This window comes from Eubalaena glacialis, chromosome 15, assembly GCF_028564815.1.
Source record: "Eubalaena glacialis isolate mEubGla1 chromosome 15, mEubGla1.1.hap2.+ XY, whole genome shotgun sequence".
NCBI lineage: Eukaryota > Metazoa > Chordata > Mammalia > Artiodactyla > Balaenidae > Eubalaena > Eubalaena glacialis.
The window spans coordinates 63,130,515-63,191,462 of NC_083730.1; the positions used below are offsets into that span (position 1 = coordinate 63,130,515).

General features: G+C 42.1%; 1 protein-coding gene across 4 annotated transcripts; it reads left to right on the forward strand.

Moving 5' to 3' along the window:
- Nucleotides 1-13,185: 13,185 nt before the first annotated feature.
- On the forward strand, nucleotides 13,186-56,291 carry RALBP1 (ralA binding protein 1). 4 transcript variants are annotated; one of them, XM_061169005.1, is made up of 11 exons: nucleotides 13,186-13,303; nucleotides 35,268-35,562; nucleotides 37,519-37,977; nucleotides 41,229-41,578; nucleotides 42,997-43,158; nucleotides 44,149-44,280; nucleotides 49,045-49,152; nucleotides 54,616-54,737; nucleotides 54,978-55,101; nucleotides 55,309-55,346; nucleotides 55,862-55,974. In XM_061169005.1, the coding sequence occupies exons 2-11, from the start codon at nucleotides 35,319-35,321 to the stop codon at nucleotides 55,878-55,880; spliced, it is 1,758 nt and encodes a 585-aa protein (XP_061024988.1). In that variant the 5' UTR covers nucleotides 13,186-13,303; nucleotides 35,268-35,318; the 3' UTR covers nucleotides 55,881-55,974. The 4 variants fall into 4 exon arrangements, with proteins under 4 accessions (XP_061024988.1, XP_061024985.1, XP_061024986.1 ...); XM_061169002.1 differs by lacking the exon at nucleotides 55,309-55,346 and having other exon boundaries at nucleotides 13,188-13,303; nucleotides 55,862-56,291; XM_061169003.1 differs by lacking the exons at nucleotides 13,186-13,303; nucleotides 55,309-55,346 and adding an exon at nucleotides 13,704-13,768 and having other exon boundaries at nucleotides 55,862-56,291.
- The last annotated feature ends 4,657 nt before the right edge of the window (nucleotides 56,292-60,948 follow it).

Below are 60,948 nucleotides of genomic sequence, written 5' to 3' on the forward strand. Positions count from 1 at the left end.
TCCACCAGCATCCCTGAATCCAAAGGTATTGAGACGCTGCATTCATGAACAAGGCCTGAGCTCTCTCCTCCTGTTTGGAGAGCTCTGTGCTAGCCACCAAAGGAAGGGGCAGGGGAGGAAAAGGAGTGGGAGGGAGGGGCCTCAACCTAAAAACTGACCAAACAAAACCATTAAGAGCTTCAGAAGGACTAGGAGCTAAAGTGAACATGTTTGGTTGAGTCACAGATGGCCTGTGTGGCTGCAACCAGAGCCAGGCCACAGACAGATCACTGAACCAGAAAGTCTAACACTCCATTAAACAGCTTTGTGCAGTTTCAGCTATCCCAGGCTCTGTCCAGTGCAGCCAGACCAAAGATCATGGAGAGGTTTAGCAACTTGCCCAAGGTCACTTATAAGTAGTTAGTGACAAATCCCAGCTCCTCCCAGATTCTATCTGACTTTGGGGCCCATTTCACTGCATGGGTGCATACTATTTTACATAAGTGCCAGAACAACCTTAAAAAAGTAGTTCGCATTAGGAGCATTTTTGCAAGTGACATAATTGTGATAAGAAACTAGCTCACAGAGCAGAGGTCAGCAAAGCATGGCCCGGGGGCCAAATCCAGTCCATCACTTGTTTTTCTAAATAAAGGTTTTTTTGGGGAAACACAGCCACACTCCTTTGTTGAGATATTGTCTACGGCTGCTTTTGCATCATGACAGCAGAGTTGAGTAGCTCTAACAGAGACCATACAGCCCCACGGAAACCTAACACACTTATACTCTGGCCCTTTAAGGAAAAGCTTGCCGACCCTGACACAGGGTAGGAAGTAGAGGCAACATTCAAACTCAGTTCTGTCAAATTCAAAAAAAAACTGTGTCCCCTTAACTCATCTAATTATAGCTGCTCCTTGTGTAACAGATTTTTGCAAAGTTTTGGACAGTGTTTCTCCGATCCTTGTGGATGAATTAGTCATGGATGACAGTACAGTGAGTCACTAATTCAGTGTCAGTGGGGAAGGATCACCCTTCCCCACCCTTCCCCAGTCAGTCACATGGAGGTCACACATACACTATTGTGGTGGATGGTCTTGGAGTTGAGGGGAGGCTGCTTAGGTGACTGTAGAAAACTTGACGGGAATTCCTTCTTTTTTACATATATATATATTTTTTAATTTTATTGAAGTATAGTTGATTTACAGTGTTGTGTTAGTTCCTTCTGCACAGCAAAGTGATTCAGTTATATATATATATATATATATATATATTCTTTTTCATATTCTTAGCCATTATGGTTTATCACAGGATATATTTTTTAACACCTTTATTAGAGTATAATTGCTTTACCATGGTGTGTTAGTTTCTGCTTTATAACAAAGTGAATCAGCTATACATATACATATATCCCCATATCTCCTCCCTCTTGTGTCTCCCTCCCACCCTCCCTATCCCACCCCTCTAGGTGATCACAAAGCACCAAGCTGATCTCCCTGTGCTATGCGGCTGCTTCCCACTACCTATCTATTTTACATTTGGTAGTGTATATATGTCCATGCCACTCTCTCACTTCGTCCCAGCTTACCCTTCCCCCTCCCCATGTCCTCAAGTCCATTCTCTACATCTGCGTCTTTATTCCTGTCCTGCCCCTAGGTTCTTCAGAACCATTTTTTTTTTTAGATTCCATATATATGTGTTAGCATATGGTATTTGTTTTTCTCTTTCTGACTTACTTCACTCTGTATGACAGACTCTAGGTCCATCCATCTCACTGCAAATAACTCAATTTCGTTTCTTTTTATGGCTGAGTAATATTCCATTGTATATATGTGCCACATCTTCTTTATCCATTCATCTGTCGATGGACACTTAGGTTGCTTCCATGTCTTGGCTTTTGTAAATAGAGCTGCAGTGAACATTGTGGTACATGACTCTTTTTGAAACAGTATGGAGGTTCCTTAAAAAACTAAAAATAGAACTACCATACGACCCAGCAATCCCACTACTGGGCATATACCCTGAGAAAACCATAATTCATATCACAGGATATTGAATATAGTTCCCTGTGCTATACAGTAGGACCTTGTTGTTTATCCATCCTACATATAATAGTTTGCCTCTGCTAATCCCAAACTCCCATTCTTTCCCTCCCCTAACCCCCCTCCCCCTTGGCAACCACAAGTCTGTTCTCTATGTCTGTGAGTCTGTTTTTGTTGCGTAGGTATGTTCCTTTGTGTCATATTTTAGATTCCACATATAAGTGATACCATATGATATTTGTTTTTGTCTTTCTGACTTACTTCGCTTACTATGATAATCTCTAGGTCCATCCATGATGCTGCAAATGACATTATTTCATTCTTTTGATGGCCGAGTAATATTCCATTTCATATATATATATATATATATATATATATATATACACCCCACATCTTCTTTATCCATTCATCTGTTGATGGACATTTAGGTTGTTTCCATGTCTTGGCTATTGTGAATAGTGCCGATGTGAACATAGGGGTGCATGTATCTTATTGAATTATAGTTTGTCTGGGTATATGCCCAGGAGTGGGATTGATGGATCATATGGCAACTCTATTTTTAGTTTTTTGAGGAACCTCCATACCGTTTTCTATAGTGACTGCACCAATTTACATTCCCACCAACAGCATAAGAGAGTTCAAAGGGAATTCTTTCTTGATCGTCAGTCAAAAGGTAGCCAAGCTCAACCTTTCCATGAAAGCAACATAACTTAATCAAGCCCTCTTATGATTGACTGATACAGGGAAAGCTTGAACAGCATTCTAGGTGGTCAAGATTTTGTCAACTTCCAATTAAAGGCAATAGCCTCTAATCCATCCTAAAACCCAATAAAATGACAATGAAAGGATTTAGAAAATAAAGCCCATAAGCCCACAAGGGCAAAGAGGATGAGAGAGGAGATAACAATAATTGTGTCTGGAACCTGGACAACAGATTGATATGTTAACTGGCTGAGCAGATCCACGAAAGATGACTTCTAAGCTGCCAGTGGGAAAGCCGGAAGGCAAGGCAATTCACTGCAAAATTTCCCCAAAGCTCAGAACTAGAGGCAATAGGCAGAAGGCCCAGGAACTGAAAGCAGGAGTTCAACCCCGCATTCTATCTCCATATATTCCGTATGTTCATCCATATGCCTCCACTCCAGACCTTCTCTCAGATAGCCTGGTCTTTTTCCTTCCCGGTCCCTGACCACTCAGCCCGGCGACTGGCTTTGGTGTGGAAACTGAGTAAGAGATCATGACTTTTTAGGAACAACTTCCTTCAACCTCTTCTGGTACATTTTTACCTTTTTTTGTGGGCGTAGACATCGAGCAGCAGCTTATTGGCTGCCTATGTGTTCCTCCTTCAGGAACACCAGGCTCTGGGAACATCTCCCCCGCTCCCTGCAGGCTGAGCCCCTTGACTGCCCCCTTGGCCTTCCCGGTCAGGATAGTCACTGTAGCCTCCTGGCTGCTTGAAGTTAAGTGCTGCCACCTGCCCTCCATTACTTTGGGCTCCATCTTCCCCGTGGATATTGGCAAGTCCAGCTCTGTGCTTTCCTCCCATTATCCCTGACCTGCAGAGGTGGAGATGATGCAGGTGCCCCTCTGACAAGCACATTTCTGATGGCCACGGTGAAGGGTGCATCCTGGACCCTCCTGTGGAACATGATTTCTGGTGGGTCTTCTGCCCTCACATAGCATATCCCTTCCAACATACCCACTTCTCTCCATCTTTTTAGCCTTTCCTCTACCATCTGCCAGGGAAACTCAGACATTTCTGCTTCACTGAGTGGTGTTGGTCATTGCTTTTTTGCAAGCTTCTAAGAGCCACCCAAGCATCATGTCTGACATGTTCCTTGGGGTCCTTGCCATGGTGTTAAATTTCGTGTCTTGAAAAAGTGTCCCAAGATAATAAATTCTTGCTTATCTGGTCTTCCATTCTTACCCCCTTGAACAAGAACCCTCAAAATCCAATTTCAGGAGTACTCTCTTGGCTCCTACGAGTCCATCCTAGTCAATTCAAGCAACTGATTTGGTGGAACCTCTTTCCTCCATTATCAGGCCTAGCAAGTCCCAGCCAGGTTATGCTGGGGTAGAACCCTAGTTATTACACTGGTACCAAGGAGAGGTGAGGGGGGCAGCTCCCGAGGGGTACCCCTTTTGTATTGTTGGGGAGGGGCCTATGCAGTGATTTCCAGCATGGCAGGAGTATCGGCTTTTTCTAGGGCAGGGTGACACCTTTGAAAGTCATAGGGTGAAGAGGGGTCTACAGAGCTAACATCCTCAGTGGCACACAGCCAGGTGCCTCCAGTCCACGTGTCAGAGCCCCAGGTTGACCTTAGCATAACGGGCTTGCCTTTGGCTGAGAATTCAACGTCCCTGGGGTTCATCTGTATCTACTCTTTTTTTTTTAATATAAATTGATTTATTTAGTTTTGGCCGCGTTGGGTCTTCGTTGTTGCCCGCGGGCTTTTCTCTAGTTGCGGCAAGTGGGGGCTACTCTTCTTTGCGGTGCGCGGGCTTCTCATTGCGGAGCACGGGCTCTAGGCATGCAGGCTTCCGTAGTTGTGGCTCGCAGGCTCAGTAGTTGTGGCTCGCGGGTTCTAGAGCGCAGGCTCAGTAGTTGCGGCGCACGGGCTTAGTTGCTCCACAGCATGTGGGATCTTCCTGGACCAGGGCTCAAACCCGTGTCCCCTGCATTGGCAGGCAGATTCTTAACCACTGCGCCACCAGGGAAGCCCCCATGTTTACTCTTCTACTACAGGAGACAAGGGCCTCTTTGATGCCACCAAAAAGGCCTATGGCTCTTGGCCATTAACTGATGATTAGTGGTGCTCAGTCTCTAATTACCTCTCTGCAGAGCATTGATACAATTTCTCAGCAACCATCCAACTCAACTATCATGGAGGAGATGCTTCCCTTCATGTTCCTGAAATTCCTGACTCATGTGCAGTGTGTCCTCTTCCTCCTTGACATTTCCCCGGCTCACCACTGCTCAAATCCTTCCACTGGGGCCAGACCTTGTGCCAGGACTACCTATGCCCACCAACTATTCAGGATGCTGTCCTCAATACCTGCCAAGTGGTGAGTTAATCAGTCCCCAATCCCATCCTTCCGTGTGTTTTCTCAGACCCCAATTTCTGTACAATTCCCAGCAGTCTGAGTCCTCTGAGAGGAAAATGCCAGGATGGGACAAGATGTGCGAGAGATGTATTAGGAGAAACAACCGTGAGAAAAAATGCGGAGATGGGGAGAGTTATCTGTCATGACCCCTGTAGTGAGACCCTGTAAAGGAGAGAGGGCAGGAAGAAAGAATGAAGGAGTGTCCAGAGGCTACAGTGCAGTTCTAAGAAAGTTGTGAGACGAGGCTATGGGGAGTCTTCAAGCCAAAGACACCCATGGGAGGAATCCTGCATCTTGTAGGACTGGGCTTGCCTTCGTGTTCCTGCTGCTTTCAGCCCTTGAGTGGGAACAGACAATGTGGGAAGTGGGGCCTTGGCAAGAATGAGGTGATGCATTTAGAGCAGAGCATCTGGGACCATCAGTCAGTTAGGATCCCTATAGTCAGAGGCCCAAGAGGCACAGTCCTCATGGATGGCACACCTTACGTGCCCACGGAAAGGGGGGAACATCTTTGTTTCAATAAGAATTTGTTTATTTCCAGCATTACTGAGATATTATTGGCGTGGAAAATATGTAAATTTAAGGTGTACAATGTGATGATTCGATAGATGTATATATGGCAAAATGATTACCACGATAGGGTAGTTAACATCTCTGGGCAAACAAAGATGTTAACTTTTGGAGGAAACCAGCAGTCTGACACACCCAACAAAATGGGCCCTGGACCACCCAGGTCCACCAAGCTGGACCACCTGACAGGCAATGAAGTTTATAAGTCCTAAGCCCCACCCACAGGTACAAAGCTTTTAGACAGCTTTTTAGTTCCACGCTTTCTTAAAAATTTTAAAATTTTATAATGAAGTACAGTTGATTTACAACGTTGTGTTAGTTTAAGGTGTACAGCAAACTCTTTTTCCATTTAGGTTATTACAGAATATTGAGTAGAGTTCCCTGTGCTATACAGTAGGTCCTTGTTGATTATCTATTTTATATATAGTAGTGTGTGTATGTTAATCCCAAGCTCCTAATTTATCCCTCCCCCCCACCTTTCCCCTTTGATAACCCTAAGTTTGTTTCCTAAGTCTGTGAGTCTGTTTCTGTTTTTTTTCTTTTCAATATTTTTTTAATTAAAGTATAGATGATTTACAAGGTTGTGTTAATTTCTGCTGTACAGCAAAATGATTTATACATATATACATTCTTCTTTAATATTCTTTTCCATTATGTTTTGTCATAGGATATTGAATATAGTTCTCTGTGCTATACAGTAGGACCTTGTTGTTTATTCTATATATAAAAGCTTACGAGCTTTTATATATAGAGGTCTGCTAATCCCAACCTCCCACTCCATCTCTCCCCTAACCTCCTCCCCCTTGGCAACCACCAGTCTGTTCTCTATGTCCCTGATTCTGTTTCTATTTCATAAATAAGTTCATTTGTATCATTTTTTAAGATTCCACATATAAGTGATATCATACCACATTTGTCTTTCTCTGTCTGATTTACTTCACTTAGTATGATAATCTCTAGGTCCATCCATGTTGCTGCAAATGGAATTATTTCATTATTTTTGATGGCTGAGTAATATTCCATTGTATATATGTACCACATCTTCTTTATCCATTCATCTGTTGGTGGACATTTAGCTTGCTTCCGTGTCTTGGCTATTGTAAACAGTGCTGCTATGAACTTAGGGGTGCATGTATCTTTTTGAATCATAGTTTTGTCTGGATATTTGCCCAGGAGTGGGATTGCTGGGTCATATGGTAGCTCTATTTTTAGTTTTTTAAGGAACATCCATGCTGTTCTCCACAGTTTCCCCACCATAAACTCAAATTCCAAATTATTAATATTCTAAATAAACTCATTGTTATAATTTAAATTTATGACAAAAGTTTTACCATTTTTTTCAGCAGAAATGATTAAACAAAGCACTGTCTTCATAGCATATAACAAAAATGGAAATAACTTTGCTTACTGGATGGATGATTGTAAGGTAGATTTTTTTATCTGAATCAGCTTTGTAGTTTATTAACTCCTAGAAAATCTTTAGGATTAGAGTAGACTGGAGGGAGGGCTGTATTCATTAACATTCAACAAATCAGTTAACATGGTCATACATTCTATTTTTTCTTCTATATTTAGTTTATAGTGGTGCTAGAAAAGAAAAGCCTACAAGTTGAGTCAGCTCAACTACCAAAAAAGGCTTACCATGCTTTCTTTCAAGGAGGGGTGTTGACAAGCTGTATCAAAACTATATCAAAAACTCAGGAGAAAAGGGGAAAATTTAGAGATAATGCTATTTTAATTTCAACAAGAAAGGGAAAGAATTTGGCAGAAGTAGAGAGGCACAAAAGAAATAATTTTCCAGCACTTCCTAACCCAGCCAAATTTTGAGCCACATCATTTAGTATAGCTTCGTCGTTAACTTGAAGGACTGCAACAAGCATTCAAACATATCATAATTCAAATGTAAGTATAAATTGCATTCTAGTACTAACTATAAATTATTTGGTATAATCTGGGATTTGTATAAGGATACGGTTAAATCCAGGAGACTGGCTCTGGAATCCAAGATCTTAATTACTAGGTCATGTAAATATTTATTTAACTGAGAATAAATATATATTTAATTTAAATGTACAGTGCTTGGCACAGAATAGTCATTCCATAAATAGCAGGTGTTATTATTTCAAGCAGAGGAAGAAGACATATACAGTTACAGGGTACACCATCCAAGAACATAAATTTAGTGGTGTGTTTGTTACCACATGGAGAAAGTCTATCAGAAAATGAACCCAATGCAAAGAAGAACCTGGAGATGCATTTGAAGCCCTAAAGCCAGCTGTGCCAGGCTTCCTGGTTATGTGTGTGAATAAATTCTCCTTCTTTGTTTAAGCAAATTTGAATTGGATTTCCATCACTTGCTACTGAAAGAGTTCTAACAGCCTTATTGCACAAACATTTATTAAGTATCTATTATGTGCCAGGCACTCTACTAGTCATCAGAAATAGAATGGTGACCATGCTTATGATTTTTGCTCTTGTACTTACTTCCACAGTGCTAGCCAACCACCTGAGAGACAGCTGGTTCAGCAAAAGGTGTCAGTCAGTAACTTACAGACCCTTGGAGGATATGAAATCATTCCTCAGGAGCCAAGGAGTCTTGTCACAGTTTGCAAATAAATGGCCACAAATTCTTTCCAGTGCCTCCCATCTAGAGGAGCAGTCTATTTCTCCACCCCTTGAATCTGGGGCTTGGCATGTGACTTACTTTGGCCAATGTGACATTAGTAAATGGCATGCCAACACTTGAAAAGTGCTTGTGCACTGAGAACGCAGGCTCACCTGTTGGAAGATGAGAGCCCGTGACAGAGGCTCAGCCAGCCTAGCTGTCCCAGGTGATCCTACCTCCACCTAACCCACCAGCTGACTACAATTACAGGAGCAGCAGAAAACTCTAAAGCCACTGAGTTGTGGGGCAAATTGCTGCAAAGAGCAAAGGTGAACTCATAGTTCTGACACTTATTTTTGTAATGAGTTCTACATATCATATGTTTTAAATATATAAAAATAGGAAATGTAACAGTGCTATGACCCAGTGAACTGTTTAGGGATCAAGACTCTGGTGCCAGTCCTAAGGATACAGGCAACAGGCACTGGATTCTTCTACTCTGTTCACTTAAGGGTGGGGTTATCTTTAGAACATTTTATGGAACTCTCATATCTTAAAAAAAAAAATAACAGCATTGTTGAGATACAATTCACATATCATAAAGTTAACCCTTTTAAAGTGTATAATTCATGAAGGATTTCAGTCTGTACTTCTATTTTCTTTTGATGTTCTTGGTTTTGGTACCAGGGTGATATTGTCCTCATGAAATGAACCAGGAAATATTCCTTACTCCTGTTTTCTAAAAGGCTATTAGTAGGTTTGGGGGTTTTCCCCATAAAATATTGATAGAATTCATCTGTGAAGACATTTGGACCTGGGCTTTTCTTTGTGTTAAGATTTGTATTTAGTGATTAAAGTTTTTTCCCTAATATATAGCTATTCAGATTGTCTACTTATTTCTTGAGTTAGTTTTGGTAAATTCTCTCTAGGAATGCCTCCATTTTCATCTATTTTAAAAATTATTGGAATTATGATATTTACAGTATTTCTTTACAATCCTTGTCATTTCTCATTTCTATAATTTGCGTGTGCATTATCTTTTTTTTTTAAGTCAGTCTAGCTAATGGTTTATCAATTTGATCTTTTCAAAGAATCAGCATTTGGGTCCTATTTTCTTTTTTTAAAAAATTATTTATTTATTTATTTATTTATTTTTGGCTGTGTTGGGTCTTCGTTGCTGCCCGCGGGCTTTCTCTAGGTGCAGTGAGCAGGGGCTACTCTTTGTTGCCGTGTGTGGGCTTCTTATTGCGGTGGCTTCTCTTTGTTGCAGAGCACGGGCTCTAGGTGTGCAGGCTTCAGTAGTTGTGGCACATGGGCTCAGTAGTTGTGGCTCACAGGTTCTACAGCACAGGCTCAGTAGTTGTGGCGCATGGGCTTAGTTGCTCTGCAGCATGTGGGATCTTCCTGGAGCAGGGCTCGAACCTGTATACCCTACACTGACAGGTGGATTCTTAACCACTGTGCCACCAGGAAAGTCCCTCTATTTTCTTGTTTTTTAACTCATTGATTTCTATTCGGATCTTCACTATTTCCTTACTTCTACTTAATTTAGGTTTGATTCACTCCTCTTTTGCTACCTTCTTGAGCAAGCTTTGTGGGAATGTAAGTTGGAAGCTTATTGTCTTCCTTCTAGTGTAGGTTTTTAAAATGATATTAATTTCCTTCTAAGCACAGCTTTAGCTGCCTCCCTTAAATCTGATATTTTTCTTTTCATTCAGTTTTAGATATTTTCTAATTTTCCTTGTGATTTCTTCTTTGGCCCATTGGTATTTAAAAATGCGTTAATTTCCAAATATTTGGGGATTTCTCAGATTTCTTTCTATTGTTGATGTCTAATTTAATTCCATTGTAGAAGGAGACATATTTTGTATATTCTCAATCCTTTTAAAATTTTTAGACACTTGTTTTGTGGCCTACCATATGATCTATTCTGGACAATGTTTCATTTGTGCTTGAAAAGAATGTGTATTCTGATGTTGTTGGATGGTTTTCTATAGTTGTGAAATATTTCAAGTTGGTTGCTAGTGTAATTCAGGTTTTCTATACCCTTGTTGACTTTGTCTTGTTCTATCAATTGCTAAGAGGAATTTTAAATCTCCAGCTGCAACTGAATTGTCATTTTCTCCTTTCTATTCTCATGATTTCTGTTTTACATGTGTTAGAAATTCTTTCTTTTAAAAGGCTATATAATATTCCATTGTATGTATATAGCACGTTTTATTTACCCAATCATCCATCAATGGATACTTGGGCTGCTTCCACCTTTAGGCTATTGCAAATAATGCTGCTGTAAACATGGATGTACAAATATCTCTTTGAGTCTCTGACTTCAGTTCGAGTATATACTCAGAAGGGGAATTGCTGGAGCAAATGGTAATTCTACGTCTAATATTTTGAGCAACCACCATGCTGTCTTCCATAGCAGATGCACTATTATAATATTCCCTTCAGCTGTCAAAGCCATGGTGTTTGACCTCCCACCACAAATCGAGTCCACCCCCTCCAGCAGCAAAGCTGCTAGTTTTCTTGGCTAGCCCCACCTACACTAGTTAAAACTACACTAGTAAAACTATAGTTCTGGGCTTCCCTGGTGGCGCAGTGGTTGAGAGTCTGCCTGCCAATGCAGGGGACACGGGTTCGAGCCCTGGTCTGGGAAGATCCCACATGCCGCGGAGCGACTAGGCCCGTGAGCCACAATTGCTGAGCCTGTGCGTCTGGAGCCTGTGCTCCGCAACAAGAGAGGCCGCAATAGTAAGAGGCCCGCGCACCGCGATGAAGAGTGGCCCCCACTTGCCGCAACTAGAGAAAGCCCTCGCACAGAAACGATGACCCAACACAGCCATAAATAAATAAATAAATAAACAAAACTATAGTTCTGGGGCAACAGGGCAGGAAAGAAGCAGCCTCAGGCAAGAAGTTCACAGACATCTACAGTTCCTACCAGGATTTTTAGCAGTTTTCAAGAATAGATGTTTCTCAAATTGTGTTTGATTTCCAATGCCCTGAAACAATCGGTTGTGTTTGACAGTTTTGTCCAATTTTATTTATACTTGCTTTGTGTGCAGAGGAATTGTTGACTGTGTCATATAACCATAGCTGAAAGTCTTTTCCACAGTTTCTCTTTAAGTAGGAACCTGTATTAGTCAGGACCTTTCAACATTTAGTAAAAGACATCCAACTGAATTAGTTATGACTTTTAGACTTTTGAGTCACATAAAACCCCCCAATACAAACTTGTTTAAACAATACAGGAAATTTATGGCTCACAATTCTAAACAGTCTATAGGATCGTCTACAGGACAGGTCAGACAGGTGAGGTTTGACTGCAGCTCTAATGATGCAACAAACGCCAAGGTTCTTCTTCCTAGTGCACACTTGACAGTACTGACTTCGTCTTCAGCCTCTTTTGGTGCCTTTCTCCGAAACCCTGTCCCTTCAGGCTTTCTTCTTGTAGGAGCAAAACAGGTGCCACCTTTCCAGACCTCATAAATTTACGCCATACCAGAAGAGCAAGGATGCTGCAGTTTACGAGAAGCCCCAACCCAAGTCTCGGTGGGTCTCATTGGTTCTGATTGGGTTACAGGACCATCCCGGAAAGGCTCAGCCACCAGAGGGAACGATTATGCTGCATGGCTTAAATGGGAGGAATGAATCTCAGGAGGCAACCAACAAATTTGTGTTAGGCAACACAAATGAGCCCTAAATAATAATAAATAATTGCATTGGCTCACCCAGCTAGGTTCACATCCTCAAAGCACTTTAAAAGAGCTATACAAACCATGGCCTCTGAAGCTGAAGCCAGTCTTCATGCTGCCAACTCCCGGATTCTCTCCCCCTCCTTTCCCCAACCCCACACTCCCGTTTTGGCCTCATTCACTGCTGCTGCAGAAAGCCCTCTTTACGTTGTGAATAACACGGCCATCAGCAGTTACCACAGTAAAACCCTATCTTCTCTCCCTTTTCTGTGTCCATGTAGCAATTTCCAGCAAGGGCTCAATAGTGCCCGACATGGGTCAGTGCCTATCCCTTGGCCCAATCATTGTTGCCAGAGGCAGAGTATTGTACCTGGCAAGGTAACATGCCCATCCCAGTGGTCAGAGGACACCGTTCTGTTGCCAGAGGGGCAATAAGAAAGCTTTTCAAAAAGTCAGAAAACAATGGCTACCACACACAGACCATCTTGGTATCTAATTGTGAGCTCTTCTTGAATGTCAGGCGGAGGGGGCTGAACTTGACTGAGTAGGAAATGCAGGGTACAAGGGAGAGACCTATTGTCAGACTGGAGGCAGGCTGCTTTGGGAGGAACAGGGCAGGATGGAGTAGAGGTCATTCTAAACATGTAATGAAGTTGTAAAGAGAGTATCGCATGCAGGAATGGAAGTGATTGGGAAGGCCCATCTATCCCCAATCTTATCATCCCCCTAATAAAACTGCCAAACTTTATAAGACAAGAACACGTAAAAAGATCCCTGATTTCCAGCCATGCATTAGCAGGACAAATCTTGAAGCCTTTGTGAAGGGTTTCCGGAGGAAATGCGGTCATTTCCATCTTCCTCTAGATCCAGTTCTGTCTGCAAGCTAACCGTGCAGAGGGCGGCTCTGATTCAGGACCTCCTCGGTACATGGTGGGGGCCCCGCTGTGCCGCAAGGACCGAGGGAGGTCCTCGTCGACACCCATTTTAGGAACTCTGAGGCCAGTCCCGATACGGAGTTCTAGACAAGTTTCTCCTCGGAGGCCCACGGCGCTTCCTGCATCCAAACCCCCAGCAAAAGTCCCCACCCCAAGCCAGACTCCCCTCCCAGCCCGGGCCGGGGAGAGCTCCACCCAGCGGCGGCTGGGCCGGCCTCCGGGCCGGTTTAACTGGTTAGGGCTGAAGCCCGCGGTGCAGAAGGTCTGCGCCTCGGTAGCTGGGGAACAGGATGCCCGGAGCGTGGGCAGGACAACGTCTGCTCTTCTCCGGACCTCGGCCGACTCTGCCCCCAACCGTCCTCGCGGAGCTCGCGCTGGGTAAGCGCCCGTCCTTCCGGCCCCCGACCACCAGGAACTGCGCAGGCGCCAGCGGAGCTCTGGCGCGGCGCGTTCTCTCGCGCGCTCCCGGGTCTCCCCAGTTGGCCCCTCGGCCGGGCAGGCGCCGTGCATCCTGGGTGTTGTAGTGCGGCTCCCGGCGGAGGGCCGCCTAAGGACTGGGCGCTGGGTTTCCGAGGACTACCCATCCCAGCGTGCCCCGCGCGGGGGCACAGGGCGCCGGCCCTGGACAGCCCCGGCCGTCAAAGCCGAGAGGAGGACCCGGGAAGCCGGGTGCAGCGGGAGGAGGGAGTGCGCGTGCGCGCTGGGCCGGCTCGCCCGGTTCTGTCCCAATCATTGTAAACAGGCGGAGGCTGGGGCGGGGTGGGAATGGGGCGCCCGAGGCCGGCCGGGGGCGCAGCGCAGGAGGCGGCCGCGGCGGCGGGCGGTCGCGCGGCGGCGGCGCAGGTCAGTGGCGGGTGGCGGGTGGCGGGCGGCGGGTGGCGGGCGGGCGGGCGGGCGGGGGTCGCGGCGAGGCCCCGCTGTCCGAAGCCGTCCGCGCGCCTTCTCGTGGCGTCTGTCAGGCGGCTGCGTGGCCGGGCTCTCGCGGGGCGGCGGGGCGGGGGCGTGGCTGCTGGGGGCGGCTGGTCCTGGCGGCTTGTCCGCGGCTCCGGCCCGCCCTGCCCGTTTCTCCCTCTCGCTGGCCGGGGCTTTTGGGTCTGGGCGGGGAGGGTGGGGAGCCGGGCCCTCCCCGGGGCCCGGGCCTCGGACGGGCGAGAGGGACTCGGTCTTTTACATAATCGCGGTCGGGATGCTGACGGGTCTCCGGTGCGCGCCCGGTGAGGAGGGAGGGCTCGTGGAAGCGGCAGGGCTCCTGGGTGCGAGGGCACCGGCAGAGCCGAGTTGGGAATTCTTTTCACAACTCCTTGTCAAGCGGACTGGCGCCCAAAGGCTCTTACGGAGGTCAGCTGGGTGCGTGTGTGTGTTTGTTTATCGTTGTGAGAGTGAAACAGGTTTCGCCAGATATCCCACACCTCAGCCTTACCTGAAGTCCTTATGCTGCTTCAGGTTTGGGGATTCATGACTCCAGAGCCTCCGTCTTGAGCAAGCAGAGCATCTTTCCTCTAAGGCCTGATCGAATGCTTGAAAATAATTAAAATGTTAATTCGAGGGGTTTTGAACGTGCAGGTGCAAATACCGTCGTTTGGACGCTGAGTTAACACACCGACGAGCCTCATTAGGAGAGCTTTCACTAAACGTTCTGTTGAGTGGAGCGGGCTTGTCCCCGCGCTGCAGCACTTTGGGTGGCAGTCCATCATGCTGGGCGGTAGTTCACAGAATATTCAAGTAGCGATGATAAGCAACAGGCCCACCTGTAGTTTGCTGGCCACGGAGGCAGCGCTTCTAAATGAATAAGTGGGCCTGGGAATGAGAAAGGTAACTTCACTTTCTGCCTTCCGAATTATCTTGGTGACTTGACAATTCCTTCCTGAGTATCTTCCTGAGGATGAGTAATTGCTGTAAACTGTATTGGCAAGTAGTAGAGGTAGGAAGGAAGTTAGTAGAAGGGTTTCCAGTTTTCAAAGTGACCCATAGATGTAAGCGAGGTGGGCTACTTTAACAGTGACCGTTGGGAAGTAATTCTTTAAACAGTATCTTGAAGCTATGCCACATAATTTACTGTCTCTTTAAAATGGTATTTCTCATTTTAGATCTTCCAGGGACCATTTCTCCCCTACTTTAGAAAAATAGAAGTGGTATCAGTAAGTGCATATTAACTTTAATTTGTACAAGTGTTTGCTTGGCAAGGAGAGGTTGGGCCCAGAATGTAACCCAAAAGTATGTTCTTTCTTTTTTGAACAAAAATCTCTGATAGGAACTTAGGTTAGTATATGTAGAGGGACTAAGGAAAAATGCAGGTCATTTAGTGTAATTTCTGTGCAGCAGGTACTGTGGAGACTTACAGATGGATGAGGCAGTGCCCCTGCCTTCAGGGTGGTAAGACTTTCTCACTTACTTGAACTTCCACAAGTACAATATGTTTTTAAGGTTGCTTTGAGCGGAGGAAGGACAGGGAGTGCAGTGGGTGTACAAAGGAGGCAGTGGTCCGTGTCTTGAGGGAAGAGGAGGAGAGACTGAGGAAGCGGCAGTGGTCAGGAAAAGCGTATGGGAGAGGACGAGAACAGTGAGTATACAGGCTTAGAAGGGATGGGCGTTTAGGCAGGAGGAGCAGTGTGAGGGAAGCGCGGGAGTCTGAACAGAGTGAGTTGTAGGATCTGCAGGTACGGCTGACGAGGGCCGAGGGTGGTGGCAAGACGTGAAACTGGAGACGTAGGCAGAGACCAAATTAGGAGTAGTCTTGTAGACAGGTGATGTAAAGTCAGCCTAACCTCGAAGCAGACAAGAGTCACTGAGACAGGATGAAGAAGAGGTCTAAGCCTCTCAACTCATTGTAATTCCTTGCTGGGTGTCAAGCATTGTCTTAGGTGCTTTATACTTTATGTCCTTGAACCCGAAGAAGGTTTAGGCATGACTGAGGCAGAAATCTTGGGAAAGGAAAGGAAGGCCAAGGGAAAGTTGGACAGGAGGAGAGAGAGCATTATAAGAACGGAAGTTGTTCTCTGCAGCTGTAGCATTGCACTTACAGGGTAAGTAGCAGACGATGAGGGTGCACAGATCAGTCCTCAAGTACTTCGTGCCATTCTGAGGCTTCTCGAGGGCTTTTCCTATAGATAATAATAGAGCTTATGGATTTTAACCAGGAAAGCGTCATGATAAGGTTTTCATTTTAGAAAGATCATTCTGGTATTGTAGAGTATAGATTTCAGAAGGGATGGAGGGAGGACAAGGAGGATGCAGGAAGACTGGTGAGGAGTTTTTGTAATAATAGAGGTGACAGTTAAGGGCCTAAACTAAGGTAGGATCAGTGGAGATGCAGAGGAATAAGTTAATAGCACAAATATTTAGGAGGCAGAATTAATAGGGTTCAGTGACACTTGGATTTAGGGAGTGAGAGAGAAGTAATAGGATAAGATGACTTGGATTTTAACTTAGGTGATTGACTAGACAACAAACGGTAAAGTATGCTGAGACAGGGAATTCAGGAAGAGGAGCAAATCTGGGGAGGAACAGTATTTTAGCTTTTGGATACACTGAGTAGGACTTACCTATAAAACATCCAGGTGGAAGTGCTTGTGTGTGGGTTTGGAGCACAAGAGAAAGGTCTTGATAGGAGAGTCATCAGGCTATCTTATAGGTGGTTCCTGAAGCCTTTGATTTAGGTAACACGGCATAGGAAGAGTTTACTGATGGAGAATGGTCCTGGAAATAGGCCATGGAGAGCAATAGCATTTGAAGCCAGAGAGAAGAACTGGAAATGGAAATTCCTGTGTGTTGAGAAACGCTGAGAAATCATGATGAGATGTTGTAGAAGCCCAAATGGGATCATTTCAAAAGGAAGCTATACTTCACAACTGCCTCTCCAGAAAAAATAAGAATAAAGGAAGCTATATTTCAAATGCTTTGAGAACTCGAGTGAAACATGGATTTTTAGGAGTCTGTTGAATTTGATAACTAAGTGAGAGCAGTTTCTTAGCATCCTACTTAATGCTACCATTTGGGGAGGGAGCTAAGTTTGAGGTGAGTTAATGGGAGGTCAGAGAGTGGAGAAAGCAAATGTAGGTTATTTCAAAAATAAACAAATCTTAGCTGTGAAGGGAAGAATAGAAAGAAGTGTTAGCAGAGGGTAATAAAGGGTTAAGAAGGGAGTTTTAACTTGGCAAAGACTTGAGCCTGCTTTTCTTATGACAGCTTTATTGAGATATTCATATAACATAAAATTGATCCTTTTAAAGTGCACAACAATTCAGTAGTTTTTCGTATATTCAGAGTTGTGCAACCACCTCTACGATCAGTTTTAGAACCTTTCATTACCCCTCTTCTTCATTGTCAGCCATTCACCATTCCCCCTGCTTCCACTCACTAGCAACCACTAATCTACTTTCTGTTTCTGTGGTTTTGCCTATTCTGGACATTTCGTGTACATGGAATCATATATGTAATCATTTGTGACCGACTTTCTTTACTCGGCATCATGTTTTCAAGGTCCGTCTATATTGTAGCAGGTGTCAGTACTACAGTCCTTTCTGTTGCTGAGTAATATTCCACTGTCTGGTCATACCGCATTTTGTTTATCTGTTCATCCATTGATGAACATTTAAGTTGTCATTACTTTGTGGCTATTATGAATAGTCCTAGTGTGAATGTGCAAGTTTTCGTGTCGAAATACGTTTTCATTGTTCCTGGGTATATACCTAGGAGTAGAATTGCCGGATCGTGTGGTGACTTTTATGTTGAACAGTATGAGGAACTGCCAAACTGTTTCCCAAAGCAGCTGCACCATTTCACTGTCCAGTGTAAGGACTCTGATTTCTCCATATCCTCACCAACACTTGTTATTTTCTGGTTTTTAAAATTTTAGCTATACTGGTAGGTGTGAATTGGTATCTCATTGTGGGTTTGATCTGAATTTCCCTGGTGGCTGATGATGTTGAATATCTTTTCATGTGCTTATTGGCCATTTGTGTATCTTCTTTGGAGAAATAGTTATTCAAGTCCTTTGCCTATTTTAACATTGGGTTGTTGTTCTTGTTGTTGAGTTGTAAATGTTCCTTTACATATTCTGGGTGCTGGACCCTTATCAGTATATATGATATGCAAATATTTTCTTCCATTCTCTGGGTAGTCTTTTTATTTTCTTGATAATGCCCAAGGCAAAGGTTTTCAACTTTGATGAAGTACAATTTATTTTTTCTTTTGTTACTCATGATTTTGGTATCATATCTTAAGAATCCATTGCCAAATCCAAGGGCTTGAAGATTTACACTGTGCTTTCTTCTAGGAGTTTTATGGTTTTAGTTCTTATATTTAGATGTTGATTCATTTTGAGTGAATTTTTGTATATGGTCTGAGATTGGGTCCATTTTTTGTGTGTGGAAATCTAATTATCCTGTTCCCATCTGTTGAAGTGACCATTCTTTCCCCATTGAATAGTGTTGACACCCTTGTTGAAAATCAATTGACCGTAGATGTTTGGGTTTATTTCTAGACTCTTCAAATCGACTGTATAGGTCTATATGTTTATCCTAATGCCAGTACCACGTTGCTTTGGTTATGCTAGTTTTGTAGTACCTTTTGAAATCAGGAAGTGTGAGCCTTCCAATTTTGTTCTTCTTTATTTTTTTGTGGCTATTCAGGGCCTGCTGCAATTCCATATTAAACTGAGGATCAGATTTCCATTTCTGCAAAAAAGGCTGTTGAAATTTTGCCTTGAATTTATAGATCACTTTGAATTACAGCAATACATTGTTGTCTTAATGATACTGAACCTTTCGATCCATTAAAAAGGGGTTTATTTAGGTCTACTTTAATTTCTGTCAGCAATGTTTTGTAGTTAGCAGTGTATGCGTCTTTCACCTCCTTGGTTACATTTATTCCTGTTTTATTCTTTTGGCTGCTAATGTCCAGTCATTAGCTGACCAGTAAGCTAACAGAACACAGGCTTCAGCTAATGATTGGACAGAGATTTCCTTAAACATTTAGTACCTAAAACATCTCCCAATATTTTCAGAGGGGTGCTGTGCATCTCTTGGGGGTGTACCTTCAGTACTCAACCACTTTACAACTCTGTCTTAGCTTTCATTTCCTGTTTGTGCAGAGGTCAAGGTCATCCAGAGATGAGAGTGGAGGGCTTTCTCGGGTAGGATAAACTCAATGAGATCCACCTGAGACACATCTTAATCAACTAGTTTAAGGACAAAGACAAGGAGAGAATCTTCAAAGTAGCAAGAGAGAAGTGGCTCATCACATACAGGGGATTCTCAATATCATTATCAGCTGACCTCTCATGAGAAACGGTAGAAGCCAGAAGGCAGTGGGATGACATAGTCAAAGTATTGAAAGAAAGAAACTGCTAACCAGAATTCTTCGTCTGGCAAAACTCCTGAGCATGTACATAGCCCTGCGCGCACACGTTTCTCCTAGATTTCCAGGAATTTGTTGCAGCTGTTCAAGGTCCTTGTTCCCCAAAACACCTCTCAAGGTTTTGGTCGTAGTGTTTGCGCCAGCTGTTACCTGTTGCTTCAGGTGGTAGCAGCTAAAACCTCTGCCAGCCCCCTAGTGGCCTTACCCCTGGGGGGGTTTGAGTTAGCAGCATTTAGGTGAGATAAAGCAAGCCTTTTCAGCAGGTAGGTCTTCCAGGGAGCCTGGAATAATAATTTCAGTTTGTTTGCAAATGAGGTTTGTTCTGCTGAACCAGTGCTGGGAATGTGGGCTGTTATTTTCAAGGGTGCCACTGATCTGGGAAGCCCAGGATAGGACTAGAGAAAGTTAAATACCACAAAGTTCTATGTTCTTAAGCAAGATTCAGCTGTTTTTCTTGAATAAGTACTCCCTGGATTGCTGCAAGATTTTGCTTAGTTTCCAGTGTTGTGAAAAAGTTGATTCTGATGGAGTTTAGGTGCTTTTATGGAGGGGTGAACTTTTGGAGTTCCTTAAGCTGTCATTTTACATCACTCCATCTGTTTATTTAGTACTCCATTTATTTTTACGCTGCCTCTGTCACTATAGTTCAAGTGAATTTTTTGTAGACAGCATATAGTTGGGTTAGTATTTTCTCTTTCTCTGTTCTTTGCTTTTTTCCCTAAGGAATTTGAGGTGCTTGTAGAGATGTAACGTAATAAAGGTTTTTTGGCTATCATAAACAGTGCTTTGCTTACTTTTGTGTGTTTGGGGGCTAAGGTTTTAACAGTGAATTGCTAGGTCAGAATATTAATTTTTGGTAGGTGTTGCTAAATTGTCCTTCTAAATGTAACAGTTTACACTTTTACCAGTAGCGTGTGAACGTGTCTCTTTCTTCACACCCTCCCATGGTTGGGTATCAAACTTGTTCATCTTTAGAAAATTGGTGGGTGAAAAAGAACATCTTTTAAATTCCCTGTTTTTTCATTTTAAAAGTATTTGTTAGCTTCATGTTCAAATCCTCAGCCGTTTTTCTTTTTTAAAAATTAATTTTGAAAAGTATTTGCCATGTCTAGTGCCAGTATTTTTCCCCCAAGTTTCTTCTTGGCTTCTTACATTTGTTTATGGTGTTTTTAAAAATGTGCTTATGATTTTGTGAAGGTCTTTTAAAATGGGAGTCAAGGAAGGAAAAAGCAGTAAAACTCTTCCTTTTTCACACTTTTATGGGGGGGGAGGATATAGTTTATAAAATCTCGTTTTGTCTAGATATTTTTATACTGCTGCTTTTGTATAGTTAATAGCGAAGTTAAATATTGATTAATAATTATTATTGCTACTTACTGAGTACCAGGAATACCATTTTGTTTAGTCTTGGCAGTGCCGTGCCAGGTAGATGTCAGTATTTACAGATAAGGAAGCCCAGCCTATGAAGGGTGATGGTATTTAGTTAAGCCAACGACTGTGCTGTATTACTTCCTGTTTACCGTATTCTCTCTCCATCAGGGTATCTCCCAGTTTCTTTACTGAGGAATGGGGGCCTGGGTGAGATGGAAATAATATGATTGTGTTTTCCTCAGCCATTAAAGATACCACTGAAGAGACCACACCTTAATATTTTCTTGTATATTCTTCCAGAGATGTTTTAGACACATACAGGCAAAGAATGTGTAAACATGTATACAGTCTGTTCTATACAGTGATGTAAATTGTGGAATAAGGCATTTATTTGTCGAGTGCTTACTGTGTACGAGGCACTAGGCCTGTTTCTTTACATTTGATCAGTTTGAGTGAAGCCCTTCAAACTGATCACCTTGAAACGTTGTACAGGTATTTAAATATGAAGCTTTTGCCTAAAAGGTAACTAAAAACAAAAATGCTAGTAGAACTCATTTGGAATTGCTTCAGAGCTGACACCTTGATGTAATGAAGCATGACCCTTCATTCTCAATTGAAGGTTAAATTAATTCAAAAGCACTACAAATTGAAAGCCAGATATTGTGACAGGTTGAGAATAAAACTGCATGCCATTGCCATTGTTTAAAAATGAGGTGTGTTTGTCAGTTATAAAAACAGTGTTTTTGTGTGATTGGAACTTTCTCCTTAATCTTTTTATGAATAAGCTCTTTCGCCAACCTGCCAGTGATAGGTGCCTTTAGATAAATATATTTGGATAAGTAACTACTATTGAGAAAAAGGAGGGAGGGGGAGATGAGGGAAGAAAGCTCCCCTCCCCCCACTGGGAAGAAAGCTTTTTAAGGAAAACTCATAAATTGAAGCTGTAGTTTTAAGATGTTAGCAATTTTCAGTTGTTCCTTCCAAAGTAGAAATAGCGAATCAAGAACTTTGACTTTCTAGGGAGTTCCCTGGTGGCCTAGTGGTTAGGATTCCAGGCTCTCACTGCCATGGCCGGGTTTAGTCCCTGGTGGGGAAACTGAGATCTCGCAAGCCGCGTGGCACGGCTAAAAAAAAAAAAGAACTTTGACTTTCTGCGGAAAATTATGGGAGAAGAAAGTGTGAATATAAAAATGAAGAAAAAGCTCACTGAAGTCCATTTTGTTATCCCCCTAGAATGGTAACAAGCAATTAAAAAGCAGCAGATACCATGCTACATTTTTCAACTAAGTTTAGCATTTTAAGAAAATGAGCATATTATGACATCAGATTTTGCTTCCTCAGGTTACTTTTTTTTTTTTTTTGATTCAGACTTTATTTTTTTAGAGCAGTTTTGGGTTCACAGCAAAATTGAGAGGAAGGTACAGAGATTTCCCATACGCCCCCAGCCCCACACATGCACAGCCTCTCCCATTATCAGCATCCCCCACCCGATGGGACGTTTGTTACAGGTGAGGACCTGACATTGACACGCATTGCCACCCAAAGGCCATAGTTTACATTACAGTTCACTCTTGGTGTTGTACACTCTATGGGTTTGGACAAATTTATAACAACATGTATCCATCACTGTGGTATCATACAGTACTTTCACTGCCCTAAAAATCTTCTGTGCTCTGCCTGTTCATCCTTCTCTCCCCCTCTTCCCCCAACCCTTGGCAACCATTGATGTTTTTGTTCTCTCCATAGTTTTGCTTTTTCCAGAATGTCATGCAATTGGAATCATCCATTATGGAGCCTTTTCAGACTGGCTTCTTTCACTTAGTGATAGGCATTTCAGTTTCCTCCATGTCTTTTCATGGCTCGAGAGCTCATTTCTTTTGAGTGTGGAATAATATTCCGTTGTTTGGATTCTAGCACAGTTTTATTTATTTATCCATTTACCTACCAAAGGACATCTCGGTTGCTTCCAAGTTTTGGCAATCATGAATAAACGTACTTCTATAAGTTAGCTGCTATCAACATCCATGTGCAGGTTTTTGTAAGGACATAAGTTCTCAACTCCTTGGGCAAATACCAAAATCACCAAGGACATGATTGCTGAATTGTATGGAAGTATATTTAGTTTTGTAAGAAACTGCCAAACTGTCTTCCAAAGTGACCGCACCGTTCTGCATTCCCACCAGCACTGATAAGAGTTCCTGTTGCGCCACATCCTCGCCAGCACTTGGTGTTGTCAGTGTTTTGAATTTTGGCCATTCTAATAGATGTATAGTGCTATCTTGTTTCTTTCTGAAGGTCATTTTTTAAAAAATTTGAGGTATAATTGACATGTAACATATTAGTTTCAGGTGTGCAACATAATTATTTGATATTTGTATATATTGTGAAATGATCACCACAATAAGTCTAGTTAACATCTGTCACCACACATAGTTACAAACAGATTTTTCTTTTAAATAATTTTTAAAAAATCTAGATTTATTTTAGTCACGTTCCTTGTTGTTTTAATTTGTAATTCCCCAATGATATATGATACGGAGCATCTTTTCATATGCTTATTTGTCATTTGTATATCTTTTTTTGGTGAGGTGTCTTCAATTGGCTTGTTTTCTTATTGTTGAGTTTTAAGAGTTCTTTGTGCATTTTAGATAATAGTCCTATATCAGGTATATCTTTTACAAATATTTTCTCCCAGTCTGTGGCTTGTCTTCTCATTTTTGGTCTTAAGTCTCTTAATTTTTAAGTTCATCCCCCCACTCTTCCTCCTTCCCCTCTCTTTTTCTTTGGTATTAACTAAAGAAACTAAATTGCATATCCCCAGATTTTGAGGCTTAATCGGATTAAGTTTTCATTAGTTTATTTTTGCGAGGCTGGTGTGATTTTCTCTCTTTTTTGTTTGTGTTATTAGCAGTCATTGATCGTTGCCAGTATCTATTTTTAAATTGCTTATTAAGTGGTGACAGTCTTTTATTTATTTATTTATTAGATGGAAGATTTTAGTAAAAAGAAACTTCACTGAACAACACTTTGTATAGCAGATTCAGGATAAATGCTTTCCCCCCCACCCCATTTACCAGTTATTCCAAATAATTACATGGTTCTCTAGCATCCTCCAAAGTGACCAATGAATTTTATTTTTGAGTATCATTATGAACTCATGGATTTAAATATACTTGATACTTTAGTTCATGGCAGTTATTGGCGCTCATATAGTCCCATCTTTCCATCTTTGGCCAGTGGGAGCTTCTTCTAGTTGACTTCTGAGTCCTTTTGTCTTGATTCCAAGCATCTTTCATAACGTCTTTCTTTTGTGACATGGTATTTCAGCCTCATCTTGTACATACCTTGCTCTTAGACCTGGTGTCAGCCTAATGGAAGTGCTTAATAGTATGCGGAATTATGTTGTTAGACCCACACAACTAAATTCGCATTTATGACTTGGCAATTTAGTAACCATTTGAAAGAATAGTACACACAAGCTGAAAGAGGAAATAAATTATTTCACTCTCAAATAACTAAAATTAGTGGTCTTTGTGTTCCTGTTGGACACTGCACAGCTTATAATACTTTGCAATCAGATTGGACAGCACCACCCTTATTTCTTGTTCCATGATGATTTTTTAAAATAAATTTATTTATTTATTTATTTATTTTTGACCGCATTGGGTCTTCGTTGCTGCACGTGGGCTTTCTCTAGTTGTGGCGAGCAGGGGCTGCTCTTCGTTGTGATACGTGGGCTTCTCATTGCGGTGGCTTCTCATTGCAGAGCACAGGCTCTAGGCGCGTGGGCTTCAGTAATTGTGGCACACGGGCTCAGTAGTTGTGGCTCGCGGGCTCTAGAGCGCAGGCTCAGTAGTTGTGGTGCACGGGCTTGGTTGCTTCGCGGCATGTGGGATCTTCCCAGACCAGGGCTCGAACCCTTGGATTCTTAACCACTGCACCACCAAGGAAGTCCCCCATTTTTTTTTTTTCTTTAAATCATAGCTACCCCAGAAAACCCAGCTTCACAGAGGTATGCTGTTGAAAGGAATGTGCACAGTCTAATGTTGAAACTGAACTTCTTTTAGCTGGTAGTTTGCACAGCGTCTGGCAGATGTTGAATACCACTCTGTTTCCCTCAAATGTAAGCTCCCCGTGGCCGGGATGAGTTTGCTTACAGTGCTCTGGGTGCCTCCGTGCACTGTCTGGGAACCATGGTCTAGATACTTTTACCCAGTTTCTGTTGTAACCAACGGTGTGCATTTTAAAAATTATTAAATAACGTTTGTTGGTCTCCCCCGCCCCCAAGTTAAGTTCTAATTTACTATTTACTTGAGAATAGATTTTGTGATTATGAAATGTGGCAGGAAAGACACCACCCTCCCCCCGCCCAGCCAAAGGATATATCATTACTTTAAAAATGTGCTGTTTTACTGATAAATACCAAATGATACTTATTCTGGTTTTCTTATAAGAAAACTTTTTTTTTGTCCTCTGAATTAGGGTGACTGCTGATGATAGCACCTTTGATTTTGTGTAAAGGCGATGTGGACTTTTTCCCCATACTTAATACACATACGTACTCTTTGATTTGGACAGCTGTATGTAGAACTGGATTGTGTCCTCTCCAGCCTTTCATCCCAGGCAGAAGGTGGGATTATTTCTGGCTGCTAGATCCTGTATGTTTTGGCTGCTCATTTTCCAGCACCTGGCATTTTGATCCTGAGTTTGAACGTTCACTTAAATAATGGACATAATCTGTGCCCTTTAGATTTCTGTTTCATCTGGACATGGATTTTTTTTTTTAATTAATTAATTTATTTATTTTTGGCTGTGTTGGGTCTTCGTTTCTGTGCGAGGGCTTTCTCCAGTTGCGGCGAGCGGGGGCCACTCTTCATCGCGGTGCACGGGCCTCTCACTGTCGCGGCCTCTCCCGTTGCGGAGCACAGGCTCCAGACGCGCAGGCTCAGTAGTTGTGGCTCACGGGCCTAGCCGCTCCGCGGCATGTAGGATCTTCCCGGACCGGGGCACGAACCCGTGTCCCCTGCATTGGCAGGCGGATTCTTAACCACTGCACCACCAGGGAAGCCCTGGACATTGATTTTTACATTTTGCATTATATCAGTGTCCTAAAATAACTTGTGAATTTTTCTGTTTTCTTATCAGTCATGCAAAAGTTATTGTCAGCCTTAAAAAGACATTCATACGTTCTTATTCATTATTATGAACTTTGGAATTTCACATCTTTTAAACTGATTTTACACACATATCTTATCTCAGGCATATTGTTTTAATCAGTGACACTGAGAATGTTGAGTGGAAAACATTAAATCACTATGTCATTCAGTGAATTTCTGTGAGTGGCATGTGAGATGCTAATTGAAAGTTTATTTGTTTGGATAAGCCCCTGGGGGTAAGGGAGAAACTAAAATAAAGATTAAGTTTGATGATCTATAAGGAGAGTGCAGAAAAGAAACAGTAACCCAAGAGTAAAATCTCTATTGAAGTATAGACCTAAGCAAATGCTGGAAGATTTGAAAGGACTAATTATGTAACAATCTGATGGGCTGACAGTTGGTCTGTGGGAGTGTGCATGAGAAATTACTGTCAGTCCTGTAACTGTGTATACTGGTCTGCATCACGGGGCACACGCCATAAACCTCGCACATATTTGCATGGCGAGGATTTCACTGTGGATGATAGGAAACCCTCTAAACCTTATCTGCCTCGTCTGAAGGATTATTTGTCTCACCTCAGTTTATAAACTTAACATTTTTTATTGGATAGTAATATTCATGTTTTAAGAAAAATCCCTTGATGGGGATTTCTCTTTATATACCTGTTCCCTACAGCATATAAAACTTTCTCTAAATGAGAAGAGCAGCTTACTGGGCCTCAGCGGTTTGTAAAACAGTGTGGTTTACGCGGAACACCTGCCGTCTTTCTGGCAGTGTGGGATTTCGGTACCCGCCTGGCGGAGAACACCGATGTGACCGGGCTCCACGGGGACCTCGGGCTGTGAGTGAGGAGCTGCCCAGCACATGGTGTTTCTCACGTGCTCCTGTGACTCCACTGCCCGGGGACCCCTGGGAGCGTGTGCCTGGTTCCTTGTGCCTCTTCCTTTGTTTTTTTGCTGTGTATCCTTTCTCTGTAATAAATCGCAGCCGTGAGCATGACTGTGTGCTGACTTATGTGAGTCCATCTAGCGAATCGCCGACCCTGCGGGTGGTCTTGGGGACCCCAGCCCAGTTTAAAGACTTGCACTGTTCCCTGCCTCGCTCCTGCACCCCTCTTGGTCTTAGTTTTTTCCTTTCAGCTATTTTTTTTTGGTGTTTATTTCCTTTATCTAAATAATATCCTTAAGCTGCTGTTTTTGAAGATAGCAGTTTTGGACGTCTTGTGTTAACCTAGGTGTTAGGGTAGATGAGGATTTGGGTGTCTCAGACCTTCGCCGGGCCCCGTGCCCCCAGCTCTCCAGCATCATCCTACCCTGCACGGTGTTTGATTCTGTCAGCACCCATCGTTTTCATGGTGATGATCATACAAATACTGTGTAACCCTGAGCCAGGCAGTAGACTACAATTTCATTTTCTCATCTACCTTTCCCTTTTTCTTAGAGTTAATGGTTATCTCTTATTTTTATTTGCTTTTACTCTGTTCTCATGACAGATATATTCCAAAAGCTCCAGCGGTTCTTTACCGGGTCTTACTCTTCTTTTCCGCAGTCAGATGTCTGTGACTCCCTTTGTCCTTGGAGCCCTTCTTCCCCTGGGTCATAGGGACTGCGTCACTAGCTGGTCACAGGCCTGCTTTTCGTGGGGTTCCTTGCTGCCCATCAGGGTCGCATTTCAGGGCATCAGGATTCTTGAACAAGTGTACGGGGGGAGTACAGTCCTTGCTACTGTGTGTCTGGAATGTCTTTATTCTACCTGTGCACTTGAATGGTCCTTGGAACTAGCTGTCTTGTCAGAGGTTTGAAGATATTCCTTTATTGTCTTTAAGTTTCCAGTGTTCCTGTTGACAAGTTGATCGTGATCCTTTGTATGTAAGTTGCTTGCCCCCTTCCCTGCCCGGCAGGAGTCTTTCAGGATCATCCTTCTGTCCTCTGTACCCCGAAACCTCATGATGTGCTTTGGCGTGCGTCTCTTCATGTATGGTGTGGGGTGGTCCCTTGTGATCTGGACACTCTTGTCCTTTAATTCTGAGAAAATTTGAAGAATAAGAATGTACTGCGCGTGCAAATACTGCTTACAAAGTTGGACATTCCCAGATGGTAGGTTAATGCTGGTTAGTGTTCAGTATGTGACGTACTAATGAACCAGTGTTTGGATTCCCTTGTAGAGATTTGGGTTAGAGACTTAATTTACAGATTATTTTTAAAAACCGTACCGCTCGCCGCAACTAGAGAAAGCCCTCGCACAGAAACGAAGACCCAACACAGCCAAAAATAAAATAAAATAAATAAAAACCGTAAAAATGAGGAAAAGCTGCTTCCATTGACTTACAGCCTGGTATTTAATAAAGAAAGTTTATAAATACTGGATTTGCTTAACTTGTGAACTAGTTAAGCAAGCTATGGGTTTTCTGGACGAGGCCTTTTTCTGTGTTGATATTATCAAGTTTAATAAATCATTGGAGTTATTCTCAAAAGCTCATTTCAGGAGACTTTAATTTAGCAATCTGTCTTTCCTACTTATATTGTTTTGTCCCTTTGCATGGGTGAATGATTATTATTATGTGTGCTGATTAATAGAGGTACGTGAACAGAAAAGACTATTTTAAGAACACTGCATAACCTAGTTCTTTGGAGGAGTGGATGTTTTTAAGCGATTATTAAGTTTGAGTCTAGTTTTATGAAACCTTTTTTTTTTTTTTGGCTTTACCTCAGTTATAACTGTCATAACTGTTCTTTTTATGTGAAAAATTTCATTTCAACGTTATAATTTTTGGGGGTTCTAAAGTAAAATTCTAGATGTTTGGTTTTTGCTGTATACTTTTAATAGTTTTTATTAGATATTGCAGAAGTAACTTTTTATATTTTCAGTTTTCTCTGGAGAGAGATTTCGCACAGGTACCAGCCACAGGCTTTCAGTTGGGAAAGACTGGAAGTAGACATTCCTGTTGTAGTGATTTTGGGTATGGGGGGAGGTGGGATGCTGAAGGTAAAGGTGGGAGTAGCAACGTTTGAGAAGGAGAGTTCATATTTTTTAATGGCTCATGATCATCTCTATATAGCTTCCATGGCTTTTTTTTTTATCCCCTCATCTGAGGGATTTTATTGATTTTATTAATTTATTTTCAGTGATATGCACAGTTTAATTTTTTTTGTGACGGCTTGGGTGGATCTAGAAGGCATTATGCTAAGTGAAATAAGTCAGACAGAGAAAGACAGATACTGTATGATCTCACTTGTATGTGGAATCGAAAAAACAAGACAAACAAAACAAAATGAAAATAGACTCATAGATACAGAGAAAAAATGGGTGGTTGCCAGAAGGGAGGGGGGTGGAGGGTTGAAATAGGTGAAAGGGATTAAGAGGTACAAACCCCCTGTTATTAAAAAAAAAAAAAAAAAAAAACTCCAGGGATGTAACATGCAGCATAAGGAGTATGGTCAATAGTATTGAAATGACTTTGGGGACAGGTGGTTACAAGACTTAACAGCGTCCTCATTTCCAAACGGATGTAAATGTCTAAGCACTGGTACACCTGAAGCTAACGTAACAGTGGTATTTCAATAGAAAAAGTTTTAACAGATGTATATGTGCATGTAGCCCACATGCCTGTCAAGAGACAGAACGTAGCCATCAACCCAGAAAGTTCTCTCGTGCTCCTTCGTGCTCAGTCCCTGCCTCTCCCCCACATTCCCACAACCACACGCCTCGATTCTTTTGACAGAGGTGAGTTTGTCCGTTCCAGAACTTCCTATAAATAGTCGCACATTATGTAATCTAGCGTGTCTGGTGTGCTGTCTTTTGAAGTTCATATGTTCTGTTGTATGTATGAGTAGTTTGTTCGTTTTAAAAAATGCTAATATCCCATTGTGTGAACATATTACAGTTTGTTTATCCAGTGTTACTGGAAATGCAGGTGTTTCTAGTTTTTATCTGGTATGAATAAAGTTACTCGGATCATGTCTGTGCGTGAGCATATGTTTTCATTTCTCTTGGGTAAATACTTAGGAGTGGAATTGCTGGGTCATATGGTAAGGGTTCAACTGTAAAAGATGCTGCCAAATATTGATGCTTTTCCAAAGTGGTTAAATGGTACATTCCCACCAGCAATATATTTAACTTTCCAGTGCCCCACATCCTCACCAATGTTAGGAATTGTAGTTCTGTTTGAATCTTAGCCCTTCTAGATGGTGTCTGTTGATAGCTCATTGTGGTTTTAATTTCCATTTCTTTGATGTTTAGTGATGTGGAGCTTTTTTGTGGGCTTATTGACCAGTCATATATTTTCCTTTGTAAATTGTTTGCTCAACTCTTTTGCCCATTTTTGTTTGGATTTTGTTTTGTTTATTGTTGAATTGTAGGAGTTCTTTATATATTCTGGGTGTAAGTCTTTTGTGAGGCGCATACACACAGACAGACACACACATACACACAGTAAATTGTTCTCCACGTCTTTGCCTTGACTATTCATTTTCTTCGTAGTGTCTTTTGATGAGCAGAAGTGTTTGCTTCTGATAAAAAGTCCACTTTGTCAATTTTTAATTTTATAGTTAATGCTTTCTGGTCCTGTCTGGGATATTCTTCTCCCAAGGTCTCAAAAATATGTTTTATTTTAGAAGTTTTACAGTTTTTAGCAGTTAAGTCTCGTGTCTGTGATTTATCATGAATTACACTTTGTGGGTGATGTGATGGAGGAGCTGACCACCTCTCTTCCCCCCATGGTTATCCATGACACTTGTTGAAGACTTTCCTTTCCCCCCGAATTCCTTTGGAACCTTTTTTGACAACCAGTTGACTGTGTACATGTGAGTCCCTGTGAATTTTCTGTTTTGTTCTTCTAACCTGTCTGTCTGTCCTTGCTCCAGTACTGTGCTGTCCTGATTACTCTTCTGTGGTGTTTGGCTGGAGTAGACCACTGTTATCTGAAAGTTTTCAGTCTGGCAGAGCTGTCCCTTTCTGGTCGTTCGGCTGGAGAGGGCAGGCTTCTGTTGTTTTTATCTGAGCCCGCCCGTCTGTCTGGCTTCTTTTGCTGTAAGTCTGCGATGTAGAGGCAAAAAGAAAACTCAGGGAACAGTGTTGGTCCTCGGATCCCGAGGTCCCTAGCCTGTCTGCCTTCTTGCTCTACCTGTCAGTCTGTTTTCTCTTAGCTGTGTTCACCAGGAGGAATAGGGATATGAATTCTTTCTTAAATGTTTACAGGTTTACATCATTTCTCCTTTTGCCTCAGGAGTAGGAATTTCTAATTTTTTAATTTGTTTTATTTTCTTTCCTTTGGCTATTTATGCTGAAATTTACTGTGGACCGTTCGAGGCCTCCCTCTTCTGCCCTCTTATTCAGCGAGGTTCAGGCTTGCTGTGGCTCTCCAGTGCTCAGAACTGTCCCAGCGCCAGCGTGTTCTTTCCTCTGAAATCGCCCTCTCTTCGGGCCTCACTCCTTCCTGTGTGCCGATAGCCGCTCCCCTTCCGTTCCTCCCAACTGTGGCTGAGTCAGGTCAACAGCTATTTCTCTGGAGTAGTTTTTGCAAGATAATCTGTTCAGTGCGTCATGAACAAAACTCTCTTCTTTGTCAGTCCAGTGTGGAGACTGAACTGTAAGTCACCAGCTCCTGCAGCAGCACAGAGCGGGGGATGGTCCAAACCCGCCTGGCATTCTGTTGTTCGTGGTCCTGCCCTCATTCCTCTTAGCCCCAGTGTTGTCACTTCCTGGCTTTGGACTTGGTGATGACCCACGTGTGGTGCCTGAGCCCCTCAGCTTGGCTCCAGTTGGCTCTCAGTTCAGAGCCACCTTGTCTTTCAGTGTCTTTTCTGTTGCTTCTTTGTGAAACTGCTCCCGTCAGACCCGTCTTCTTGCCGTTCTCATAACAAGCCCCACATTTCTGCTTGTGTCTGTAACGCCCTGCTCCTCCTGGCATAAGTGTGCCCTCTTGTGTGTGTGTGTACACAGAGGGCAGGTTACTGGAAAGAATGTGTGTTTCGAGTCAAGCAGATCCCAGTTTTATCTCTTGCTGTGTGGCATAGGGTAAGTTACTTCACTTCTCTGAGCCTTAGTTCCACAGTTTGTAAACATGGAAAAACACTTTTCTCACAGGACATATAAGGTTAGTTAATGTATATGAAAGTTCCTGAAGCCACAGGAACTCAACTAAAATGTGGGTTTCCTTTCTTTGTTTCCATAATTAAAAGTTGAGGCTAAGGGCTGGTTCATTTCTTCTCATCTTTGTGTCATTAGCAGGACACAGCCTGTTGAGAACATAGAAGAGACTAATTAGATTGTTAAGTAAACAAACATCTGACTACTTCCTGTGCAGCCTGTGCTGTGTTACATGCTAGGACTCGCGAATTATTGGGCAAGACGGCCCTGTGAGCACAGGTCATTAAAGCCCAGCAAGGCCTGTGCAGCGCTGGAGGTGTGCGCCGCGGATTCTGCGGGCACAGGAAGGGGGCACGGCTTAGACTGGGCGGGGTGGGCATGAGGGGGGATTCCTGGAGAAAGTGTGGCTGGTACTTGATCCTTTTTTTTAAACAGTTTTTTTTAGGTATAATTTACATACCATAAGATTCACCCACTTAAAATGTCAGTTTACGGTTTGTAACCATCACCACAGTCAAATCTAGACCGTTTTCATCACTCCAAAAAGATTCCTTGTGCCCATCTGTAGGCTTAATGTTAAAAGACGAGTATGAATTGGCCCTGCAAAGATCCTGGAAGGAAGGCTGGGTTCCAGGGTGTGAGGAAGACAGCATGCAGGGAGGCGTACGACACAGGTCCGTGGGGACAGGATGCCAGTCAGCGGTCCGTCTGTGTCGAGCTGTGCTCCTTCCCCGCCCCTGTGCTTTGGCTTCCCGGGTCTCTGGACCTCAGTTTCCTCACCTGTGATGTGTAACTGATAGGTTGGTGGGATCTTGGCTCTCTTTAAACTCTCAAACCTGGGATGGTCAAAACCATCCCTTCAATTAAGGGAAGAATAGAATGTACTTTTAAAGAATAATAGCCAAAGTCAGGGCCCATGAAGAAAACCTAAAAAATTACAGTGATGCTTACAGCTCCTTAGATGGAATTTCTCCTGTTTAATGTTTTTCCTGATTAGACAAGCAGTAATGTATACTGGGTAGAAAACTTATGAAATGCAGAAAAGTAAAAAGATCACTTATAATCTTAGAATTCACAGATAATTATTTTTAAAGTTCCCTTGTTCTTACAGTTTTTTGCATATGTTTATTTAAAAATTGATATTGTGCTGTAAATAAAATTGCTTTCCCCACACTATTAAATATTGTCAAAAACACAACTTTTATGAGACTAAAAAAACGTGGCCTGTTCGTTTAAAAAAAAAACCAATAATAGTAATACAAGTAATAGATGGGCATGGTAAGGCTCAAAATATGTAGAAAGGATAAAGTAAAAAATAAAGAAATCTTTCTTTCCTTCCCCTTTTACAACTTCCAAGAGTTAACAGTTGTTAACTATTTCAGAAATTGCATGTGTGTGAATTTATATTCCATTGTTTGGATCAGTCACAATTTAACTGATCTTCCATTGATAGCTGTTTAGATTATGTTGTTTTTGCTGTCACAGTGCTAAAATGCGTATTTTCATGTACACATCTTTGAATTCTTGTAAAACTATATCTGAAGGATAAGTTCCTAAAAGGAGGAATTCTTGGATCAAAGAGAGCACATTTAAAATTTTGATAGGGACTTCCCTGGTAGCGTAGTGGTTAAGAATCCGCCTGCCAATTCAGGGGACGCGGGTTTGAGCCCTGGTCCAGGAAGATCCTGCATGCCGCGGAGCAACTAAGCCCGTGCGCCACAACGCTCTAGAGCCCACGAGCCACAACGACTGAGCCCATGCACCTAGAGCCCGTGCTCTGCAACAAGAGAAGCCACTGCAATGAGAAGCCCACGCACCACAACGAAGAGTAGCCCCCACTCACCGCAACTAGAGAAAGCCCGTGCGCAGCAACGAAGACCCAACGCAGCCAAAAATAAATAAATAAATATATTAAAAAATAAAATTTTGATAGATGTTGCCAAATTGCTTTTCAAAAAAGATTGTGGTAGTTTACATCTCAGCCATCAGTGGCTATTCTCCCGAATGTTTGATCACATCCTTACCAACACTTGGTATTAATCACCTTTTTTGTGCTTTGCCAGTCTGATGTTAGAAAAATGGTAACTTATTGTTTTGTTTTTAAAATTGTAATTGTACTTGAACATTATTTTCATGTGGATATTAGTCATTTTTCTATGAACTGCTTCTCATTCTTTGTGTAGGTGTCTTGATTTGTTGAGATTTTCATTGATTTGTGAGAACTCTTTGCTTATTAGAGAAATTAGCTCTCATAATTTACACATTTTTTTTTTCACATTTGTTTGTCTTTTGACTTTGTTTATGGTCAGAAATAGCAGTCTTATCACTTGTGTTTGTGGATTTTTAAAATTGCAAAATCACCTTAAAAGTGAGTGCAAAGAGAAACAAGTGATTCTAGTAGTTTTTCAAATTAATATCATGAAGACATTAAAGAGGAATAAGAACTAATCCAAGTAACTTTTAAACACAGTACTGTGCACCATCTGTCTAATGAAGAAAAAAATGCAAACAAATCTTGAACTTTTCTTACATTTGTCCTTTGGGTTTTTTTTTACTTCTTTTTTTAAATTTATTTTTTATTGAAGTATAGTTGATTTACAATGTGTTAATTTCTGCTGTAGAGCAAAGTGACTCAGTTATACATATATATACATTTTTTTTTCATATGCTTTTCCATTATAGTTTATCACAGGATATTGAATACAGTTCCCTGTGCTGTACAGTAGAACCTTGTTGTTTATCCACATTTGTCCTTTGTAGTGTCCATTGTAGCGAAACTATTGTGTGTGTATTTTAGGACTGAGCAAATGAGGGTTCCATTGTATCTTTCAACATAATTCCAGCCCAAGATAAAATAGCTGTTATCAACATATGAATTGTCCAATGCAGTATAGAACTACGGCTAATGATCTGTATATATCACTTTAATTGTTTTGTAAATTTTGATACTGAACTATTCATGTGTAGTTATATTAACAGTCTTCTTAATTAATTATTCGTGGTTGTTTGGCCATAACTTAAAAAAAATTAGGATTTTATGTTGGATAGCAATCCAAAATGAAGCCCATTACAATGGTGGGTTCCTTTTTAGAGGAAACACTGTGTCCTACTTTGAGAACCCACTTTCATTTGGTTCATTTTTCTCACACTTGAAGATCCAGTGCTTTCAGCCAACTCTTTGAGAACCGAAATGTGTGGTGCACGAATGTAACTTGAGCTGACAAAATGAACAACTATTTTTAAAGGGGGGTTGTGAAGAAAAATATTTTTGATTTGTAAATGCAAGATTAGTTGCCGTGTTGTGTGTGTGTCTGGCGCCCTTGTGTCTTGGTGGTCGTTGGGTGACTGTGATGTGCTCTCTCCCTCTGCAGGGGTGATGGGCAGGTAACAGACGCCCTCCTCACTGTCGTCAGGGAGGCAGCATGACCGAGTGCTTCCTGCCCCCCACCAGCAGCCCCGGTGAGCACCGCAGGGTGGAGCATGGCAGTGGGCTCACCCGCACCCCCAGCTCTGAAGAGATCAGCCCCACTAAGTTTCCTGGATTGTACCGCACGGGCGAGCCCTCGCCTCCCCATGACAGCCTCCACGAGCCTCCCGATATAGTGTCTGATGATGAGAAGGACCATGGGAAGAAAAAAGGAAAATTTAAGAAAAAGGAAAAAAGGAGTAAGTGCCATTTTCTCTGTGCTGTAGCTAAAGTTTAGATAAGTTTCTACTCTAATTATGTGTACCTGCTATCTTGTAGAAATATATCGAGTCAAAGACTCTTGTTTTATATTTTCTTTATTTTTCTGCATCTCAGTTTTTGTATTTTAGGGTGTTATTCTCACAAATAAAAATACTGAATTTCCAGAAATGGTAAAGTTTTCTGGTGGAGATTTCTTAAATTTTAAATAAAAGTATGAAAAGTAAATATAGAAATTTTGTCCTTATACAGTCTTACTCTCTTGGCGAGGTTGTGTAGGCCAGTTGGGGTACATGGTGAAAAAAGTATGTATTCGTTTTCTTAAGCAAATGCCACGATGCATTCCATTTATGATTCCTGTTCTGTACGGAGGATGAATCGTTTAGACATAGCTTTTTAGCATGTTAAAAGCAAATCAGGTGAGTTATTTTAAGTAAGTGTGCTTTTAGTTTCATGGTATTTTTAAGTTAATTTGTATTTGAAGCATGACATTTGGATAGAATGCACAAATTGTGTACAACTTGATGAATTATCACAAACGGATACACCTGTGCTAATTACTGATCGTACAAGGCTCTGGAAATAGAGCATTATCAGCATCCTAGAAATTGCCTGTTGTTACCCCTTCAGAGGGAATGCCCAGCACATCTGGACACTGCCTGATTTTGGACTTCTGTACATGGAAGTAGATTTCCTTTTGTGGCTAGGTTCTTTTGCCCAGTGTTATGTTTGTTAGATTCATCCGTGTTATTGCATATGGCAGTAATTTCATTTTTATTGCTGGATTTTGCACTAATATACTAGAATTTATTTTTCCATTCTACCGTTATTGGTCATTTGGGTTGTCTTCAGTGTGTGTTATGAATCGTGCTTCTGTGAACGTCATTGTCCAAGTTTATGCATTTCTGTTGTGTTTGTGCCTGGGAGTGGAATTGCTTACAGGCCATGCTCATTTCAGTATCTGTAGATCCTGCAAAACAATTTCCAGAGTGCTTGTACCAGTTGACAGTCCCACCAGTGGTGTCTGAGAACTCCAGTTGCTTTCTGTCATGGTATTATGCCCTTAAGACTTTGGCCATTCTGGTTGGTGTGGGGTTTGTGGTATCGGTGCTTTAATTAGAGGGAAATGTATGCAATACCTTTAATTTTTCTTATAAAATAGCTTGTGAGGTAGTTGGCTAAAGAAAAGGAGAGTTTCAGATGTTAAAAAAAAAAAAAGAACAGTGAAACCAAACTAGGATAACTCTAATATTGATACTAAGCAGTTATCAGTGTGAAACCAGGGCTCCTGACGTGGGGAAGTGGCTACCATCCCGAGATTAGGGAGTTTCCTGGTTCTGTTCTCCCCAAATGAGGCTTCAGTCCCATCTGCCATCTGCAGAAAGAACTTAACAGCTGGAGACAGGAGAGCAAAGTGTGATGGCGATGACGGGAGTGTCTGAACAGTAGTGCATTTCGTGTCATGGTTGGAGATTGCTTCACGTTATAGGAACTAAATATGAAGAAACCTAAGCTAAGTAGAGTGTAAGTTAGAGGGCCTTATTCAGCTGATGAAAGAATGCTGTGCATTATATAGGGATTCTCTCCATTAGCCCTCTGTGTAGATAATACATAAATTAAGATAATAAATGATTATTTATATAATTTGGTTTGCAAAAATTCCAATTGCACGTGTGTATAAAATAAAACCAGTTGCAAGGGTAACTGGCTCTCTGCTCGTTGCCCTCTTGTGGTCAGGAGACATCATGGCAACGCCTCATTTTAGCTGGGAAGCCATTGAATGAATTGCTGAGAGTACCAGGAGGGCTTGGCCATGGGGTGAAAAGCTGGGTAGCCAGGGCCAGGTGGCACTTCTTTGTCCTGTTTTCAGACATTGAAAATGGACAGTTTGACATTCAGCAGACATCTGACTCATGCACCCTGCATTTCTTTGGCAGCTGAAGGCTATGCCGCCTTTCAGGAAGATAGCTCTGGAGATGAAGCCGAAAGTCCTTCCAAAATGAAGAGGTCCAAGGGGATCCATGTTTTCAAGAAGCCCAGCTTTTCTAAAAAGAAAGAGAAGGATTTTAAAATAAAAGAGAAACCCAAAGAGGAAAAACATAAAGAAGAAAAACACAAAGAGGAAAAACATAAAGAGAAAAAGTCAAAAGACTTGACAGCAGCTGACGTGGTTAAACAGTGGAAGGAAAAGAAGAAAAAGAAGAAGCCAATTCAGGAGCCAGAGGTGCCTCAGATAGATGTCCCGAATCTCAAACCCATCTTTGGGATTCCTCTGGCTGATGCAGTGGAGAGGACCATGATGTACGACGGCGTTCGGCTGCCGGCCGTCTTCCGGGAGTGTGTGGATTATGTGGAGAAGCACGGCATGAAGTGTGAAGGCATCTACAGAGTGTCAGGTATGGGGCTCGCGCCACATGTACTGGTTTTTAAAGATTAGCTTCACTTCCATTTTTCAAAGGAAGGGAACAAATACTCACTTGTGAGGAAAATTGTGACACGGGTCCTAAACCTTGTTCATTTCCTTGATCCTTCCAGTTGAACAAAGACCCCCACGCTCTGTGTGTGTGTGTGCGCGTGTGTGTGTGTGTGTGTCTGTGGTGTGTGGGTGGTGCCCCTCACCTGGGTGCCTCCGTGAGGCTGGGCGTTGGGGGGGATGGTCAGCGGGGAGGAAGGACATCTGGGTTCAGGACGCTTCTTGGCCACAAGACACAGTTACTGACAGTCGTTTAAGTATTTCCTGAGTTCAGCTGAGGGACGCACAATGTTCTTGCTAAATGTTTAGGTCCCAGATGTGGATACCTCTGTGTTCAGGCGCGGCTCTTACGTGCATTAGTGAAGTTGAGGTTCCATTTCTCTATGTTCCGTGTGTATGAAAACTTACATTTCATACTGGCAGGAAAGTAATTCATATTGGGTGTCTAAAATCAAGCAAAATGCATGCTGTCTAAAGTAGAAGACTCTATTTCTTACAGAGCAGTGTGGCTTTGTGTTGGTGTAGGATGCAAGTCCTGTCCTGTGTGGCATCCGTGCTGTTGTCATCACGTTCCCGTGGTTCAGTGTCTTGGTCCTGGACCTTGAGGCTATAACATTCACTGTTGCTCATGCGTATTTCATGATGAGTTAAATCATACACATTTAGAATAAAGAGACTAGATTTAGTTTTTCCATTTAATTGGTTCATGCACATTTCTAGAAGGTGGATTTGATATTTAAGCTTTGTTAAGAAAGGGCAGGCATGTTTGATAATTGGGGAGACCTTTACATAATCCCACAGATAACATGTTATCATTTAAGAGTGTTTTGGCTAAAATGCTACTATTTTATAGAAAATAAGATAACTGAATTAGGCACTGAATTTGAATTTATAAGTCCTTAGTTACATAAAAATAAACACATTTAAATGAATTTGAAACTTGCCTTTTAAGAAAAATTTATGATGGATTTTTAAAGATCTACACAATACTAACATAGCTGCTTCTCTCACGTGATTTCGATAGGTGTGAAGAAACTTTGTTTTAGGTGAAAGTTTCTCTGAAGAGTTCCTACAGCTTTGTTCAAAGGATTCTTTTGTCTCTGACCTATTTTTGATGTTTGCATTCTTTTGGAGTCGGAGGTGTGGGACTCCTCTGAATTCATGTGTCAGAGTGTTCAAACTGAGCTGCTCCCCTGGTTGTTGGCTCCTTGGAGGCCGAGCTTCTGCTTTGATCAATTTTGTATTTATTTTTGAAGCTCTGGCAGAATGCTGCATTCAGCACTCTGGACTACAGAGTTTATGGCTGTGACTTTTCTTTTTGAATGCTAACAGTATTGTTTTCTGGTGGAGAACTCTGATTCTCACTTCTCCATATATATGTTCCAGTTTTAAAGCTAATCTATGATTTTGCGTATGCTCTTTCTGTACCTGGAAATTTGTGCACTTTTCACTTGTGCAATTTTCTGGGCAGGCACTGTTGGGGGAAAACTACAAATCTATAAAATGTATATGAGAGAGAGAGGAGGTCTTTGTCAAGAATTTCAATTAAAGTTATCACACACCATGTTTTACTCATAAAAGTAAGAAAATAGAAATTATTTTCTAACTTTTCCACCTCAAAATAAAGATTATACAAAAATAAGATTCATATTATTATTTTCCTATTTGGGGTTGTTGATTTCATTTTGTCAGTGCTAGATTAAGTTACTGATTTATTGTGATGACATTAAAAGGTTTTCACATAAGGAATGTCAGAGCCCAGATGTAAGCACTATTGATTGTAAAATGCTGCTCGGACTAGGTGACACTTGAGTGTTTGTGTTTACCATTACAATCTGTCAGCCTTAGTTTGTGGCTTGTTTCCAATAATTGGCCTGAAGTTTTTTTTAAATTGAAGTATAGTTGATGTACAAAATTATATAAGTTTCAGGGATACAGCATAGTGATTCAATATTTTTAAAGGTTATACTCCATTTATAGTTGTAAAATATTGGCTATATTCCCTGTGCTGTACAATATATCCTTGTAGCTTATTTATTTTATACATGGTAGTTTGTATCTCTTAATCCCCTACCCCTCACTTGCCCCTCACCCCTTCCCTTTCCCCTCTGGTAACCACTAGTTTGTTCTCTGTATCTGTGAGTCTGTTTCTTTTTTGTTATATTCACTAGTTTGTTTTATTTGTTTAGATTCCACATATGAAGTATTTTGTCTTTCTCTGACTTATTTCACATAGTGTAATACCCTCTAGGTCCATCCATGCTGTTGCAAATGGCAGGATTTCATTCTTTTTTATAGCTGAGTAGTATTCTGTTGTGTATAGTACCACATCTTGGCCTAAAGTTTTAAGTATTGAAAACAACAGAAAGCTACTTTGTGTTCTCATGAGCAATCAGCGTCACTGAATTATGTCACTTAAATGCACATTGGACTAAAAATCTAGAATACTTAGTGTCTGAAAAACATTTGTGTGTGTTTCTGTCCAGTAAGAAAAGCAAAACAATTTGATTTTAGTAACCCAAATTTCACTTTTCTTTTGTTCTAACCCTGTTTCAGATTAAGAAAACATGTAAAGAACTTAAACTTAGAAATTAGATGGGTATTATGTAATGAATAATTTTCAGTTTTCAAAGAGTTTGTTTAGATAGTGAGCTCACCTTTTGCATTTATGATACAATTTTTACTTATAAAAGAGTAGTCACCCGCAACTTTTTGAAACGTGCTTGTATGTACTGAGTTGTATTTTATGTTGTCAGTCTTGTGGCTAGTTAGGAAAAGCGGTTGGCCACTCTTGTAGAACAAGGCATATGCTTGGATTGTAGTTTAATTTTTGCCTGAATTTTTACCTACCTATCTTTAAATAAAAAACAATTTTTTCCCCCTGAATCGATTGGCATATTTGCTTGATGTTTCTGTGGTTACTATGACTTTTGTTCTGAGTACTGAGTTTGTCCATTATCATTTAGCTTTTGGTTAAATTCATCCTCTAAGTGTAGTCTTTTATCTGCTTTAATGGAGGAATTGTATGAACCATGTGCAGATTAACACTTCATATGGTCAGGATGGCTCTTCTCTGATCTCCCCCAGGGGTGGGCACACTGGGGAAGAAAGCTGTGTGTTTGATTTTTTTTTTTCTTGATACTTTGTTTCTCTTCTGAATTCGAATGTTCTAAGGAATTAAATCCAAGGTGGATGAGCTGAAAGCAGCCTATGACAGAGAGGAGTCTCCAAACTTGGAAGAGTATGAGCCTAACACTGTAGCCAGTTTGCTGAAACAATACCTGCGGGACCTGCCCGAGAACCTGCTGACCAAGGAGCTGCTTCCCCGCTTTGAAGAGGCTTGTGGGCGGAGCTCGGAGGGCGAGAAGGTGCAGGAGTTCCAGCGTCTGCTGGAGGAGCTGCCCGAGTGTAACCGTCTGCTGATCTCCTGGCTGATCGTGCACATGGATCACGTTATCGCCAAGGAGCTGGAAACAAAAATGAACATCCAGAACATTTCTATAGTGCTCAGCCCGACTGTCCAGGTACACAGCCGGCCCTGGGGATGCAGGGAGGGTTTCCTGTTGCTGAGTCACATACCAAGCAGTGAACCAGGGATGGTGGGTAAGGGGTTAGCCTGAATGTTGGCCTTTTTCTTTCACAGTGTGGACAGTGTTGGCATGTAAGGTAATGAGCATGTTGGCCTTTTAGCTGTGGCTGTGAGATTTGAATATTGTCCAGTCTTTGGTGTAGTTTGTAAGCAGTTCCTGATGACAGTGATCTGTCCTTAGTGGAAGAGGAGCCCGAGGGGCCTGCAGTTACAGTTCATCTGCACTGTTTTAAGGATTTCAGTTACTTCATCAAATAGCATTACTGCTTAGTCATATCACACACACATACAGACTCAGGCTCAAGGGGGCCTAACGTTGTTCATTTGGTCAGGGATTTGACCTGAGGACTTCATTCATGAAGAGGTGTGTATAGAGTATTTTACAGAATCTTAATCTGAGGAGGCATTTCAGAGAGGTGGGTGGTGTGTTAGTTGGTGTCTCTTTACAACATAAATTCCTGGCCTTCGTTTTCTGCTGCTCACTTGGTGCTGGCATAGAGCATGTGTTATCCTTTAATTGGAGTTACTGATATTTCACTCAGGCCAAAAACAAAGGGCAAAACATGAGATGGGGTTATAGTTTTTATGTTAAGCCTTCTTTTTGGCCAATATACCAGGTTATTATTGGTCACTGTTATAACACACTGTTACACATAAGAGTGTATTTTCTTTCACTGAAGATTCCTTCATTGCTTGTTGATTATATTTTGGAAGCAAAATGTTTCTCAAATTTCATATTAGTCAAGTTTTCAGAATTTGGTAAATATTACATTGTTACTTAATATAACTGTAGTAGGGCTGTTGATGTCACAGAAGATTCAGGTGTGTTGTCAGAATAAGTTTTAGGTAGGAAATAATTTCTTTTATTAGCTTTTTAGCCAGCCTAACGTCCTGGTCTCTTAGCATTGGAGCATCTATTTAAACACGGGCTCTGGAGTCTGCCCGGAAGCATTCGTCTCTGGAGCGGGGGCTACCACACTCAGCCCAGCTCTGCAGCTGCAGGCTCCTTTGTTCCTTAGTAGATCCAGTTGCATGTGTTAAAATGTATCACAGTAACTTGAAAATAAAGAACATAAGATTTAAAAAATCAGTTAATGTTATGGCGCTAAAACAGAACAGATTGATGATCATCGGCCTGTGCATCCATTTCTTGGCTTTTTCCCTGCAATTCCTCATAGTGCTGAGTCCATGACTTAACTCATACTTGCTCATTCTCTTCTTTAAATTGTCCACTCATTAGCAAAACATGTCTGGTCACTACTGAGGATGCACTTAGGCAACAGACACAAATGAAATGAAATGATAATTTTAATATTTTTCTTGCAAATCTTTTCTATTTTTTTTTTTTTTTAGATTAGCAATCGTGTCCTATATGTGTTTTTCACACATGTGCAAGAGCTCTTCGGAAATGTGACACTGAAGCAAGTGACGAAACCTCTGCGATGGTCTAACATGGCCACGATGCCCACACTGCCCGAGACCCAAGAGAGCATCAAGGAGGAGATCAGAAGACAGGTGCGTGCAGCCCACCCCCCGGCCCCCAGAGCCAGCCCTTGCTCTAACCCCGTGGGAGACTGCAGTGCTGAGGACGATGGCCTCCTGTTCCTTGAACACTTCCTGTGTGTCTGGAGCTGCGTCAGGCATACTCTTCATGGCACACTGAAGCCAGAACTTCCCATCTGGCACTATTTCATGCCAGTTAAGGCAGAACATCATAGTGGACAGAGCACAGGTTTGGAAATCAAAAGACCTGACTTTAAATTCTTGCTCTGCTCCTAACTAGGCACGTTGCTTAACCTCCTTAAGCCTTGGGGATTGCATTTAAAAATGAGTCCTCTCCTAGGTTTGATGTGAAGATTACCTTAAATGAAATAATGCGTTAAAGATGTTCACCATGGTGCCAGGTATGTTGTAAGCAGTCCAAAAATGTTAGCTTATCTGGACAAGGCTGCTTTATTGGCCTTATTTTACAGATAAGAATAATGAAATTTGGGGAAGTTAAATAACTTATGCTGTGTTACCTGGTTACTAAGCTGAAGAGCCAGGATTTGACCCCAAATCCTGTGTTTTCCCACTGTGCTACTGAAACAGTGCCATTTGGTTGTGTGTGTTTGGCAAGCTCAATAAGAAATTCAAGGCTAAGACGTTTACTTACATTTGATAATTATTACATCTTTTGTTTGCATACAAGTTATCAAATCCCTGCTTGCCTTTCTTCCCTTTTGTCTGCTCTGAGCTCCCATTTCTTAGTAGTTGATGTGTTGGGGGAAGGGATGTGAATTGACTACTGGGAACCAATGTAAATTGATGGATTAGAACCCAATGCTCAGGCAGAAAAAATAAAGATGATTTTTCAGTCATAGCCTTGAAAAAACAATTCATGCATTATGTCATTTTTTTAATGATAATTGAAAAGTAGTTGATTCTGCATTTTTAGAAATTGCATGTGGTTTTAAGATGACAAGACATGGAATCCTATACAGTGTGTGGTGTGTTACTTTCTAGGAGTTTCTTTTGAACTGTTTACATCGAGATCTGCAGGGTGGGATAAAGGATTTATCTAAAGAGGAAAGATTATGGGAAGTACAAAGAATTTTGACAGCCCTCAAAAGAAAACTGAGAGAAGCTAAAAGACAAGTGAGTAAATTTATTATTTTGGCACATCATGTTTATAATGAAATGTAAAAAGAGTGCACTGGAATCTTTTATATACCATTTTAAGTTATTTTTTTAAAGTACAACCCAATTTATATTGGGTTGGCTGAAAAGTTTCTTTGGGTTTTTGTTTTAAAAAAAAAGCCTGATGACCTTTTTGGCCAACCCAGTGTAAATACCTTTTGAGGGAAAGTTCCCTGAAGGGAGATTTGTTCACATGTTCCCAGTTCTGGATTATTGATCCTTCAGCTTGGTATCAGGAAAATGCTTCATTTAATTTAGAAAGTTGAGCTTTTTAATTAGACTATTTGGCTAAAAGATGTTTTGTCATTTCCTGCTTGGTTGTACCTGTAAACAGGTTTCCAGGCGTGAGAAGCAGTCAGATGGTGATATGTTTCAAAGACTGCAGGGGAGTTTGAGGGCTTTGAGTCAGCTCTTTAGAAACACACGGAGGTACCGAAGATCAGGAGGGGCTTTCTTTACCTGGTAACAGGCAGGGTGGCGTGTGCCTCCTGATGAGCTTGGGGTTCGTGAGCCAGACTGTTGGTCTCCCTCTAGTTTAGTGTGTGTTGCTTGGCGCTGGGACTCTGAGTTTCCCGGCCACGCCAAGGCTGAGGTCCCAGATCTCTGGACCCTCTTACAACCCACGTGCAGATTCAATGCCGGGGTCCAAAGAGCACTTCCAAGGAACATGAGTTAGCATTTATCAGAGTGGGACAGCATGGTCCATGGTGGGTCGCAGTTGTGGTTTTGCTAAAAGACAAGACAATGCATGTTGCTTCGAGGGCAGCAGTTCGCACTTATGTGGAGATAGCTTTGTCAGGAAGGAAGCTGTGATGGAGTTTGTACACCTGGACTCTAGGACTAGCAGACGCCCTCTGTGTATTTTTCTTCCTCCTTTTTTCCCCACTTGCCAGATTATCTATCTTTTGCTTCCAGTGCCTGTTTTTAATTAATTAATTATCCCCTTCACAATTTGGCCTGGAATCAGGTTTTAGTGACAGACCAGCCAGTCCTCCTGTGGTCGCTGTCCACCCTGTGGCATTGCCCAGCAGCCTTTAATGAAGGGTCTCTCACCCAGGACAGGCTCACGTGGGCTCGGCTTCCTTTCTCTTGTTCCTGCATCTCTCTTGGATAAAGGAATTGTGACATAGCAAACCAGAGCCAATATAGAAAGGGATGGATTACCTCTACTTTGCCAGTTTCTTGATGCTATCTTTTCATGTCTGCTTACTAATTCACAAAGTGCTCCAAAAGTTCTATCAAGTTGATTTCAACGTTGAGGAATAAATGACTTTTAAAGATAGAAGTAATATAACTCATTATATTAACAGACTGAAAATAAGAAACCACAAGATCGTGTCAGTAGATGCAGAGAAAGCATGTGGCAGAATTTGACACTTAACTCCTGACAGAAACTTGCAGTCACTGCCTTTCAGCCTGATAAAGGGCATTTACAGAAAAAATCTCTGATTTACATTGTGCTTAATGGTGAAAGTCTGAATGCTTTCCTCTAAGGTTGGGTATACAAGCAAGGATTTCTGCTTTTACCACTTCTATTCAACATTGTACTGGAGGTCGTTCTAGCCATGCACTAAAACAAGAAAAAAAGGCATACGGATTGGAGAGAAATCAGTCTTTATACATAGATGATGTGATTGTCTCTATATAAAATCCTAAGGAATCTGTACAAAATTGAATAAGTGACTTGAGCAACATTGTAGCATACAGGATCAGATGTACAAGTCTGTTGTATTTCTGTATATTCGCAATGAACTATTGGATAGTGAACCGTAAAAAAAAAAGACATAAATAAATTAAAAATATATTTATATCTCAGTATTGTTAAGATGTTAGGTTTTTCCAAATTGATCTGTGGATTCAATTCCAATCAAAATCTAAACAGGTGATTTTGGTAGAAATTAACAAGCTCTTCTAAAATCTGTGTGGAAATACAAATGACCTAGAATAGCCTAAACAGTTTTGAAAAAGGTCAACATTGGAGGGCTCACACTACCTGATACTAAGACTTACTGTAAAGCTATAGTAATCAAGACAGTCGATATTGGATAAGGATAGACATACAGAAAAGAAAGTCCAGAAATAGACCAACACATGTGTGGGCAGTTAATTTTCAACAAAGATGCTAAGACAGTTGACTAGGGAAGGATTTTCTTTTCAACAAATGGTGCTGGAACAATTGGATATCTATATGCAAAAAAAAAAAAAAAAAAAAAAAAAGAACCTGACTTTTTCCCTCTTTCCACACAGCATATACAAAAATTAGCTCCAAATGAATCATACACTAAGACCTAAAAAAACTTCCAGAAGTAAACAGAGAAGATCTTACTGACTTTGGCTTAGGCAGTGATTTTTTTTTTTTACTTTTATTGCAGTATAGTTGATTTACAGTGTTGTGTTAATTTCTGCTGTACAGCAAAGTGCCTCAGTTATACGTATATATATTCTTTTTCATATTCTTTTCCATACGGTTTTTCACAGGATATTGAATATAGTTCCCTGTGCTATACAGTAGGACCCTGCTGTTTATCCATCCTATATATATACTAGTTTGCATCGGCTAATCCCAAACTCCTAATCCATCATCCCTCTCCTACCCCCCTCCCCCTTGGCAACCACAGGTCTGTTCTGTATGTCTGTGAGTCTGTTTCAGTTTCATAGATGTTTATTTGAGTCATGTTTTAGATTCCACATATAAGTGATATATATGGTATTTGTCTTTCTCTTTCTGACTTACTTCACTTAGTATGATAATCTCTAGGTCTATCCATGTAGCTGCAAATGGCTTTTTTTTATGGCTGAGTAATATTCCTTTATATATATACCACATCTTCTTTATCCATCTGTCAATGGACATTTAGGTAGTTTCCATGTCTTGGCTATTGTGAATAGTGCTGCTGTGAACATAGGGGTGAATGTATCTTTTCGAATTATAGTTTTGTCTGGATATATGCCCAGGAGTGGGATTGCTGGATCATATGGCAACTCTATTTTTCAGTGTTTTGAGGAACCTGCACCAATTTACATTGGTGTAGGAGGGTTCCCTTCTCTCCACACCTTCAGTGTAGGAGGGTTCCCTTCTCTCCACACCTTCTCCAACATTTATTATTTGTAGACTTTTTAATGATGGCCATTCTGACCAGTGTGAGGTGGTACCTCATTGTAGTTTTAATTTGCATTTCTCTAATAATTAGCGATGATGATTTCATCTTTTCATGTGCCTGTTGGTCATCTGTATTTCCTCTTTGGAGAAATGTCTGTTTAGGTCTTTTGCCCATTTTTGATTGGGTTTTTTTGTTTTTTTGTTACTGAGTTGTATGAGCTGTTTGAGTGATTTCTTAAATAGGACACAAAATCCTTGAACTATGAAAGAAAAATTTGGTAAATTACATTTCATCAAAACATGCTCTTCAAAAGATATTAAGAAGATGAATATGCAAGCCAGAGACTTGGACAGAATAGTTGCAAAAAACACACACTTGATAAAGGACTTGAACTAGTATGTATAAAAAAAAAACTCTTAAGACAAACCAATTTTTTTTAAACTTTATTTTTTTAGAACAGTTTTAGGTTCATAGCAGAATTGAGGGAAAGGTACAGAGAATTCCCATATACCCCTTCCCCCCTCATGCTTAGCCTCCCTCATTATCAGCATCTCCTGCCAGAGTGGTACATTTGTTACAATAACAATTCAATTTTAAAAAGGCAAAGATTTGAACAGGCACTTTACTGAAGATTATATATGGATGGTAAATAAGCACATGTGAAGATGCTCAACATCATTAGTCATTAAGGAAATACAACTTAAAATCACGAGATACTACTACACACCAACCAGAATGACTAAAATTAAAAATAGTGTTGACAAGAATGTGGAGCAGCTGGAACTCTCCTGTATTGCTCTTGGTTCAATCATTTTGGAAAACAGTTGGCATTTTCTTTTAAAGTTAAGCATGAGGTTACCATCTGACCCAGCAATCCCACTCCTAGGTATTATCTAACAGAAGAAGGCATATACCCACACAAAGCAAATACATAGTGTTCATAACAGGTCTAGTTAAAATTGCTCAAAACTAGAAAGGACCGAAATGTCCATCAGCTGGTGAATGGATGAACAAATTGGGGTACATTCACATCATGGCATGTTATTCAGTAAACTACTGATACAAATGACAAAATAGATGAATCAAAATTAGCAATGTGCCAGATAAAAAAGACTACTACTGATTAATTCAGTTTATATGAAACATAAGAAAAGGCAAAACCAGAGCAGTGGAAAGCAGGTTAGTGGTTGCCAGGGGCAGCAGATGGTGGAAGAGCCCAAGGGCACTTCGTGGTGATGGAGATGTTCAGTGTCGTGATTGTGACGGTGGTTACTTGACTGTATACAGTTGTCAAAACCAGTTGAACTGTATGCTTAAAATCAGCCCCCTCCAAAAAAAAAAGTATTACAGAAGGTAATTTATGTGGGAGGGTTCCAGAAATGGTGAGCACATTAAAATTGAACATTTTTCTTCCAGTGCAGCCACAGACTGAGATCCACATGTTATTTTCAAAGCCCAGTTAGCAGACACCCATATGTCCAGATGGTTCAGCGGACTGTGTCACTCTTACTTTTTCAGTTCTAGGAGGTGAGAAGGAAACTTCTGGACTGGTGATGGTGTGAATTTGTTGAATGTGTTAACAGTAGGCTGACCAGTGCTTTTCATTTCTCTCACTTGACAGGAGTGTGAAACCAAGATTGCACAAGAGATAGCCAGTCTTTCAAAAGAGGATGTTTCCAAAGAAGAAATGAATGAAAATGAAGAAGTCATAAATATTCTTCTTGCCCAGGTAAGCTAAACTCTTTTTCTCTATTTTGCAAGATTCTTTTTTTAAAATAAAAATTGTGTATATTTAAGGTGTACAACATGATGATTTGATACACCTCTACATAGTGAAATGATTACTGCAATCAAGCTAATTAACATTATCCTCTCACACAGTTACCTTTCTTTTGTGATGAGAGCACCTGAAGTCTACTCTCGTAGTATATTTCCAGTATTCAGTACAGTATCATTAACTATCATCATCATTATTAGATCTCTAGACTTAGTCATTCAACATTAAGTGCAACTTTGTATTTTTTGACCAATACCTCCCTATTTTCCCCACCCTCCAGCCCCTGGTAACCACTGTTCGACTCTCTGCTTTTATGAACTCGACTTTTTCTTAGATTCCACAAATGAGTGAGATCGTACAGTATTTTTCTTTTTCTGTCTGGCTTATTTCACTTAGCCTAATGTCCTCCAGGTTCATCTATGCTCTATTAAATGGCAGGATTGCCGCCTTATGTCAGAATAATATTCATTGTGTGTGTATTTACATGTATGTGTTTACATGTTTTATTTTTTAAATATGTTTTTGTTTTTTTGGCTGTGTCGGGTCTTAGTTGTGGCACATGGGATTTTACATTGCGGTGCGTGGGCTCTTCGCTTCGTTGCAGTGCGTGCGCGGGCTTCTCTCTAGTTATGGCATGTGGGCTTAGTTGCCCTGCGGCATGTGGGATCTTAATTCCCCAACCAGGGGTTGAACCGGCGTCCCCAACGTTGCGAGATGGATTCTTAACCACTGGACCACCAGGGAAGTCCCTGTATGTTTTTTATATATGTTTTTATATATATATATGTGTGTGTGTATATATGTATGTATTGTAAATATCTATCTATCACATCTTTATTCATTGATCTATTGACCATTGGGTTGTTTTCGTATTTTGACTATTGTGAATAATGCTGCAGTGAACATGGGGGTGCAGATATTTCTTCAATATCCTGTTTTCATTTACTTTGGATATATATCCAGAAGTGGGATTGCTAGATCATGTGATAGTTCTAGTTTGTATTTTTGGAGGAAACTCCATACTGTTTTTCATAGTGGCTGCATCAATTTACCTTCCCACTAAAAGAGCACAAGGGTTTCCTTGCTCCACATCCTCGCCAGCACTTGTTTTCTTTTGTTTTTTGATAAAAGCCATTCTGACAGGTGGAAGGTGTTATCTCATTGTGGTTTTGATTTGCTTTTCCCTGATGATCAGTGACATTGGGCATCTTTTCATATATCTGGCCACTTGTATGTCTTCTTTTGAGAAATGTTTATTTAGGTCCTTTGCCCATTTTTTAATTCGGTTGTTTGTTTTCTTACTGTTGAGTAGTTTGAGTTCTTTATACGTACGTTACAGATGTAAGGTTTGCAAATATTTTCTCTCATTCCATAGGTTGTCTCTTCACTCCTTTGTTTCCTTTGCTATGTGGAAGCTCTTTAGTTTGATGCAGTCCCATTTGTCTACTGTATATTTGTGCTTTTGGGGTCATATCTAAAAAATTATTGCTCAGACTCAATGTCAAGAAACTTCCTCCCTATGTTTTCTTCTAATAGTTTTATGGTTTCAGGTCTTATATTTAAGTCTTTACTCCATTTTGAGCTGATTACTGTGTATGGAGTGAGATAAGGTAAGGGTTCATTTTCACTCTTTTGCATGCAGAAAACCAGTTTCTCAACACCATTTATTAAAGAGCCTGTCCTTTCTCCATTGTGTAGTAGCATCCTTGTCAAAGATCAATTGACCACAAATGTGTGGATTTATTTCTGGACTCGGTTCTGCTCCATTGGTGTATATGTCTGTTTTTTTATGCCAGTACCACACTGTTTTGATTGTAGGATGATGCCTCCAACTTTGTTCATCTCGTTTAAGATTGCTTTGGCTATTTTTTATAGTCTTTTGTGGTTCTGTATGAATTATAGGATTGTTTTTTCTATTTCTGTGAGAAACTCCATTGGAATTTTGATAGAGATTCCAATGAATCTGTAGATTACTTTGGTAGTATGGAAATTTTAACATTATTTCCTCCAATCCATGAACATGGGATATCTTTCCATTTATCTTTTGTGTCTTTTTCAATTTCTTTCATCTATGTTTTATAGTTTTCAGTGTACAGATATTTCACCTCTTTGGTTAAATTTATTGCCTTTTTTTAATGCTATTGTAAATGGAATTGTTTTCTTAATTTCTTTTTCATATGGTTATTAGCATATAGAAATGCAACTGATTTTTGTATGTTGATTTTGTATTCTGCAACTTTATTAAATTTGTTTATTCTGACACTTATTTGGTGGAATCTTTATGGTTTTCTGTGTATAAGATCATGTCATCTGCAAACAGTAAATTTTAATTCTTTACAGTTTGGATACCTTTTATTTCTTGTTTAATTAATCTGGCTAGGACTTCAGTACTATATTGAACAGAATGGGCATCTTGTCTTTTTTCTGATCTTAGAAGAAATGCTTTCAGCCTTTCACTGGGGTATGATGTTATCTGTGGGCCTGTCATATGAGCATATCATGTCACTGTGTATGTCCCTTCTATACTCACTTTGTTGAGAGTTTTTATTATGAAAGGATGTTGAATTTTGTCAAATGCTTTTTTGAATCTTTGCGATAATATGATTTTTATCCCTCATTTTGTTAATGTGGTGTGTCACATTATTGGTTTGTGTTATGTTGAACCATCCTTGTATCCCAGAGATAAATCCCACCTGATTGTGGTGTATGATCTTTTTAATGTATTGTTGAATTTGGTTTGTTAGCATGTGTTTTGAGGACTTTTGCATGTGTGTGCATCAGGGATAGTGGCCTCTTTCTTTTCTTGTGGTGTCTGTATCTGGCTCTGGCACGAGGGTGATGCTGGCCTCGTAAAATGTGTTTGGGAGTGTTCCTGCCTCTTCAATTTTCCAGAAGAGCTTGAGAAGGATTGGTGTTAATTCTTCTTTAAGTGTTTGGTAGAATTCACCCATGAAGCTATCTGGTTCTGCTCTTTTCTTGGTTGGGAGGTTTTTGACTACTGGGTCAATCTTTTTACTCGTTATTGGTCTGTTCAGATTTTCTATTTCTTCATGATTCAGTCTTAGTGGGTTTTAATGCCTCTAAGAACTTACCCAGGAAGAAATGGCAAATAGAGGGAATCAAAACAACAACAACAACAAAAAACTTAGCCATTTTTTCTAGGTTATCTAGTTTGTTGGTATCATAGTAGTATCTTATAATTCTTTGTATTTCTGTGGTATCCGTTGTAATGTTTCCTCTTTCATTTATAATTTTATTTAAGTCCCCTCTCTTAATCTAGGTAAAGGTTTGTCAATTTTGTTTATCTTTTAAAAAACCAATTCTTCATTTCATTGACCTTTGGTATTGCTTTTCTTGTCTCCATTTCATTTATTTTTGCTCTGATTTTAGTATTTTCTTCTTTTTGCTAATTTTAGGTTTAGTTGGTTCTTTCTCTAGTTCCTTGAGGTATAAAGATACACTGTTTGAAATCTTTTTTCTTAGTGTAGGCATTTGGCACTATAAACTTCCCTCTTCAAACTGCTCTTTCTGTGTCCCTTAAGTTTTGGTATGTTGTGCTTCCATTTGCATTTGTCTCAAGATAATATTTGATTTCTTCTTTGACCCATTGGTTGTTCAGGAGTGTGTTGCCAGACTGCTGATGGTCATTTTATATTATAATTTGAGAAGCTCAACTACAGAGGTGTGAATCTTTTAACCAAACTTAATAAGAAGACTTAGAGGTTTTAGAGGGGCTTACTTGTCGTATTTGGCCCTACCTTTATGTGGTGTTTGGGTAAATGTTCAGCTGGAGGAAGAAACTACCTTTTGTACTGAGTGATTGCTTCTTACTGGAAACTGTTCTAGATGTTTTATTTCATCTCATTTCACTCACACACAGGTCTTGAGTTATAGGTATTTCCCCTAATTTACAAATTAGTGTAGTTGTTCCATATTAATGAGATTGGACTTCAGTATTTTAAAATTTGTTCTTCCTGATGTTACAAAGTTTGAGATCCTTGAAATGTAACAGATTTTAGCTGATAGTCGTTGCTAATAACACCTGTTAGATATTTTATTTTATTCTTTGCAGGTGAAAGTCAGTTGTTGGAGATGAATTGTTTGATTATTCATTAATCGATTTGGCAAACAGCTCTTGAGTATCTACTGTATTCCAGGCAGAGAGCTAAAGATGAGCTCTTTTCTTTCCAAATTTCTCACTCAACCTTACTCTGTTCTGGAAATTCCCAGAGTTTAACAGAAAGGAATGAAGTTTTAGGCTCTGACAGCATAGTCTGTGCTCCCAGAAACTCACGTATGTGGGATACCCAAAGCCCTACAAGTTTCAATCCTTTTTTGTCACTTCTGAAAATACATTGTTTTGCCTACCAGGGACTTATAACTCTTCTCCCCTGAAGAGAGAATCAAGTCCCAAATATGTCTTTATTTCAGAGTTTTCAATCTGGTATTTCTTGGAACAGTAGCTTTCCTAAGTGCACTGAGGTAAAAGATGAGAAATCTCTGCGTTTGGAAACACCTGGGGAATATGTATATCACATCTCCGAGAGAGATTCTTTATGCACATGGGAGGCTTTGGGTAGTTAACTTTAGAACTTGACTCGTAGCATCTTTCATGTTTGATCACAGGTTCTTATCCTCTTGCTACATGTTAGTTTGGAAAAAAATGCTGTAGACCTTCGCTGCCTCCAGCTCAGTTCTGTAGCTTTCCATCTCTGTTACCTCCTAAGTTTTGTCTGCTTTGGTTCTTTTCACTAGGTTGAAAGGGCTAGCTAGATCTTGGGCAGATAGGGATTTATCCCCTTAGGTGAGCTAATCAGTTTTAGAAGTGCGTATTCTGTTAAAGGAGAATATTTACTGTTTAAATATTATCTCTGGGGACATGGGTTGAGGAGGATGGTGGCTTGTGGTGAGGAGACAAGATTTCTTCTGTGAACATCTTTCCATCACTAGATCTACTTTCAGGTGATGCTGATACCAGCTGCTCATCTCGTGGGTCCTTCTTTCCTAGTGACACTGTCAAAGCCCACTGTGGCCCTAAAATAGATTCTCTCGGTGGGAAGGCATTCAGAAAGGACTGGGAAGCAAAAACACACGGAGTCACTTGAACTTTGCTTTGTGCCCAGTGTGCTGGCGGCATGCAGAGCCTTTGCAAAAGAAGGATTCCTAAGTGGCATTTTATGTCTTGAGAAAAATCTAGTCATTCCTCCCAAACAACTTAGTCTACCTTTTCTCAAAGAAGCCTTTTCTTGACATTAGGGAAATGGGGTATTTTTGGGGTGTGCAGTACAACAAGCTTTCCCATAACTTGTGTGTTAGTGTATGGGGCAAAACAATTCAGGGTGACAGGAGACCCCAAAAGAGTGACATTTCCTAGACTCAGACTCTTCAAGGTGTTCACCAGTGGTCATTATTTAGGAGAATGAGATCCTGACTGAACAGGAGGAGCTCCTGGCCATGGAGCAGTTCCTGCGCCGACAGATCGCCTCGGAGAAAGAAGAGATGGAACGCCTCCGAGCGGAGATCGCCGAGATCCAGAGGTGAGGGAGAGCCACGGGCTGGTTTCCAGGGATGCCGACTGCCGCGCGAGCACAGGTGGCCAGCGCTCAGCCTTCCGTGTGGAGGCGTCAGAGTGACCCTTCAGTTTCTTCTTTATTAAGTCTTAAGGATGGTGCGGTATCGAGTGCAGCCACGGAAAGCTGGTCAGTCTAGAGGCAGACGACGGGCCTGTCTCTGCTGGCTGGTAACGCGCTTCCCGCCCTGTCCCTGCCCCCGCGCAGCCGCCAGCAGCACGGCCGCAGCGAGACCGAGGAGTACTCATCGGAGAGCGAGAGCGAGAGCGAGGACGAGGACGAGCTGCAGCTCATCCTGCAGGACCTGCAGCGGCAGAACGAGGAGCTGGAGGTGGGCGCGGGGGACCCGAGGCTGCACTGAGGTCGTGGCAAGCGCGGGGCTCCCGGCAGACGTGTTCTGCTTGCCCTCGGTGACCGACGGGCAGGCCGAGGAGGGGGATTTTGGGGGGTGCCCCCCGGGAGCGCGCAGGGGTACGCGGTGCGGGGAGCCGGCAGCATGCTGACCAGAGTCTCCCTTCTCGCCTTCCCCTCCTCACAGAGGAGCCCAAGGGCCGTGGGCGGCTTCCCCTCCCTCAGGCAGGTGCCGGGACAGACCAGGCAATTCCACACCGGATCCCAGCTCGGGAGTCCTCTCCCCAGAGCCGCAGGCCGAGGCCAGGGGGCCGTGGGAGACGGGCCAGCTGGCAGCACCTCGCCTGCTCAGCATTTTACAGAGCATACGAACATGCTGAGTAGGAAAACGGTCTTCCAGAACTTCAGCACTCGGGCTGTAGGTCAGGCTGCTGCAACGAAGGGAACAGCCCCCTGGTCTGAACAAGGGCCCCCGCCCCATCTGGCCGCCCCGCAGGTCGGCACAGGGCCGCTCGGAGTGGGCAGGAAGGGAAGGGACGGGCCCCGGGAAGGGCGCCGAGCGAGCGGGGCTGAGCAGCCGCCCATGCCGGAGGAGGGGGGTCTGTGGGGCGGGGCATCACCTGGACTTCGCTGACCGAGGGCGGGTAGCTCCGGTGTGGCGCCAGGTTTCTGTGGTCGGCGGGAGTTGTCATCCTGCAGCCTTCTTGCTGACGTGAGCACTGTTGTCTCTGTCCCTCAAGATCAAGAACAACCACCTGAACCAGGCGATTCACGAGGAGCGTGAGGCCATCATCGAGCTGCGGGTGCAGCTCCGCCTGCTCCAGCTGCAGCGCGCCCGGCCCGAGCCCCCGGCGGAGCCTGAGCCTGTCGCCAGGGAGCTGCCCCCGGGCGGCAAGGAGCAGCCCCGGCCGTCGCCCAGCAGGGACAGGAAGGAAACGCCCATCTGAGTGCCACCCGCCAGCGAGCAGCGGCCTGGAGCCCCGTCAGCGCCGCCTCTGCTGTCCCCACTGTAAAGACGCCTCCTCCACGCGGGTGGTGCTCAGCGCAGGTGACACGAGGACAGAGCGGCACGCGGTGCGGGCTTGTCGGGCACAGATGAGTTTCCAGCTAGTGTCAGCTTCTTTGAAGATTAATTTCCTTTGTTAACTTAAAATAACTATTTTAACCCTTGAGTGGCTTCTTTTTAAACCAAAAATCGTCTTTCTTTGCTTTTTTATTACGGCAGAATCAGGATTTTTCTCTCGTTCAAGGGGGAACCAAACAAGGCAGCCCCACTCCTGCCCGCGCCGTGTCCCCTTCCAGGGTCTCTGCTGCCCGCCATTCTCGCCTGTGCCTTCATGCCTCCGCGGTGCAGATTCTGTCCTGGGAGCCGCCTCACGTTTCCCGATTGGCCTGAGTGGCTCTCTCTCATGGGGGTGACCTTCCCTGCCCCACACCCCGGGCCCAAGTCACCACAGCAGCCTGTGCAGCCGCAGACAAAGCTGCCCCGGAGCCTGCCTGCCGGCCAGGGTCACCACAGCCGCCCGGCTCCTCCGGCTTCTGCTGCCTGGGGTCAGCGGATGCTTGTCGCTGGGTCGTGGGAGTGGCTGCCCGGACCCGGGGCATCCACACAGAGGATTTGTTTCTCCAACCTGCCATTAGAACAGAACGTCGTGGGTTGCTTGCTTGGGCTAGAATGTAAGCATCTCTTTGCCTGAATAAGCCATATGGATGGGTAGCTATGCTCTTACACAAGATTTCAGATGTCAGTGTCCACAGGGGCTTGGTGAACTGCTGCTGGGTGCCCAGTTGACCAGGCTGAGCGATAGGAAATGGCTTTCCTCTGGAGTCAGCCGTAGTCCTGACCCCACCACGTCTCTGGCAACCTGAGGTGTTTGGGAGGCCGGCTCGTAGGCACTCGGTCCAGTCCTGCTGTGTCCGAATAAGTGGCTCCACGAGGTTGTCAGCTCTCACGGCTGTGAAGACAAACCCCACACACTGAAGGTGATGGAAACACCCCCCCCGCCCCCCCCCCCACCGCCGAGGGCTCTGTCCTCTCCTCCTGGTTAGTATTTATTTTCAGCACCTGTTTAATGCGGTTTTTTATTCTCTACCTATTGCACTGTTGTGACTTGTTGGCCATTCTTTGATTTTTGTACAAAAAAAGCTTTGTTATAGAAATCAGCATACTATTTTTTTAAATCTGGAGAGAAGATATTACGGTGACTGAAAATACGGTCAGGTGTCAAATATAAGCGTATAAAAGCCTTCTTGCCGTCCTGTCGGTCATGTTACATTCATTTTATATTTGCTGGCAATATTGAAGGGATTCTTTTGTGTTTAAACTAATTTCTATCACAGTGTCATGAATTTTTAAAATTAGTATTTCATCACAGTTGTCTCAGTGTTGGTTAACTAATTTTTGCCAGGACCATTATTGATCAAGCAAATAAATTCAACAGCCATTTGAGGAAAAAAAAACTTCCGTTTTTCGTACCTGTTCTTTCTTTGAAATAACTGAGTGCCCTGTAGCTGGCAAGGAGTTGGTTTGATATTCATTCAAGGTCCAGGAGCGCACAGAACCTTGTGTGTCAACTCACATTGCATCCCTCACCTTGGCAGAGTCAATGCCCACTTGCTGGTCAGCAGGCTTTGCCGCCATCCTCCTCCTCCTCCACCACACTGGCTCGTGCTGAGCTGGCCTGGATCTGCAGCTGCTTCTGTGAGCAATGCCCTAGTTCCAGTGGGAGGTGAGCTCTGCCCTTCCAGCCGACGCACAGGTCAGCTGGCCTGATTTGGCAGAAAGGTTGGTCATGGCCAGGTCACTTTGCTGTAGGGGACGGCAGGGGTCAGGCAGATCACTGTCCTGGTGCTGATCACGTGACTCCCAGTTGCCAGTTTCAGGTTCCAGTTCTGGGGAAGCGAAAACTATGATTAAGTCTCAGTTTGGTGACGTGGGGGCTTCGTTTAGGGCAGGGGTCCCCAACCCCAGGCCACAGACCTAGGAACTGGGACGCACAGCAGGAGATGAGCGGCGGACAAGTGAAGCTTCATCTGTATTTACAGCCACTCCCCATCGCTCGCATTACCGCCTGAGCTCTGCCTCCTGTCAGATCAGCAGCAGCATTTAGATTCTCACAGGAGCACGAACCCTTCTGTGAACTGCACATGCGAGGGATCTAGGGTACGGCTCCTTATGAGAGTCTAATGCCTGATGATCTGAGGTGGAGCTGAGGCAGTCTAGTGCTGGGGAGCAGCTGCAAATACAGATTATCATTAGCAGAGAGGTTTGACTGCACACAGAGCATAATAAATCAGTTGCTTGCAGACTCATATCAAAACCCGATCAGTGAGCAGCAAGTGAAAACAAGCTCAGGGCTCCCACTGATTCTGCATCATGGTGAGTTGTATAATTAATTATTTCATTATATTTTACAATGTAATAATAGAAATGTAATGCTTTTGAATCATCCCAAAACCGCCGCCCCACCCCTCCCCCCCCATGGAAAAATTGTCTTCCATGAAACTGGTCCCTGGTGCCACAAAGGTTGGGGGCTGTTGGTTTAGGGGACTCCATTTTGGGCCCACTATTTTGCCTTTTAACAATTCTCCCCTTTTAATCAGACTCTCAGCCTGAGAATTGTGATCAAGATTTCAGGCATTGGCCCTACTCCCAGCTACTGCTCTGGAGCTCTCACAGCTTTTGCTGAGTCTGTGTGGGTTCACATTCTTTAAGCTGGCGGTTCTTTTTGTTCCTTTTCTGACGTTCCAGTCTTAGGGAGATCATTTGCTCGCTGGCTAGCAGCTGCAAACATGCGTTGAATGCTTTTGAGAGAATCCAGTGCACCAGGGTGGCTACTATGATTGATTATTCCAAGCAGGATCATCCCATGTCTGGGGTCACCAAGACCCAAAGCAATCAAAGTCAAGTAAGTCAAAGAAACAGCCTATTGAAGGAATCATTTTCTTAAGCCATGTGGCTTGTTCAGTGATCTTACAGAGCTGAATTTCCACTTCCCCAGAAGTGTCAATCCAGGTGCAGCAGGTGGTGTTGGCCACAGCACAGATACCTCATTGCTCAGCTAAAAGGTAACCATGAGCTATCCTATTATCAAAAACAACTTTGGCCAGCGAGTCTGGGGATTTTTTGCTGGGCAGCTCTTGCTTTAGCAGCAGATTCTGCAGTATCCTTCAGAGTTAAGGAGAGGTCCCTGATCATAGCCTCACTTGCACTTTCTCCTAGCCAGGAGAGTGGAGATTTGCTGAGGGAAGTGAATTTTGAATCATGAATGCCTTCTGGTAATTTTGGCTTGAGTCTGGCTCAGGAGTGGAAAGGCGACAGCCAGGGAGGCAGTAAAATTTCAGGATCTGCAGGCTGCACAGGTGGTTTTGTTCTGGTTACCCTTGTCTCGTGTCCCTTCTTTAGTCTGGATGCAATATTCCCTGGGTTTGGGGTTGCTAACCAGAGATGGGGAAGTGGACCCAGGGTCCTGATATGACAGACAGAAGGCTGAGTTTGTTCCAGAGAAACTGTCACTTTGGGAATCAGGGCGAAGTTTGTGATGGACAGAACTACCCGATCATCAGCCTCTTGGCAAGTCCAGCAGTTACTTGGAGGTCTGATTTCCCAGCTTGGCAATGGCCTGAGACAATGGCATTCTCTTTCCAGGCCAAAGCAAGGCAAAAGGTGAACAGAAGAATCAGAAAGGCCTTCATGGGGTAGGAGTTAGGAAAAGGATGGTCAGGGAGGGAAGGAGGAATGGAAAGAAATGTGGAAAGAAAGGTTCTCAATCCTCTTGATCTGACGTCTTGGGAGGAAGCATCCTACCTTGATGTCAGCTGCTCCTCTTCCTGGTCGGTTTGATTGGAGGTCTCCAGCGTTTGCACGGGGCCAGATGTCCAGCGGAGCCTTTTTCAGCTGTGAAATACCCCTGAGGTTCAACACCTTGTAATTTGGCAGCAGTGTCAGTGGTCAAGAGTTCTTGGTAGGGTCCTTTCTGTGAGTCTCACTTTTGCAAAAGCATCTGAGTAAAACAGTAACTGTCTGTAAATGACAAAAGACTTAAAAATGTAATCTAACATCTATGTTTCACAAGGTGAGAGGCAAATCCTTTGAGATTTTCCAGGAGCCCGCTGGGAAACCTCCAAGTTTACTATGAGGTCAAAAAGACTCTTATTTAGTAATTTGATTTTAAGAGAATGTCAAAAGGATCAAACATTTGATTAAATAGGATCACAAATCATTATGATATAATAATGCACCAAAGTGACGGTACCAGATATTAAATGCAAATAGAGAAGGTAAACAAAAGTTAGTGCTCCTTACGTTGACAAGACTAGGTTTTGCTAAGTAAGAAAAGACCTGATAAAGATAACATGAAGCAGAGTCAGTTATTTTGGTAACGTACAAAATTTTTGCTGTCCAGGCAGATTAACTAAAAGCTAAAACAAACAAACAAAAACTAGTTCTTTAAAGAGCAGACCAATAATCGAAGAGAACTCTGTCTTTTTAACAGAGGGAAAAATCAAGTTCTAATTTTGCACCAGTGTATTTTGATGATAAAACTTATTTTTTAAAAAACATAGCCAAATCCTGCAGCCTGTGGGAAAAAAACCACATTCACAGAAAGATAGACAAGATGAAAAGGCAGAGGGCTATGTACCAGATGAAGGAACAAGATAAAACCCCAGAAAAACAACTAAAGGAAGTGGAGATAGGCAACCTTCCAGAAAAAGAATTCAGAATAATGATAGTGAAGATGATCCAGGACCTCGGAAAAAGAATGGAGGAAAAGATCAAGAAGATGCAAGAAATGTTTAACAAAGACCTAGAAGAATTAAAGAACAA

Coding starts and splice junctions, on each gene's coding strand:
- RALBP1 (XM_061169002.1), top strand. CDS start 35,319: ATGACCGAGTGCTTCCTGCCCCCCACCAGCAGCCCCGGTGAGCACCGC. Junction 44,281..49,044: donor TGAGAGAAGCTAAAAGACAA/GTGAGTAAATTT, acceptor CTCACTTGACAG/GAGTGTGAAACCAAGATTGC. Junction 54,738..54,977: donor GAGATCGCCGAGATCCAGAG/GTGAGGGAGAGC, acceptor GCCCCCGCGCAG/CCGCCAGCAGCACGGCCGCA.